This window comes from Ambystoma mexicanum, chromosome 1q (assembly GCF_040938575.1).
Source record: "Ambystoma mexicanum isolate Mex_15411 chromosome 1q, UKY_AmexF1_1, whole genome shotgun sequence".
Lineage (NCBI taxonomy): Eukaryota > Metazoa > Chordata > Amphibia > Caudata > Ambystomatidae > Ambystoma > Ambystoma mexicanum.
The window spans coordinates 219,674,861-219,746,949 of NC_090922.1; positions in this window are offsets into that span (position 1 = coordinate 219,674,861).

Below are 72,089 nucleotides of genomic sequence, written 5' to 3' on the forward strand. Positions count from 1 at the left end.
GAAACAGGGGACATGAGCAGGGGGGAAGGGAGAGACACGGGGCATGAGCGGGGGGTGGGGGAGAAGGGGAGAGGCACACGGGGCATGAGCAGGGGGTGGGGGGGAAGGGGAGAGAGACACGGGGCAAGAGCGGGGGGTGGGGGGAAGGAGAGAGACACATGGGGCATGAGCAGGGGTGGGGGGGAAGGGGAGAGACACGGGGCTTGAGCGGGGGTGGGGGAAAGGGAGAGACACGGGTCATTAGCGGGGGTGAGGGAGGGGAGAGACACACGGGGCGTGAGCAGGGGCGTGGGGGAAAGGAGCAGGGGGGTGGGGGGTAAGGGGAGAGAGACACGGGGCATGAGTGGGGGGTGGGGGAAGGGGAGAGAGACACGGGGCATGAGCGGGGGTGGGGGAACAGTAGGGAGACACGGGGTATGAGCGGGGGTGGGGGGAAGGGGTGAGACAAACGGGGCATGAGCGGGGGTGGGGGGAAGGGGAGAGACACATGGGGCATGAGCGGGGGGTGGGGGGGAACAGTAGGGAGACACGGGACATGAGCGGGGGTTGGGGGAAGGGGAGAGACACACGGGGCATGAGCGGGGGGTGGGGGGGAAGAAGGGGTGAGACACACGGGACATGAGCAGGGGGTGGGGGGGAAGGGGAGAGACACACAGGGCATGAGCGGGGGGTGGGGGGGAAGGGGAGAGAGACACGGGGCATGAGCAGGGGGTGGGGGAACAGTAGGGAGACACGGGGTATGAGCGGGGGTGGGGTTGAAGGGGAGAGAGACTCGGGGCATGAGCGGGGGTGGGGGGATGGGGAGAAAGACACAGGACATGAGCAGGGGGTGGGGGGAAGGGGAGAGAGACACAGGGCATGAGCGGGGGTTGGGGGAAGGGGAGAGACACGGGGCATGAGCGGGGGGTGGGGGGAGGGGAGAGACACACGGGGCATGAGCAGGGGGTGGGGGGAAGGGAGAGACACACGGGGCTTGAGCGGGGGGGAAGGGGAGAGAGACACGGGGCATGAGCTGGGGGTGGGGGGAAGGGGAGAGAGACACAGGGCATGAGCAGGGGGTGGGGTGGAAGGGGAGAGAGACACGGGGCATGAGCGAGGGGGTGAGGGGAACAGTAGGGAGACACGGGGCATGAGCGGGAGGTGGGGGAAAGGGGAGAGAGACACGGGCATGAGCGGGGGTGGGGGGGGAAGGGGAGAGACACACGGGGCATGAGCGGGGGTGGGGGGAAGGGGAGAGACACACGGGGCATGAGCGGGGTGGGGGGGAAGGGGAGAGACATGGGGCATGAGCGGGGTGTGATGAGCAAGTGGAGAGAGACACGGGGCATGAGCGGGGGGTGGGGGGAAGGGGAGAGAGACACGGGGCATGAGATGAGCGGGGGGTGGGGGGAACGGGAGAGAGACACGGGGCATGAGCGGGGGGTGGGGGCAAGGGGAGAGAGCCACGGGGCATGAGCAGGGGGTGGGGGGAAGGGGAGAGAGACACGGGGCATGAGCGGGGGGTGGGGGGAAGGGGAGAGACACACGGGGCATGAGCGGGGGGTGGGGGGGAAGTCAGACACACACGGGGCATGAACGGGGTGTGGGGGGAGGGGAGAGACACACGGGGCATGAGCTGGGGGTGGGGGGAGGCGAGAGACACACAGGGCATGAGCGGGGGTGGGGGGAGGGGAGAGACACACGGGGCATGAGCGGGGGGTGGGGTGAAGGGGAGAGACACGGGGAATGAGCGGGGGGTGGGGGGTAACACAAGGGAGACATGGGGCATGAGCGGGGTGTGGGGGGTAACAGGGGAGACAGGGCATGGGTGGGGGTAACACAAGGGTGACACGGGGCATGAGCGGGGGTTGAGGGTAACACAAGGGAGACACAGGGCATGAGCTGGGGGTGGGGGGTAACACAAGGGAGACATGGGGCATGAGCGAGGGTGGGGGTAACAGGGGAGACAGGTCATGAGCGGGGGGTGGGGGGAACAGGGGAGACATGGGGCATAAGCGGGGGTGGGGGGGAAGTGGAGAGAGACACGGGGCATGAGCGGGGGGTGGGGGGAACAGTAGGGAGACACGGGACATGAGCGGGGGGTGGGGGGAAGGGGAGAGACACACGGGCATGAGCGGGGGCTGGGGGAAGGGGAAGGGGAGAGACACAAGGGGCATGAGCTGGGGGTGGGGGGAAGGGGAGAGACACACGGGGCATTAGCGGGGGGTTGGAGGGAGGGGAGAGACACTCGGGGCATGAGCGGGGGGTGGGGGAAAGGAGGGAGACAAGGGGCATGAGCAGGGGGTGGGGGAAGGGGAGAGACACACAGGGCATGAGCGAGGGGGTGGGGGGGATAGGGAGAGACACAGGGCATGAGTGGGGGGTGGGGGGTACGGGAGAGACACACAGGGCATGAGCGGGGGTGGGGGGAAGGGGAGAGAGACACGGGGCATGAGCGGGGGGTGGGGGGAACAGTAGGGAGACACAGGGCATGAGCAGGTGGTGGGGGGGAAGGGGAGAGAGACACAGGGCATGAGCGGGGGCTGGTGGGGAATTGGAGAGAGACACGGGGCATGAGCGGGGGGTGGGGGGGAAGGGGATAGACACACGGGGCATGAGCGGGGGGTGGGGGAAGGGGAGAGACACATGGGGCATGATCGGGGGGTGGGGGGGAAGGGGAGAGACACGGGGCATGAGCGGGGGTGGGGAAAGGGGAGAGACACAGGGCATTAGTGGGGGTGGGGGATGGGAGAGACACACGGGGCATGAGCGGGGGCATGGGCAAAAGGAGGGAGACACACGGGGCATGAGCCGGGGGTTGGGGGAAGGGGAGAGACACACGGGGCATGAGCGGGGAGTGGGGGGTAAGGGGAGAGAGACACGGGGCATGAGCGGGGAGTGGGGGGGAAGGGGAGAGAGACACGGGGCATGAGCGGGGGGTGGGGGGAACAGTAGGGAGACATGGGGTATGAGCAGGGGTGGGGGGAAGGGGTGAGACACACGGGGCATGAGCGGGGGTGGGGGGGAGGGGAGAGACACATGGGGCATGAGCGGGGGGTAGGGGGAACAGTATGGAGACACAGGACATGAGCGGGGGGTTGGGGGAAAGGGAGAGACACACGGGGCATGAGCAGGGGGTGGGGGGAAGGGGTGAGACACACGGGACATGAGCGGGGGGCGGGGGGGAAGGGGAGAGACACACGGGGCATGAGCAGGGGGTGGGGGGAAGGGGAGAGAGACACGGGGCATGAGCAGGGGGTGGGGGAACAGTAGGGAGACACGGGGTATGAGCGGTGGGTGGGGGGAAGGAGAGAGACACACGGGGCTTGAGCGGGGGGTGGGGGAAAGGGGAGAGACACACGGGGCATGAGCGGGGGTGGGGGGAAAGGAGGGAGACACACGGGGTATGAGCGGGGGGTGGGGGGAAGGGGCGAGAGACACGGGGCATGAGCGGGGGGTGGGGGGAAGGGGAGAGACACACGGGGCATGAGCGGGGGAACGGGAAAGAGAAACGGAGCATGAGCAGGGGGTGAGAGGCACACACGGAGAATCAGCGAGGGGGGGTGCATGGGAGACACGGGCCATGAGCAGGGGTCAGGGGTACAAGAGAGAGACATGAGGGCCTGCGCCTCACCGCCTTTTTGTGGCCAATGCAGCCCACATCTACACTGTGCAGGCAGCAGATCCCGCTCCGATAAAAAAAGATGGCGGGCGTCTCTGAAAATAGAGGGTGAGGGTAACAGGGGAGACAGGTCATGAGCGGGGGTTGGGGTGAACAGGGGAGACATGGGGCATAAGCGGGGGTGGGGGGGAAGTGGAGAGAGACACGGGCATGAGCGGGGGGTGGGGGGAACAGTAGGGAGACACGGGACATGAGCGGGGGGTGGGGAGAAGGGGAGAGACACACGGGCATGAGCGGGGGGTGGGGGGAAGGGGAAGGGGAGAGACACAGGGCATGAGCTGGGAGTGGGGGGAAGGGGAGAGACACACGGGGCATTAGCGGGGGGTTGGGGGGAGGGGAGAGACACTCGGGGCATGAGCGGGGGGTGGGGGGAACGGAGGGAGACAAGGGGCATGAGCAGGGGGTGGGGGAAGGGAAGAGACACACAGGGCATGAGCGAGGGGGTGGGGGGGAAGGGAGAGACACGGGGCATGAGCGGGGAGTGGGGGGAATGGGAGAGACACACGGGGCATGAGCGGGGGGTGGAGGGGAAGGGGAGAGACACACGGGCATGAGTGGAAGGGGGTGGGGGGTAACACGAGGGAAACACGAGGCATGACCGGGGCTGGGGGAACACGAGGGAGACACGGGGCATGAGCGGGGGGTGGGGGCAACAGGAGACACGGGCATGAGCAGGGTGTGGGGGAACACGAGGGAGACACGGGGCATGAGCGGGGGTGGGGGGTAACATGAGAGAGACACGGGGCATGAGCAGGGGTGGTGGGTAACATGAGGGAGACACGGGGAATGAACGGGGTGGGGGGGTAACACGGGGCATGAGCGGGGGGGTGTGGGGAACATGAGGGAAACACGTGGCATGAGCAGGGGGGTGGGGGTACAGAAGGGAAACACAGTGCATGAGCGGGGGGGTTGGGGGTGGGGGTACAGGAGGGAGACATGGGACATGACCTTAGGGTGGGGGGGCAAAAGGAGACACAGGGCATGAGCGGGGGGTTAACACAAGGGAGACACGGGGGATGAGCTGGGGGTGGGGGGGTAACACAAGGGAGACACGGGGCATGAGCTGGGGGTGGGGGGTAACACAAGGGAGACACGGGCATGAGCTGGGGGGTAACACAAAGGAGACACAGGGAATGAGCTGGGGGTGGGGGGTAACACAAGGGAGACACGGGTCATGAGCATGGGGGTAACACAAGGGAGACACGGGGCATGAGCTGGGGGTGGGGGGTAACACAAGGGAGACACGGGCATGAGCTGGGGGGTAACACGAAAGAGACAAGGGGCATGAGCGGGGGGTGGGGGGAACAGGGCACATGGGGAATGAGCGGGGGTTGGGGGGAACAGTGCAGACACACGGGGCATGAGCGGGGGTTGGGGGGAAGAGGGGAGACACACGGGGCATGAGTGGGGGGTGGGAGGGAAGGGGAGAGAGACACGGGGCATGAGCAGGGGGGTGGGGGGAACAGTAGGGAGACACAGGGCATGAGCAGGGGGTGGGGGGAAGGGGAGAGACACACAGGGCATGAGCAGGGGGTGGAGGGGAAGGGGAGAGACACACGGGGCATGAAGGGGCGGTGGGAGAGACACACGGGGCATGAGCGGGGGAGTGGGGCAAAGGAGGGAGACACGGGGCATGAGCGGGGGGTGGGGGGAAGGGGAGAGAAACAGGGGGCATGAGCGGGGGGAAGGGAGAGACACGGGGCATGAGCGGGGGGTGGGGTGGAAGGGGAGAGACACACGGAGCATGAGCAGGGGGTGGGGGGAAGGGGAGAGAGACACGGGGCATGAGCGGGAGGTGGGGGGAAGGGGAGAGACACACGGGGCATGAGCAGGGGTGGGGGTACAGGAGGGAGACATGGGACATGACCTTAGGGTGGGGGGGCAACAGGAAACACAGGGCATGAGCGGGGGGTTAACACAAGGGAGACACAGGGCATGAGCTGGGGGTGGGGGGGTAACACAAGGGAGACACGGGTCATGAGCATGGGGGTAACACAAGGGAGACACGGGGCATGAGCTGGGGGTGGGGGGTAACACAAGGGAGACACGGGCATGAGCTGGGGGGTAACACAAAGGAGACACGGGGCATGAGCGGGGGTGGGGGGAACAGGGCACACGGGGAATGAGCGGGGGTTGGGGAAACAGCGGAGACACACGGGGCATGAGCGGGGGTTGGGGGGGAAGAGGGGAGACACACGGGGCATGAGTGGGGGGTGGGAGGGAACGGGAGAGAGACACAGGGCATGAGCACGGGGGTGGGGGGAACAGTAGGGAGACACAGGGCATGAGCAGGGGGTGGGGGGAAGGGGAGAGACACACAGGGCATGAGCAGGGGGTGGAGAGGAAGGGGAGAGACACACGGGGCATGAGCGGGCGGTGGGGGAAAGGGAGAGACACGGGGCATTAGCGGGGGTGAGGGAGGGGAGAGACACACGGGGCATGAGCAGGGGGGTGGGGGAACGGAGCAGGGGGGTGGGGGGTAAGGGGAGAGAGACACGGGGCATGAGTGGGGGGTGGGGGGGAAGGGGAGAGACACACGGGCATGAGTAGGGGTGGGGGAAGGGGAGAGACACGGGGCTTGAGCGGGGGTGGGGGAAAGGGAGAGACACGGGGCATTAGCGGGGGTGAGGGAGGGGAGAGACACACGGGGCATGAGCAGGGGGGTGGGGGAACGGAGCAGGGGTGAGGGGGGTAAGGGGAGAGAGACACGGGGCATGAGTGGGGGTGGGGGGGAAGGGGAGAGACACATGGGCATGAGCAGGGGTGGGGGAAGGGGAGAGAGACACGGGGCATGAGCGGGGGTGGGGGAACAGTAGGGAGACACTGGGTATGAGCGGGGGTGGGCGGTAGGGGTGAGACACACGGGGCATGAGCGGGGGTTTGGGGGGAAGGGGAGAGACACATGGGGCATGAGCGGGGGGTGGGGGGGAACAGTAGGGAGAGACGGGACATGAGCAGGGGTTGGGGAAAGGGGAGAGACGCACGGGGCATGAGCGGGGGGTGGGGGGTAAGGGGTGAGACACACGGGACATGAGCAGGGGGTGGGGGGAAGGGGAGAGACACACAGGGCATGAGCGGGGGGTGGGGGGGAAGGGGAGAGAGACACGGGGCATGAGCAGGGGGTGGGGGAACAGTAGGGAGACACGGGGTATGAGCGGGGGGTGGGGTGGTGGGGGGAAGGGGAGAGACACACTGGCATGAGCAGGGGGGTGGGGGTACAGAAGGGAAACACGGGGCATGAGCGGGGGGGTTGGGGGTGGGGGTACAGGAGGGAGACATGGGACATGACCTTAGGGTGGGGGGGCAACAGGAGACACAGGGCATGAGCGGGGGGTTAACACAAGGGAGACACAGGGCATGAGCTGGGGGTGGGGGGGGAAACACAAGGGAGACACGGGTCATGAGCATGGGGGTAACACAAGGGAGACACGGGGCATGAGCTGGGGGTGGGGGGTAACACAAGGGAGACACGGGCATGAGCTGGGGGGTAACACAAAGGAGACACGGGGCATGAGCTGGGGTGGGGGGAACAGGGCACACGGGGAATGAGCGGGGGTTGGGGGAAACAGCGGAGACACACGGGGCATGAGCGGGGGTTGGGGGGGAAGAGGGGAGACACACGGGGCATGAGTGGGGGGTGGGAGGGAAGGGGAGAGAGACACGGGGCATGAGCACGGGGGTTGGGGGAACAGTAGGGAGACACAGGGCATGAGCAGGGGGTGGGTGGAAGGGGAGGGACACACAGGGCATGAGCAGGGGGTGGAGAGGAAGGGGAGAGACACACGGGGCATGAGCGGGCGGGTGGGGGGAAGGGGAGAGACACACGGGGCATGAGCGGGAGATGGGGGAAGGGGAGAGACACACTGGGCATGAGCGGGGGAGTGGGGGAAAGGAGGGAGACACGGGGCATGAGCAGGGGGTGGGGGGAAGGGGAGAGAAACAGGGGGCATGAGCAGGGGGGGAAGGGAGAGACACGGGGCATGAGCGGGGTGTGGGGGGGAAGGGGAGAGGCACACGGGGCATGAGCAGGGGGTGGGGGGGAAGGGGAGAGAGACACGGGGCAAGAGCAGGGGGTGGGGGGAAGGAGAGAGACACATGGGGCATGAGCGGGGGTGGGGGGGAAGGGGAGAGACACGGGGCTTGAGCGGGGGTGGGGGAAAGGGAGAGACACGGGGCATTAGCGGGGGTGAGGGAGGGGAGAGACACACAGGGCGTGAGCAGGGGGGTGGGGGAAAGGAGCAGGGGGGTGGGGGGTAAGGGGAGAGAGACACGGGGCATGAGTGGGGGGGTGGGGGGGAAGGGGAGAGACACATGGGCATGAGCAGGGGTGGGGGGAAGGGGAGAGAGACACGGGGCATGAGCGGGGGTGGGGGGAACAGTAGGGAGACACGGGGTATGAGCGGGGGTGGGGGGAAGGGGTGAGACACACGGGGCATGAGCGGGGGTGGGGGGGAAGGGGAGAGACACATGGGGCATGAGCAGGGGGTGGGGGGGAACAGTAGGGAGACACGGGACATGAGCAGGGGTTGGGGGAAGGGGAGAGACACACGGGGCATGAGCGGGGGGTGGGGGGGAAGAAGGGGTGAGACACACGGGACATGAGCAGGGGGTGGGGGGGAAGGGGAGAGACACACAGGGCATGAGCGGGGTGTGGGGGGGAAGGGGAGAGAGACACGGGGCATGAGCAGGGGGTGGGGGAACAGTAGGGAGACACGGGGTATGAGCGGGGGTTGGGGGGGAAGGGGAGAGAGACTCGGGGCATGAGCGGGGGGTGGGGGGAAGGGGAGAGACACACGGGGCATGAGCGGGGGGTGGGGGGGAAGAAGGGGTGAGACACACGGGACATGAGCAGGGGGTGGGGGGGAAGGGGAGAGACACACAGGGCATGAGCTGGGTGTGGGGGGGAAGGGGAGAGAGACACGGGGCATGAGCAGGGGGTGGGGGAACAGTAGGGAGACACGGGGTATGAGCGGGGGTTGGGGGGGAAGGGGAGAGAGACTCGGGGCATGAGCGGGGGGTGGGGGGGAAGGGGAGAGAGACACAGGACATGAGCAGGGGGTGGGGGGGAAGGGGAGAGAGAAACAGGGCATGAGCGGGGGTTGGGGGAAGGGGAGAGACACGGGGCATGAGCGGGGGGTGGGGGGAGGGGAGAGACACAAGGGGCATGAGCAGGGGGTGGGGGAAGGGAGAGACACACAGGGCTTGAGCGGGGGGGAAGGGGAGAGAGACACGGGGCATGAGCTGGGGGTGGGGGGGAAGGGGAGAGAGACACAGGGCATGAGCAGGGGGTTGGGGGAAGGGGAGAGACACACGGGGCATGAGCGGGGGGTGGGGGGGAAGAAGGGGTGAGATACACGGGACATGAGCAGGGGGTGGGGGGGAAGGGGAGAGACACACAGGGCATGAGCGGGGGGTGAGGGGGAAGGGGAGAGAGACACGGGGCATGAGCAGGGGGTGGGGGAACAGTAGGGAGACACGGGGTGGGGGGGAAGGGGAGAGAGACTCTGGGCATGAGCGGGGGGTGGGGGGAAGGGGAGAGAGACACAGGACATGAGCAGGGGGTGGGGGGAAGGGGAGAGAGACACAGGGCATGAGCGGGGGGTGGGGTGGAAGGGGAGAGAGACACGGGACATGAGCGAGGGGGTGAGGGGAACAGTAGGGAGACACAGGACATGAGCAGGGGGTGGGGGGAAGGGGAGAGAGACACAGGGCATGAGCGGGAGTTGGGGGAAGGGGAGAGACACGGGGCATGAGCGGGGGGTGGGGGGAGGGGAGAGACACAAGGGGCATGAGCAGGGGGTGGGGGGAAGGGAGAGACACACGGGGCTTGAGTGGGGGGGAAGGGGAGAGAGACACGGGGCATGAGCTGGGGGTGGTGGGGAAGGGGAGAGAGACACAGGGCATGAGCGGGAGGTGGGGGGAAGGGGAGAGAGACACGGGCATGAGCGGGGGAGGGGGGAAGGGGAGAGACACACGGGGCATGAGCGGGGGTGGGGGGAAGGGGTGAGACACACGGGGCATTAGCGGAGGTGGGGGGGAAGGGGAGAGACACATGGGGCATGAGCAGGGGGTGGGGGGAACAGTAGGGAGACACGGGACATGAGCAGGGGTTGGGGGAAGGGGAGAGACACACGGGGCATGAGCGGGGGGTGGGGGGGAAGAAGGGGTGAGACACACGGGACATGAGAAGGGGGTGGGGGGAAGGGGAGAGACACACAGGGCATGAGCGGGGGGTGGGGGGGAAGGGGAGAGAGACACGGGGCATGAGCAGGGGGTGGGGGAACAGTAGGGAGACACGGGGTATGAGCGGGGGGTGGGGGGGAGGGGAGAGAGACTCGGGGCATGAGCGGGGGGTGGGGGGAAGGGGAGAGAGACACAGGACATGAGCAGGGGGTGGGGGGAAGGGGAGAGAGACACAGGGCATGAGCGGGGGTTGGGGGAAGGGGAGAGACACGGGGCATGAGCGGGGGGTGGGGGGAGGGGAGAGACACAAGGGGCATGAGCAGGGGGTGGGGGGAAGGGAGAGACACACGGGGCTTGAGCGGGGGGGAAGGGGAGAGAGACACGGGGCATGAGCTGGGGGTGGGGGGAAGGGGAGAGAGACACAGGGCATGAGCAGGGGGTTGGGGGAAGGGGAGAGACACACGGGGCATGAGCGGGGGGTGGGGGGGAAGAAGGGGTGAGATACACGGGACATGAGCAGGGGGTGGGGGGGAAGGGGAGAGACACACAGGGCATGAGCGGGGGGTGGGGGGGAAGGGGAGAGAGACACGGGGCATGAGCAGGGGGTGGGGGAACAGTAGGGAGACACGGGGTATGAGTGGGGGGTGGGGGGGAAGGGGAGAGAGACTCGGGGCATGAGCGGGGGGTGGGGGGAAGGGGAGAGAGACACAGGACATGAGCAGGGGGTGGGGGGAAGGGGAGAGAGACACAGGGTATGAGCGGGGGTTGGGGGAAGGGGAGAGACACGGGGCATGAGCGGGGGGTGGGGGGAGGGGAGAGACACAAGGGGCATGAGCAGGGGGTGGGGGGAAGGGAGAGACACACGGGGCTTGAGCGGGGGGAAGGGGAGAGAGACACGGGGCATGAGCTGGGGGTGGGGGGGAAGGGGAGAGAGACACAGGGCATGAGCGGGAGGTGGGGGGAAGGGGAGAGAGACACGGGCATGAGCGGGGGATGGGGGAAGGGGAGAGACACACGGGGCATGAGCGGGGTGGGGGGGAAGGGGAGAGACATGGGGCATGAGTGGGGGGTGATGAGCAAGGGGAGAGACATGGGGCATGAGCAGGGGGTTGGGGGAAGGGGAGAGACACACGGGGCATGAGCGGGGGGTGGGGGGGAAGAAGGGGTGAGATACACGGGACATGAGCAGGGGGTGGGGGGGAAGGGGAGAGACACACAGGGCATGAGCGGGGGGTGGGGGGGAAGGGGAGAGAGACACGGGGCATGAGCAGGGGGTGGGGGAACAGTAGGGAGACACGGGGTATGAGTGGGGGGTGGGGGGGAAGGGGAGAGAGACTCGGGGCATGAGCGGGGGGTGGGGGGAAGGGGAGAGAGACACAGGACATGAGCAGGGGGTGGGGGGAAGGGGAGAGAGACACAGGGTATGAGCAGGGGTTGGGGGAAGGGGAGAGACACGGGGCATGAGCGGGGGGTGGGGGGAGGGGAGAGACACAAGGGGCATGAGCAGGGGGTGGGGGGAAGGGAGAGACACACGGGGCTTGAGCGGGGGGAAGGGGAGAGAGACACGGGGCATGAGCTGGGGGTGGGGGGGAAGGGGAGAGAGACACAGGGCATGAGCGGGAGGTGGGGGGAAGGGGAGAGAGACACGGGCATGAGCGGGGGATGGGGGAAGGGGAGAGACACACGGGGCATGAGCGGGGTGGGAGGGAAGGGGAGAGACATGGGGCATGAGTGGGGGGTGATGAGCAAGGGGAGAGAGACATGGGGCATGAGTGGGGGGAAGGGGAGAGACACACAGGGCATGAGCGGGGGGTGGGGGAAAGGGGAGAGACACACGGGGCATGAGCGGGGGGTGGGGGGGAAGTGAGAGACACACGGGGCATGAACGGGGTGTGGGGGGGAAGTGAGAGACACACGGGGCATGAACGGGGTGTGGGGGGAGGGGAGAGACACACGGGGCATGAGCGGGGGGAGGTGAGAGACACACGGGGCATGAGCGGGGGTGGGGGGAGGGGAGAGACACACGGGGCATGAGCGGGGGGTGGGGGGAAGGGGAGAGACACGGGGAATGAGCGGGGGTGGGGGGTAACACAAGGGAGACACGGGGCATGAGCTGGGTGTGGGGGGTAACAGGGGAGACAGGGCATGGGTGGGGGTAACACAAGGGAGACACGGGGCATGAGCGGGGGTTGGGGGTAACACAAGGGAGACACAGGGCATGAGCTGGGGGTGGGGGGTAAAACAAGGGAGACATGGGGCATGAGCGAGGGTGGGGGTAACAGGGGAGACAGGTCATGAGCAGGGGGTGGGGGAACAGGGGAGACATGGGGCATAAGCGGGGGTGGGGGGGAAGTGGAGAGAGACACGGGGCATGAGCGGGGGGTGGGGGGAACAGTAGGGAGACACGGGACATGAACGGGGGGTGGGGGGAAGGGGAGAGACACACGGGCATGAGCGGGGGGTGGGGGGAAGGGGAAGGGGAGAGACACAGGACATGAGCTGGGGGTGGGGGGGAAGGGGAGAGACACACGGGGCATTAGCGGGGGGTTGGGGGAAGGGGAGAGACACTCGGGGCATGAGCGGGGGGTGGGGGGAAAGGAGGGAGACAAGGGGCATGAGCAGGGGGTGGGGGAAGGGGAGAGACACACAGGGCATGAGCGAGGGGGTGGGGGGGAAAGGGAGAGACATGGGGCATGGGCGGGGGGTGGGGAGAAGGGGAGAGACACACAGGGCATGAGCGGGGGTGGGGGGAAGGGGAGAGAGACACAGGGCATGAGCGGGGGTTGGGGGAAGGGGAGAGACACGGGGCATGAGCGGGGGGTGGGGGGAGGGGAGAGACACAAGGGGCATGAGCAGGGGGTGGGGGGAAGGGAGAGACACACGGGGCTTGAGCGGGGGGGAAGGGGAGAGAGACACGGGGCATGAGCTGGGGGTGGGGAGGAAGGGGAGAGAGACACAGGGCATGAGCAGGGGGTTGGGGGAAGGGGAGAGACACACGAGGCATGAGCAGGGGGTGGGGGGGAAGGGGAGAGACACACAGGGCATGAGCGGGGGGTGGAGGGGAAGGGGAGAGAGACACGGGGCATGAGCAGGGGGTGGGGGAACAGTAGGGAGACACGGGGTATGAGTGGGGGGTGGGGGGGAAGGGGAGAGAGACTCGGGGCATGAGCTGGGGGTGGGGGGAAGGGGAGAGAGACACAGGACATGAGCAGGGGGTGGGGGGGAAGGGGAGAGAGACACAGGGCATGAGCGGGGGTTGGGGGAAGGGGAGAGACACGGGGCATGAGCGGGGGGTGGGGGGAGGGGAGAGACACAAGGGGCATGAGCAGGGGGTGGGGAGAAGGGAGAGACACACGGGGCTTGAGCGGGGGGGAAGGGGAGAGAGACACGGGGCATGAGCTGGGGGTGGGGGGGAAGGGGAGAGAGACACAGGGCATGAGCAGGGGGTGGGGTGGAAGGGGAGAGAGACACGGGGCATGAGCGAGGGGGTGAGGGGAACAGTAGGGAGACACAGGACATGAGCAGGGGGTGGGGGGAAGGGGAGAGAGACACAGGGCATGAGCGGGGGTTGGGGGAAGGGGAGAGACACGGGGCATGAGCGGGGGGTGGGGGGAGGGGAGAGACACAAGGGGCATGAGCAGGGGGTGGGGGGAAGGGAGAGACACACGGGGCTTGAGCGGGGGGAAGGGGAGAGAGACACGGGGCATGAGCTGGGGGTGGGGGGGAAGGGGAGAGAGACACAGGGCATGAGCGGGAGGTGGGGGGAAGGGGAGAGAGACACGGGCATGAGCGGGGGATGGGGGAAGGGGAGAGACACACGGGGCATGAGCGGGGTGGGGGGGAAGGGGAGAGACATGGGGCATGAGCGGGGGGTGGGGGGGAAGGGGAGAGAGACACGGGGCATGAGCGGGGGGGTGGGGGCAAGGGGAGAGAGACACGGGGCATGAGCAGGGGGTGGGGGGAAGGGGAGAGAGACACGGGGCATGAGCGGGGGGTGGGGGGAAGGGGAGAGACACACGGGGCATGAGCGGGGGGTGGGGGGAAGTGACAGACACACGGGGCATGAACGGGGTGTGGGGGGAGGGGAGAGACACACGGGGCATGAGCGGGGGGTGGGGGGAGGTGAGAGACACACGGGGCATGAGCGGGGGTGGGGGGAGGGGAGAGACACACGGGGCATGAGCGGGGGGTGGGGGGAAGGGGAGAGACACGGGGAATAAGCGGGGGTGGGGGGTAACACAAGGGAGACACGGGGCATGAGCTGGGTGTGGGGGTAACAGGGGAGACAGGGCATGGGTGGGGGTAACACAAGGGAGACACGGGGCATGAGCGGGGGTTGGGGGTAACACAGGGCATGAGCTGGGGGTGGGGGGTAACACAAGGGAGACATGGGGCATGAGCGAGGGTGGGGGTAACAGGGGAGACAGGTCATGAGCAGGGGGTGGGGGAACAGGGGAGACATGGGGCATAAGCGGGGGTGGGGGGGAAGTGGAGAGAGACACGGGGCATGAGCGGGGGGTGGGGGGAACAGTAGGGAGACACGGGACATGAACGGGGGGTGGGGGGAAGGGGAGAGACACACGGGCATGAGCGGGGGGTGGGGGAAGGGGAAGGGGAGAGACACAGGACATGAGCTGGGGGTGGGGGGGAAGGGGAGAGACACACGGGGCATTAGCGGGGGGTTGGGGGGAGGGGAGAGACACTCGGGGCATGAGCGGGGGGTGGGGGGAAAGGAGGGAGACAAGGGGCATGAGCAGGGGGTGGGGGAAGGGGAGAGACACACAGGGCATGAGCGAGGGGGTGGGGGGGAAAGGGAGAGACACGGGGCATGGGCGGGGGGTGGGGAGAAGGGGAGAGACACACAGGGCATGAGCGGGGGTGGGGGGAAGGGGAGAGACACACGGGGCATGAGTGGGGGGTGGGGAGGAAGGGGAGAGAGACACGGGGCATGAGCGGCGGGTGGGAGGAACAGTAGGGAGACACGGGGCATGAGCAGGGGGTGGGGGGGAAGGGGAGAGAGACACGGGGCATGTGCGGGGGGTGGGGGGAAGGGGAGAGAGACACAGGGCATGCGCAGGGGGTGGGGGGAACAGTAGGGAGACACAGGGCATGAGCGGGGGGTGGGGGGAAGGGGAGAGACACACGGGGCATGAGCGGGGGCTGGGGGGGAATTGGAGAGAGACACGGGGCATGAGCGGGGCGTGGGGGGAAGGGGATAGACACACGGGGCATGAGCTGGGGGTGGGGGAAGGGGAGAGAAACATGGGGCATGATCGGGGGGTGGGGGGGAAGGGGAGAGACACGGGGCATGAGCGGGGGTGGGGAAAGGGGAGAGACACAGGGCATTAGCGGGGGTGGGGGAGGGGAGAGACACACGGGGCATGAGCGGGGGCGTTAGCGAAAGGAGGAAGACACACGGGGCATGAGCCGGGGGTTGGGGGAAGGGGAGAGACACACGGGGCATGAGCGGGGAGTGGGGGGTAAGGGGAGAGAGACACGGGGCATGAGCGGGGAGTGGGGAGGAAGGGGAGAGAGACACGGGGCATGAGCGGGGGGTGGGGGGAACAGTAGGGAGACATGGGGTATGAGCGGGGGTGGGGGGAAGGGGTGAGACACACGGGGCATGAGCGGGGGTGGGGGGGAGGGGAGAGACACATGGGGCATGAGCGGGGGTAGGGGGAACAGTATGGAGACACAGGACATGAGCGGGGGGTTGGGGGAAAATGAGAGACACACGGGGCATGAGCGGGGGGTGGGGGGAAGGGGTGAGACACACGGGACATGAGCGGGGGTGGGGGGGAAGGGGAGAGACACACGGGGCATGAGCAGGGGGTGGGGGGAAGGGGAGAGAGACACGGGGCATGAGCAGGGGATGGGGGAACAGTAGGGAGACACGGGGTATGAGCGGTGGGTGGGGGGAAGGAGAGAGACACACGGGGATTGAGCGGGGGGTGGGGGGAAGGGGAGAGACACACGGGGCATGAGTGGGGGTGGGGGGAAAGGAGGGAGACACACGGGGTATGAGCGGGGGGTGGGGGGAAGGGGCGAGAGACACGGGGCATGAGCGGGGGGTGAGAGGCACACACGGAGAATCAGCGAGGGGGGGACATGGGAGACACGGGCCATGAGCGGGGGTCAGGGGTACAAGAGAGAGACACGAGGGCCTGCGCCTCACCGCCTTTTTGTGGCCAATGCAGCCCACATCTACACTGTGCAGGCAGCAGATCCCGCTCCGATAAAAAAAGATGGCGGGCGTCTCTGAAAATAGAGGGTGGGGGTAACAGGGGAGACAGGTCATGAGCGGGGGGTGGGGGGAACAGGGGAGACATGGGGCATAAGCGGGGGTGGGGGGGAAGTGGAGAGAGACACGGGCATGAGCGGGGGGTGGGGGGAACAGTAGGGAGACACGGGACATGAGCGGGGGGTGGGGAGAAGGGGAGAGACACACGGGCATGAGCGGGGGGTGGGGGGAAGGGGAAGGGGAGAGACACAGGGCATGAGCTGGGGGTGGGGGGGAAGGGGAGAGACACACGGGGCATTAGCGGGGGGTTGGGGGGAAGGGGAGAGACACTCGGGGCATGAGCGGGGGGTGGGGGGAAAGGAGGGAGACAAGGGGCATGAGCAGGGGGTGGGGGAAGGGAAGAGACACACAGGGCATGAGCGGGGGTGGGGGGAAGGGGAGAGACACACGGGGCATGAGTGGGGGGTGGGGAGGAAGGGCAGAGAGACACGGGGCATGAGCGGGGGGTGGGGGGAACAGTAGGGAGACACGGGGCATGAGCAGGGGGTGGGGGGGAATGGGAGTGAGACACGAGGCATGTGCGGGGGGTGGGGGGAAGGGGAGAGAGGCACGGGGCATGCGCAGGGGGTGGGGGGAACAGTAGGGAGACACAGGGCTTGAGCGGGGGGTGGGGGGGAAGGGGAGAGACACACGGGGCATGAGCGGGGGCTGGGGGGGAATTGGAGAGAGACACAGGGCATGAGCGGGGGGTGGGGGGGAAGGGGATAGACACACGGGGCATGAGCGGGGGGTGGGGGAAGGGGAGAGACACATGGGGCATGAGCGGGGGTGGGGGGGAAGGGGAGAGACACGGGGCATGAGCGGGGGTGGGGGAAGGGGAGAGACACAGGGCATTAGCCGGGGTGCGGGAGGGGAGAGACACACGGGGCATGAGCAGGGGCGTGGGGGAAAGGAGGGAGACACACGGGGCATGAGCCGGGGGTTGGGGGAAGGGGAGAGACACACGGGGCATGAGCAGGGGGTGGGGGGTAAGGGGAGAGAGACACGGGGCATGAGCGGGGAGTGGGGGGGAAGGGGAGAGAGACACGGGGCATGAGCGGGGGGTGGGGGGAACAGTAGGGAGACATGGGGTATGAGCGGGGGTGGGGGGAAGGGGTGAGACACACGGGGCATGAGCGGGGGTGGGGGGGAGGGGAGAGACACATGGGGCATGAGCAGGGGGTAGGGGGAACAGTATGGAGACACAGGACATGAGCGGGGGGTTGGGGGAAAGGGAGAGACACACGGGGCATGAGCGGGGGGTGGGGGGAAGGGGTGAGACACACGGGACATGAGCAGGGGGTGAGGGGGAAGGGGAGAGACACACGGGGCATGAGCAGGGGGTGGGGGGAAGGGGAGAGAGACACGGGGCATGAGCAGGGGGTGGGGGAACAGTAGGGAGACACGGGGTATGAGCGGTGGGTGGGGGGAAGGAGAGAGACACACGGGGCTTGAGCGGGGGGTGGGGGGAAGGGGAGAGACACACGGGGCATGAGCGGGGGTGGGGGGAAAGGAGGGAGACACACGGGGTATGAGCGGGGGGTGGGGGGAAGGGGCGAGAGACACGGGGCATGAGCGGGGGGTGGGGGGAAGGGGAGAGCCACACGGGGCATGAGCGGGGGGAATGGGAAAGAGAAACGGAGCATGAGCAGGGGGTGAGAGGCACACACGGAGAATCAGCGAGGGGGGGACATGGGAGACACGGGCCATGAGCGGGGGTCAAGGGTACAAGAGAGAGACACGAGGGCCTGCGCCTCACTGCCTTTTTGTGGCCAATGCAGCCCACATCTACACTGTGCAGGCAGCAGATCCCGCTCCGATAAAAAAAGATGGCGGGCGTCTCTGAAAATAGACGCACTGCACGCTTCACGGCAGCCAATAGAAAAGCATGTCAGATGTCCGCGGACATCACGCAAGCTGCTTGCCCAATCACCGTCCTGTCTGCTGAGCGAACAGGGAAGTGTGTCCGTGAAGCGAACACAGATATCACTAATTTTTTCTGACCTACTTTTTGGTCATTTAAAAAAAAACTACTGGACAGATTTTCACCAAATTTGCAAAAGCACGCTTTCGGGACCAAGCCGCTGCTCCTGGTCCAAATTTGGTGAAAATCCTTCAGCGGTTTGGGCTGTAGGGGCGAGCAAAACATTTTTCCCATTCAGTCTATGGGGAAAAAAAAGTTTTGGGACCCCCCCTATAACTTTGCCCCCCCCTGGACGAATCCTCACCAAACTGCAAAAAAATTCAGAGTGGGCCATGTACTTTTTTTGCAAAGTTTGGTGAGGATTCGTCCAGGGGGAGCGAAGTTATAAGCTGCCCAAAAAGTGCTCTTCCTATGGAAACACTAACTTAACCATAACTACATGGCCATTACCGTGGCCATGTAATATATGTATATATATATATGTATATATATTACATGGACGCGGTAGCGTCCATGTAGTTATGGTTAAGTTGGTGTTTCCATAGGAAGAGCATTTTTTGGGTGGCTTATAACTTCGCTCCCTCTAGACGAATCCTCACCAAACATTGCAAAAGAAGTACATGGCCCATTCTGAATTTCTTTGCAAAGTTTGGTCCAGGGGGGGCAAAGTTATAGGGGGGGTCCCAAAACTTTTGTTTTTTCCCATAGACATAATGGGAAAAAACTTTGTGCACGCCTACAGCCCAAACCGCTGGACGGATTTCTACCAAATTTGCGGCAGGAGTCGTGGCTTGGTCCCGAAAGCGTGCTTTTGCAAATTTGGTGTAAATCCGTCCAGTAGTTTTTTTAAAAAATGACCAAAATGTAAGGCAAAAAAATTAGTGTTATCTCCGTTCGCTCCGCGGACGGACTTCCCGGTTCGCTCCGCGGACAGTGCCCTGATTGGCAGAGCGGCTTGTGCGATTTCCGACGTGTTCGCTGATTGGACGGCGTGGGGCGTGGAGCGCGTCAGATTTTTGGTGGCGCCCGACATCTTGCATTCGCGGACGACCGCGGACAGCGAGGTGAAACTTGGTTTAAAAATTGTATTTAGTAGAGTGTGTTGGTGTGTAAGAGTGTTTGGGGAGGGTGGGGGATTATGAGATAGGTGCAATGTTGTATTTTTTTATGTGCTAGACGCTTTTGTTGTGTTCGATTTGTCTGCGGACAACACGGCTGTTCTGAAATGTTCATAAATAAACAGAATGGATTCGGTGTCAAGTTGAAAGTGTTCTTAGAACACTCGTGGGGTCCTGGAATGTTCGCAGGGGGTGTCCTGAAGACGTTGTCTGCATTGTTCGTTGGCAAGCTGAAAGTGTTCTAAGAACACTCGGGGTTTCCTGAAATGTTCGTACATAAAGAAAATGGGGGGTGTCCTAAGGACGCTGTCCGTATCGTCCTCTGGCAAGTTGAATGTGTTATAGGAACTTCCTTGTGTCCGCGGACATTAAAATGGTTGCAATGCTTGAATCTATGGGTGTGATATGCTGCGGTGGTTGTGGCCAGGGTATAGAATGTTGGGTGCATGGCCATTTGGCCATGCACCCAACATTCTATACCCTGGCCACAACCACCGCAGCATATCACACTCATATGCCATGCACCCAAGAGTCTATGCCCTGGCCACAAGCACCGCAGCATATCACACTCATAGTGGCTTATAACTTTGGGTCAAAAAACAAATGTATAAGGAACAATGTTATAAGCCAGTATGGGTGTGATATGCTGCAATGGTTGTATTTATCATGTTATACTTACTATTCGGTTTAGTAACGGGAGTCCATGTTTTTCTTGTTCATTTCTGTGATAAAAGAAAATAGCATGTTAGTATTAGTATTTTATAAAGACTTATTACATTGTACAATCAACATTTTCTTCTTTTTTTTTACCCTCATATTTAGTAGATGACAAACCAGAGTACTGTGCAATTTGCTCAGTTTCTGTGTTTGTTGCTAAAATCATTGGGTCTGTGGGAGAAAAAAATCCATGGTGGATTTAAAAAAACCCTTTTTTTGTTATGCTACAGTTTATTTGTTTGTTTGTTTCAGTGTTTACTTGTTGTTTCTGGCTAATGCTTTATACATTGGATTGTTCTAGTTTTTGGGAGCAGTAAGATATTAGGTATTTGTTTGGATATTATAAAATTCTGGAGCAGTTAGATACCAGTAGGCGTATTCTAACTGTTTATTTTTTTATATAATTTATCTGTTTGGATATTTCTAAATTTTGGGACAGTTAGATATCAATTGGCGTATTCTAATTGTCTCTTTTTTTCTCTATTTGAGTGGTATTAATTTATCTGATTAGTTGTTGTAGCATCTTTGGGCAGTTAGATAGCTTTTGGAATATTGTGAAAGTTTATATTTTTTTACTACAAGTGTACTTAAGGTTTAAGTACAGTTTAGTTATCAAATTTTGGTTTTAAGAACATTAAATAAGTGTTTGTAAGATTTGCTGGTAATCTCTGCTTTAGAGTTATGGTACTATCATTACATTCAAACCATCCACATTTCTTTTTTATATATGCAGTTTAGTGCCCTGAATTGGTTGTGGCTCCTGCGTGGTAGATTATACCTATTGTTGTGAAGGTTTTCCTACCAAGTGATATTTGACCATGTGTGAATCCAGTCAGCTTGCAGTTGTTTTTGGTACCATCTGCATTGTAACGTAGAAGCATTAGTATTACGTATTTACTATGTGTTTGTATTACTAACGTGGAGCGATTATCTGAATTGCAGGTCGAACATAATCTACCATGATTTGCACTTTGTACAAGTTGCTGAAATGGAACGGATTCACAATTAGGTATTGATATATACACAAAGCATTCATTGGGGATTTGTTCTTGTGTCACATTGTTGCAGAGAGTGCATGTATGTTTCCACATGTATGATAGGTATGTTTTTGTTTTCCAGTACTAATAGTAAGTACATTAGACATTCTTGTCGATCTTCCTGTGAGTTTATAGTGAATTTCACCATTCCAGCACAGTAGTCCAATTGTTGTCTTATTCCATAAACACTATACGTGTTGTCAGGATTGTTTGCTGCATTTCTGTGAAGTACTAACATTTGTAAACACAATGGGTCTGTACTGTGTAAGTAAATGTTCTCAACAATTGGTGGTAATTGAAATAGAATATTCATTGCTACATTTGCATAGCAACTTACACCAACTATATTTGAGAGTTTAAATGGCCAGGTAGTTCTGTATCTGACTGCTTTTATTGGAGTTTGTCTTCCTTCTTTGAAGAAGTACCTGGTTTACTTTCCCTAATTGATTCTTTTTTGCTTGTGGCACTTGATGAAGTATTACTTTCTTTTACTCTCTTTGGAGGATTTGCAGTGACATCCTGTTGTTTTTCTGTTTGATTTATTTTTCTTTTATAATGTTTTACTTTTTGTGGAACAGAATATGTGTTTAGATGGGGAATGTATAGTGAACAAAGTCTATTGTATTCTAAAATGCAAGGAATATCAGCGTTTATTTTACTTGCATCAAAGTTGATTAGAAATAGACCGTCAAGTGTACGTAAGCGTGATAGTGCTACGTAGCTCATGCCTTCTTTAAAGACTGTGTTACCAATGTCTATCAATGCTTTGTCTAGGGTAAGACCTTGTGATTTATGAATGGTGACTGCGTATGCAAGAGTTAGAGAAAATTATTCTCTGCGTACATACATGTCTTTGAAGAGAAGGAATCAAGCTTTTGAGCGTCCTATTCTTTTTACTTCTGAAAGTTTGTCAAAGAGAATATTGACAAACTGAATTTTGTTGTCATGTGGGTATGTTTGAAAGCCAACAACTGTACCTAGTGCTCCATTAACTAGTCCTTGGTCCACGTCAAGGTTACGTTTCAGAATTACTCTGCAATTTAAGGATAATTTTAATATCTTGTCCAAGCCTGCTGTGTTTGAGATTGATTTTTCTAAACGATTTAGTCTTGTTGTGACTTGGTCACACATGGGTAGTGTCATTCCATGTACATCTAGTTTGTCTGTGGCACTAATTTCCATTATTGGTTGCATTTCTTTACTTAACATTATTTCATTGAATTTGAAACAGCTTGCAAGAGTTGGCATTAAGGCCATACAATTGACATTTGTGCGGGTTAATTGTTCCATAACATCTGTAGCACATGCCTTATCACCATAAAGTGCATGAATGTGCCGGGTTTTCAATATTGTTTCTGCTTCTTTAGAAAGTATACCAACTCTGATACTTTTTAAGATGTTGGCATAAGTGAGATCTGCAGATTGGCGCATGTTTTCTGTTAATTCTCTGTATTGGAAATGTTGCCAAAGGCTGACATTTCCAATGCTGCCAACAGTTTTACGACAGAGATTGTGTCCTAATGTTTTAAAAATAGGCTCACCTTTTACTGGTGTCAATTGAAGAAGATCTCCGAAAACAATAATGTGTTTTCCTGCAAAGAGCTCTTCATAGTTTGCTTTGAGTACTTCTTGTAATCTGAGGTGAATCAAAGCCAACATTAGGTTGGACACCATGCTCACTTCATCTATTAGTAGCATTTTAATTTGTTTCAATACTCTGCGTAGTTCCATTGCAGCTTCTGCAGAAAGTTCGTAATAATCTAATTTGTTTTGGTGTTCTACTGGCAGGAGTAGTAATCGGTGTAAAGAGACACCACCTATCTTGTAGGCAGCTAAACCTGTGGGGGCAGTGACAACAGCTGACAGTTTGTTGTTTGTCAATTGTTGAAGGAACTTACTGATGATTTTGATTAGGAATGTTTTGCCAGAACCAGCTTCACCACTGACATACAATAGTATAGGTTTGTAATTTTGACAGGTGCATTCTTTGTTTTCATGTTGTACACCATGTGCAATTTCTTTTGTTACTTCTTGACAAATGCTACGTTGCTCATTGTTTAGCTTTGATTGTAGTATAGTTAAGTCTTCTTTATCTTCATACTGACACATGGTGTTTTCTACTTCTATCATAGATAATTCTGCCTCATTTGTTATTAGAGGGTCTCCCAGTGGTTCTTGGCTTCCTGTGACAGAAGGTTGACTACTGTCAGGAGTGCCCTTATCTAGTTGGGCCTGGAGTTCTTCTTCGTGTTGCTGTTCATTGTGCAACATTGTTTTGTACTGTGCAAAGTTTACATCAGTTATACTGATTTCATTTGCTTTGAAAGCATCTTCATATGAGTCATAGTTATCTAGTATTTCTTGTTCTTATCTCCATGGTTTAAAGAGTTGTAGCAGGGACATGTAATATACTTCTTTATGTTGAGGAGTCTTTAATATTTGATATGATTAATTAAATTTGGTTTGGTGAGTTTTACTAAGCTGCCTTCACAGTTTGTCACTTTGTATTTACGGTTTTGTTCATCAGGTTTTATATTATTGTTGTATGTGTAGTTTTGAGTTATGTGGTATAGACACATGGTTTCCAAAGTGGTACTCCTGTTTGGGTAGTATGTGTCCAACATATTGTTTTTTAAAATGTCTTGGCTGTTGGGATCGTGTTTGGCTATTGTATCTATATCTTCGTATGATTTTAGAACTCTTTTTCTAGATTTAGCTGGACCAAGTCTTAGCCATACTATATTTTCAGATTTACCATACAATGCAGTACCAGTTAATCGATCAGCTGCTTCATAGGATCCACATTCTCTATGGGACAGCATTTTTATGCCCAGCTGTATAATTTCTGAGACACTGTTTTATCTGATGACAGGTCATTCCAGAGGTCTTAGAGCTCTGTCTTTTCTGATTTGGTTAAGTATGCTGTGACATATCGTGCAACTGCAGTAGAATTGACTGCAATGTACTGCACATCTATGTTTGCATTCCATAAGTGGGCAATGATTGCATTGTAATCATTGATATATTTTTCTTCTTCTTTTCTTTTGTATTTGTAACTGGTCTAGGGAAACAAAATCGGCATTTGGTGTAGTATTTCCCTTTGTTTTTGTATTTGCGATGACAGTATTTGCCACATTTGTGTCTTTGGAATTGTAAAATTTTTGCACGAAGATCACTATTTGTGGATTCTGATGGAATTTCACAGGTGACATATTTTTCAATAAACTGTAAAACAGTGGCATCACTGTCTTGACCAAATTTAGGAGCATCTTTAATCCATAAAAGCATGTGGACATGTGGTGCTCCTCTGGCTTGGTATTCTTTTCTCCAAAAGAAGTGTTGCACTTCTCCAAGGGGAGGAACAGTTTTATTACAAATAAAATGTAGCATAGCAATGAAGCGATGGTGAAAATATCTTGAAACATTAACAGGATCCTGAGAACAAAGTTCTCCAGGTGTTAGTATATCTATGTTTGTTTTGTTTTAGTTTGATATGCGTAGGAAAGCATGTAAATCTTCCCATGCATATTCTGCACAGCTTAATGTAACAAACCAAGTGGGTGGGCCAAGGTTTCTGATCATACAACGTACATCTCCATGACGTTGAAACCAGTACTCTTTAGTACCACGCATATTTGCTAATAGATTTGTAAGATTTGCTTGTAAAACCTCATCTTTTTGTTGAACTTTTTGTAATAATTGTGTAGCTGTCATATTTTGAAAGTGTGATCCTGATTTTAATATGTGTGCAACTCCGTAACATAAAGTTGCTAGTTCACTTTCAAAGAGTAGGTGGAATATGTATTCCACATTTTGTCCAAATCTGGGATCTTCAGAATACATTCATAATGAGCAATATTCTGATGCTGATATTTGAATAGGTCTATCATCGTATCTTCCTCCTTTGCCAGTAGGAAGGAGTAGAGGAAACACACGTGCTTCTATACTTTTTTCCCATATGCTGATTGGTGATCCTTTTGTTTGACGCATTTGGTACGTTTCCAGTGCATCTTCTATGGTGTCATTAGAGTGCAATGGATGAATTGTATAACGGTCTAAAGTGTTTGATATTGTAGCAGGATCTAGGAGCTCAAAATGACCAGCTTCTTGTGTCTCTTGAATTATTTCAGTTGTATCTTTCAAGTTTTCTTCAATATTAATTTCTTTGTAATATGCATTATTCTCTTTAAGATATTGCAGGGCTTCTCTAACTTTATGTAAATCTACCAATTGTTGCCAAATTGTTTGTCTTTTGTAGGTGCTCCATTTACCAAGATAATTAAAGATTGTTGCATTGGACGTTGCACTCCTAGAGTGTGCACATTTTCTTTTAGATCTAATGGTAAATACAGTACTTTTACACGAATACCTTTCACTAATTCAGAGGGAGGTAATTTTGCAGTTTTTGGTTGAAGGCGTATTATTGCTTGAAATGGGTGCACTGTTTGAATTATGATGCTCTCATATAAATTAAGTTGTTGAAGGGGTTTTGGTAGTGGATATAATTCCAAGTTATTTGTGATAGCACGTGAAGGAGTTTGGTTGTTGTTAAGTTTTGTAGTGCAGTAACTGCAAAGTATTATGGGGTCAGTTATTTCGTATTTGTTTTCTGCTATAAGGTAGAGAGCTAATTCAAACCATTTAGAATCTTCATTGTCTTCTATTTTGTATGATAGGTCTACAGTTTTTGTGTTACTTTTATAAAAAAGTTCTTTCAAATTTTAGTATTTCTTGTTTGTATGTGTGTAGTGAAAGGTTGCCATGAGCAGAATTGTTACGAAGTTGGTTTACAGCTAATTCATCTTGTAAGTGGGTTTCACTTCCAAAATATTTTGTCTGGATATAGTCGATTTCTTCTAATAGGTCTTTTGCTGTACCATGTAGAAGAATGTTATTTAAATTGGCTGGTGCTAAAGCAGGACTTTTAGCATAGTACAGTTTATAAACTAGATTTTTTATACTTGCATGATGTGTTGATATCCTTTTGATATCATGGAAGGTTGTTTTGCAAGTAGGTCCTGTAATGCAGGCCAATGAATGTCCTTGTAGTCCTGTGTACTTGCGTACTGAACAAGCATCCATATTTTGCAGTAGTTTAATTTTGATTTTGTCTTTGCTTTTCACATATTGATTGAGGAATTGGTGTAAAGACTTGAACATTTTTTTGGGAATGTTACACATTGACGTGCTTGGCCATTTGTACACTAGATGTTCTGATTCAGTTGAATGGAGGGGTAAATCTACGTTTTCAGGGCATATTTTTGTAAGGAGTACTTCTTGTTCCATTATGGTTTTATTAACTTTTTCATAACCTCGACCACTGCTATGTATGGCAATTGTATTTGTTTGCTTTTGTTTGCACGCTTCTTCATTAAAGTATGGTTCTGTGCTTGTAGTGTGACTCCATTCACCTCCACAGATATTTAAGAAGTTATTTCTGTTGACATTTCGTTTATTGAGAAGTCTTTTTGTAATTTAGTTATTAGTTTTGTTAGTGGTTTCATTCTGTTTAACACTAAAATAAATAACTTTCTTTTGAGAAGAATTGCACTGTCTATCAACGCTTCTAAGATTACGTTCCTACAATAGGTTTGAAATGTTGAACCTGGTTTCTCTCCTGTTTTTATAAGATTTTGCAGGACTTTGTGACGGAACATTTTGGCTAAAATACTTTTCTTGATATGCTTACTTTTTACTATATCAAGATTTATAGAAGAAGTTTTATTTGTAGTGATAGTTGATTTTCTGTTAATTGTTTTTTGGGTTGTTTTACTTTTTGATAGAGGAGGCAAAGTGTTTGTACTAGAAACTTCTTCTGTTTCACTACATGACTGTCTTAGCTGTTGTGTTTCAACTTTTTTTTTACAAATTCTGCTATAGATGGATGTTTATGTTGGAGACTTTTCTTTTAATTTGTTCTGCTTCTGCGTTCCTTTCTACTAAGTTGCTTTTTGGTAGGCATTCTTTAGGGTCTGTTGAAAAAAATACAGAAGGTATGGGTTGGGGTGTTCTGCAATGCATGTGTGTTGTGTGCATGAGTGTTTGAGTAAGATGATAAAGATGTATGTAATGGTGTTTGATTGTGCATTGGGAAGTACAACTACTAGGGATGGGTATTCTTGAATTAATTTGTTACTAAACTGGGGTTCAGATGACAGAAAAAAGTAAGCCAGTGGTGTGAAGAAGTATAAATAGTATATCCAAAGCTATACAATTAAAACAGTTGCTTGTTCTACAACATCTAAATTCTAGCGGCTGCGTTGGGTAATTTGTGTGTCGAAAAATAGGAATTTGTGGACCATTCTGCCAGTAAATCACTGTTTAAGACGGGGGGATTTTTGGTCAGCATGGTGCAGAATCTCTATTTTTAGGCCAGAAATAGCATGAATGAACCTTACAGTGTGTCTGAGTAATAATTCAAATATTATGGTAACATTCTACTTATTTTTTTTCTAAAATGAGCAGTTTGCTTCTTAGTTGTTCTTCGTACTTCAAATTTGGCTGCTTCTTTTCAGGAGAATGGTCTTCACTGCAATTGTAAAAGAAAGAAATCAGTAATTTGGTTTGTATATAGCACTGTTTTTAATGTAGACATAGATTTTTTAAATTGAACTGCTCAGCGCCTTCCTCAAAACCATTAAAACTTTCTTATGACTAACTCTAGGAAAGAAAATATCTTTACTATTGCTTGTGAAATTCATAATGTACCACTGTATACCACTATTCCTGAAACTAAGCTTTTCCACGTAATAGTGAGTCAATGGCATAGCCTGCTTTTCCACGTAATAGTGAGTCAATGTCATAGCCTGCTTGTCTTATATAAATGTAAGTAATTATATAAATTTAAAAAATTAAAACCAATTATGTGTTTGTACAAATATTATTGTTTGAGATTTGAACATAGAGTGTGCATGTAATTTTGTTTGATTATATGTAGTCTATATATTTTATTTCAAAAATGTTAGTTTAACATTATTTGCGTTTGTGTGTGTGTGTATGAAGAAATTAAACGGTATAAAGGTTTGTAACTCACAGTTCATTTTAGGACAATGAAAAAATTATCGTAGATTCATTTTACAGGTTATACAAGGTAAAAGTCGGTTAGAAAATGTGTTCATGTACTGTATAGAAAATATGCATACCTGTAGTTTGTATTCATGCATATGGATATGGACGAAGCTGCAAGTAGAAATCTTGGAGACTTGTATAGTATTTCTCGTAGATCGTGCTTGCCAATGGTATGAGACTTGTACTCCGAGAGATTCACCGTACATTTGCAGTGCTCATCTATGATGATGTAGTTACATGTAGAGGTCTTGGATTTGATTGGTGGATGGTCATGTGATTTCTTAGCTACATCCAATGAGGGAATGGCACAGAGATTGAAGTGGAAATGGTAGAAGGGCTGTCCATGTTACGATATGTTCGCAGGACACCGCGTATTACATCCGGGGAATTTGGGGTGGGGAGGCATGCAAATGAGATTGAATGTAGCAAGGGATCGGTCAGTAAAGTTTAGTGAGTGTGTTGTGCTAGGAGAGGTTTTCTCAGATATTCTTTTTGCTGAGAGAAGAACAGATAGCTATGGCTGAGTGTTTCAAAAACAGATTGTGTGGGTTTTGGGAGACTCGTGGATACATTGGTTGAAGGTGCATGCAGAAGGCTGTGGAGTATCTATAGATCTTGGATTCGCACATGTGGAAGTGCACTGGCATGGAGTGCGTGAAATGAAGTGGTTGGACTTGCTTCCTCTCTGTGCAACTTTGAAGATAGAGGAACATCCAGACATAATTGTAATTCACTGTGGAGGGAACAGTTTAGGACATGTGTCTGGAATTTCTTTGCAATTTGCAATGAAAGAAGGACTTCAGAAGATCATGGACATGTTTCCAAACTCCAAAGTAATTTTTTCACGGATTGGGCAGAGACAAATGTGGCTTCGTTCTTTCTCATGTGGTCCACAAATGGAGAAAGCAAGGCGTAATGTTAATAAGGCTGTTTGTGCCTTCCTAAGAGATTTTGGCATGTCCTCTTTTCACAATGAAAATATTATGTTTCCTAGTACATACATTTTTTGCAGAGATGGAGTCCATCTTACTTATGCTGGCAATCAGATTTTTCTGAGAAATGTACAAAATGCATTGCGACCTTTTTTAGAAATACAGCATCCATTTTGAAGTAGGTGTTAAGAATTTATAATTTTTGACATACAAACACCTCCCAAAGGCTCTTTTCAGAGCCACCACTTCCACCCAAAGACAAATGCAATGGTTACAATAGGGTAGTACCCCAAAAATGTTTATGTTCGCGAACTGTCCGCGGACTTTCAAGAAATACAAAGAGCCCTGCTTTATTTATCTTCACTTCTATTTTTTAACTGTGAAAGGCGGTTCTGAAAAGGGCCATATTTTTTTTGATTTTTGTTATTTTGTATTTTTTTTGGTTTTTTATACACGACACACTAGGAGAGGAGGGGAAAGGAGGGTAAAGGGGGGGACACCAACCACAGGGATAAGAAAGGGCGAGCTGAGAGAGGAAGATGTAGAGTGGGTTTTATTTGGGTAGTGAGCAGGTCTTCTTGTGCTGTGAGACGATAGTCTCAAAAGCACTCCAAAGTCGCTCCCCCCTGCAGAGTACTGTGTCACAGTACATACATATAATTGTGACCCTCGAAAGGTAAGGGTCATCAGAATTCTGTATGGCCTGTGAGGCAGCTTGAGGAAGACGCTGTCCCACAGAGGTGTTCCTTGTGGTGACAGGATCAGAAACGGAGGATGAAGTAGAGGCAATCAACCTACTACGCTCTTCGCAAGGTACAACCTGGCGAATGGCCCCAGTGCGGAATGAGTTGAGGTGTCGCTTCATAGTAGTGGTCCCAAAGCTGTACGAACCATGCCTCCCACGACTGAGTACCATTTTGCACTCATTGCAGGTAACACGGTTCGCACGAGCCTTAGGACCATTCCCATGAACGATAAACAACCGCCACACCCAAAAATCACGCCGAGGGCGGGTAGTAGGGATTTCCTCTACCTCATTCTCGTCATCCTCTTCTTCCTCCTCTGTATCCTCATTCCTGTTCTCCTCTTCAGGCTCATGGGGAGATGGTGGTGGTGGAGGGGGTGGGGGTGGTGCTGAGGCAGATGTAGCACCAGATGGCAATAGTGGAGCTATGGATGTCATCAGCTTGGAGATGGAAATCTCAAAATCTGCGAAGTATGCAGCAAAATGCAGTGTGCTCTGTGGAATAGCCAGAAACAAAATGAGAATGAGCTCTAGGGTGTGGTCTTTTATAGGGGTGCTTGTACGCGGTTCGCGGACATGCGCGCTGTCCGCAAGACAGATTGAACACCAAAAAAGGTTAAAAAAGTCACAAAAACTATGTGGAAATTTAGGATTAGTATGTGGGATTTGTGGCATGGTGAGTTTTTAATGAGAAATATTGTGGATTACTTGGAAATGTACTTTTAAACTGTTCGGGGACACGAACAGTGTCCGCATTCAGAACACGCGATCAGCGTGGGCGCGGTCACATGATTGCTTCGTGAGCATGTTCGCTAAGGAAGCGGCCGTCCGCAGGACACCCAATGTACGGACATTGCTTTTGCGCATGCGCGTTGATGTTCTACGGACAGTGTTCGGGTCCTGAACTAATTAAAAGTGCGTCACACGTAAAACAAACAGTTACGGACAGCCGTTTGTTCTTAGCACAGTTTAACTTACTTGCGAACAATACGGACAGACATAGCGTCCCCAGCACACCTCCATTTTCGTTTATTTACGAATAATTCAGGACACCACGAGTGTTCTTAGAACAGTTTCAACTTGCTAGCGAACACTACGAACAGGCATAGTGTTCTTAAGGACACCTCCATTTTCGTTTATTTACGAACATTTCAGGACACTACGAGTGTTCTTAGAACAGTTTCAACTTGCATGAGAACATTACGGACAGATATAGTGTCCTCAGGACACTTACATTTTCGTTTATTTACGAACATTTCCGAACAACCGCGCTGTCCGTGGACACCTAAATTGGTTTTAACAAAAAGAACTAAAACTAATTACAACACATTATAAAAAAGTAACTTTATTTGACATATATTAACAATTTATGACTGAGAAGGTGGGGCAGAAACGGAAACAAAAACAGGAGAATTAGGGATTTCAACATAATTGGGATCAGGTGAAGAAGGGATGGAAATGTCATCAAAACGTTTTGGTCCATGGAGAGGGGTTAGGGTTAAATGAGTGGGATATGGTGAGAGGGGACACGTACAGGTGGGACAATGGTATCTTGTTGTTAGTTTTAAGTGATCTTCCACAAAGTTTTTTAAATTCGTAAAATTTGCCATAAATTAGTCCATTTTTTCGTTTATGTGTTCCAGAGTGTTATCCACCACTTCTTTTTCTGTAGTAGTTTCAATTTTTGTATGGTCTGTACAAAAAAAAAAGTATATGTTAAATGTATACAAAATAATATTTATTAATTGGTTTATATAGTAAAGTGTGTACCATTAGGTGCACTATCTTCTGACATTTCCTCTCGTGGGAAATGCTCCTCTAGCCACTCCAGAGTACTACACATTTCTGTGAGAAAACAAAAAAGTAATATATTTTTTTATCTAATACAGAAAGTTTATAAATATATGAGTAAAATGAAGTGCACTTACTATTTCAGGTAAGATAAGTGATGAGTAGTCTGTAGTCTGGTCTTGCTCTTAGTTGTGGAGTGTCTGTGAGGTAATTATGTTGGAAGCCACTTTATCTTCTTTTGGTATATTCCATTTTAGAACATATTGTATTTAAATGAATGGTTAGTGTGTTACATATATGGATTACATTTCTTAAGTATTACTACATATACTTTGTATGTGTGCTGCTTTGTGAATTTGTTAAATGTTCCTATGTTATGATATAACAATTACACATACCCCCCCAGAGTTTTTAGGTGGTGGTACTGTTGTCCGAACATGTCCGCGGACAGTCAAATTCAGTAGAAAGGGTTCAGTATGTTACATATTACATGTACATAAAGTCAAAGTTATTATTGTTAAGTTGTGCTACTAAAAAACTATGAAATTCAGTAAAAAAACTTTGTTAAAGGGACGTTATGGTTCAGTTGCGCTACGAAAAACCTATGAAATTCAGTAAAAAAACTTTGTTAAACAAGATGTAGATGTTTCTAAGACTAGGACCCCGGTCGGTACCTTAGAGGTGAAGATAAAGACTCCAAGGAGGGAGCAAGAACCCTCCATCACCCATCCCAGAGGACCATTTGGGGTGAGCTGCTGCTGCAACAAGGCCTCCCAAATGCCTGAACACTGGTGTTCAGGACCCTCTCTGCTGGAAGGGGTAGCAATGCAAGCACTGTCTGGCAACCTTCCTGGCTGGGAAGGGCAGAGTACTCACATTATCGTTTGAGACATTGGACTGTGTCTCGCAGTAACCCAGGGAGAAAGGGACAGTTCTGAGAGCTGGTTTTTGCCTCAAAATGCTTGCGATCTACGTCATCCGACATTTCTCGTTTGTCCCAAGCTTCATCGTGTCTTTGCCTTTGTCACTTGTTGGAAAGCACAGCCTCTTGGACCCAGTCAACCCACTCATCATCCAGTGCTGAATCGCAGCCTGGAAAAACGCACATACTCCCAGAATTAACACTGTCAAGCCCCAAGAACAAAACTGAAATGTTTCTGCAGTGGTTGTTTTAATTTGGCTTTAGTAAAAAAAATGTTGTTGTAAAACTTTCTTTATTGATTTTCATGTTACAACTAACAACCAACAGGTCTTTCCCGTTTCCAGCTTGACCCATCCGACCCCCACTACCTCCCTTCCCTTTCGCAACTCATTAAAAATCAAGTTCAGGGACCATATTCATTCAGCAATTATTGGTTGCATCATGACCAGTCTCCTCCGGTCTCCACTTGACCGGTCAATCTAGAACCTCGTACGTTTACTTACGGTGATTGTGCTGGCTGGGCAACGTCTGCTTGATATTGACAGAAAGGGGGCCAGTAGTCGAATGGGTGACCGGTGGGTGGTAATGTTGCAGTGTATCTAGTTTCCCTGAGTTCACATATTGTTATACTTTCCAGTCAGGATGCAAACGTAGGAGGTCTGCTCTTGCCCCACGATCTGGCCGCAAGATATCTGGCGACTCCTGAGGCCATTCTCAGCAGTCTCATTTCGCCATGTGATCCGCCCACTGTCAGGGCAACGAGCCACAATGCAGGTAAGTGAGCTTGTGTCAAGGGGAGCATTGTTGCGATTGCGTCTTCAATATTTCCCCAGTAGGGTCTGAAACAAGGGCAATCCCATGCCACATGATAGAAATCAGCTAGATTTTTGCCACACCTCTTGCAACTCGTGGAGCTCTCTGGGTAAAATCTGCTTAGTCTTAATGGGGCATAGTAAATTTGGTGGAGGAATTTATAATGAATCAATCTGTATCTGGGATTCAATGAGATGTGACGGGTTTGCCTACATATGTACTTCCACTGTTCCTCGCTTAGTACAAGGCCTAGTGAAGCCTCCCACATGGTTTTGTGTGTTTGTCGTTTCTTGCCTTTCCCGCTTCTAATCATCTTATATATGCTGGAGACGAGTTTACTAGGGTTCAGGGGTTTAATTATGTATTGTTGGGCTAGGTGGGAGGGTGGGGTGCTTGGGATCTCGGGCCATTTAGTTTTTATCATTCGTCTAAGTCTATAATATTGCAGTTGGGTTACCGCATTGTGTCCCCCCCCCTGTGTTGTAGCTCATCCCAGTGAACAAACTGTCCATCCTGTACCAGGTCTCCCAGCCTCTGTACTCCCAGTTTTTGAAAGTGTACCTTGAATGACTTTTCGTGGCTAAGCGGTATACCGATAACATCATATATCGGTAGGTCAGGGTGATAATGAGTGGAGTCTTCCAATAGTTGGCCTACACGTTCCCATGCTCTGGGTTGGACCTCTCCTCTCAGGCTTACACCTCTGTTTCCCCATAGCTTTCTCATTAGGTTGTCTGGGACTGTCACTGCTCTCGCTATTGCGGTGTTTGGGGAGTTAGGATTGGGGGGGTTCCATCCCGCAATGTATTGTAGCTGAGCTGCAAGATAGTACAAATGCATGTCAGGGTATTCTAAACTGCCTTGTTCGAATGTTGCTGAAAGGGTCTTGTACGATATCCGGGGTTGCTTACTAGCCCATACCAAGCTTATCATCATTTTCCTTGTGCAAGTCCAATATTGCACAGGGGGTCTTATCGGTACATTATTGAAGATGTATAGCATTTGGGCACTGTGACCATCTTGGCGAGGGCTATACGGGTGGCCTGTGAGATTGGAAGCAGAATCCAGGACTCCACTCTTTGTTCCAGGATTTCTAAGACTTTTATGTAGTTATCCTTGTACAGGGTCTCGACCTTCGAGGTCACTGTAACGCCTAAGTAACGCAGCCCTTGGGCACCACCAGAAGTCCCCGCCTATGTCAGTTTGATGCACACCTTGGGTTAGGGGAGGACTTCGGATTTAGTCCAGTTGCTTTTAAGACCCAACAGTTCACCAAATCTTACCATTTCTCGTATTAGGGGTATCCGGCCTAGGATCTTAAATATAGAGTAGGATGTCATCTGCATATAAGGACATTATAGTGCGGTTTGCATTCACACTGATCCCTCTGTGCATATGTTGTTCCCAGGTGTGACATGCTAGGGGTTCCATAGCTAGGGCGAATAGGATTGGTGAGAAGGGACAGCCTTGGTGGGTGCCTCGTGAAGGGAAGATGTATTCCGACATTAACCCTTTTGTGTATATTGCAGCTCTAGGGGCCATATAGAGTAGCCTGACCCAGCAGATATACGTGAGTTTGAACCTTTACCGGTGCAGCACTTTGGAAAGGAAGGGCCACTTGACAGAGTCAAAGACCTTCTCAGCGACTAGGGCTGCTATCGCTAATGGGGTCTCAGGGTTTACGTTATGCATTAGGGTGAATAGGCATCGTAAGTTGTTTTGGGTAGACCAACCCGGGATGAAACCCGCTTGGTCTGGGAGGACTAGGGCCAGCATATGCGGTAGTAGTCGATCAGTTAATATCTTAGCCAATATTTTATTGTCAGTATTTATCAAAGATAACGCCCTATTTGATGCCATGTATCGGGGATCTTTACCCGGTTGCGGTAGCACTGTTACTATTGCTGATCTGGTTGATTCCGGGAGGGTGCCCTTTGCAGTCGCACCCTCAAACATATTTAGGAGTTGGGGAATTAACAAATCAGCATACGCTTTATAGAACTCGGCTGTTATACCATCTAGCTCAGAGGCTTTACCACTGAGGAGTGATTTTATGGCATTGCGGATCTCCTCTTCTGAAATAGGGGCATTTAACTCATTACCCTGTTCCTGATCAAGCCACCCCAGTACTATCTCATATAGGTAGCGTGTCAGTACGTCATGCTCAGTAGTGTGGCGTGATACGTATAGCTGGATGTAGTACTCGCAGAATTCTTTATTGATCCCCTGTAGGTCCCGGACAGTGTACTCCACCGGCCAATGACTTCCGCTATAGGTACAGAGCCGTGTTCCCGACAGATGGCCCAGGCCGGGGTTCTACTTGGTCGGTCCCCCTCTCTGTATCTCATCGCTAATATTGGGTCTAATAGGAATCTTTCCTCACTCGACGCAAGTTGTCAGTGTTCCTCCCTGCGTTCCCTGAGCTCTCGTCGGATCTCCGGAGAGTCTGAGTCACCCAGCTTGTTCTCTAGGTTTCTGATAGTATCTTCTAGTCTTCCCAAGGAGCCGCAAATAGCTTTTAAGACCGCTCCCTCCTTTGAAATGCAGCATCCCCCGATGTTGAGCTTGAAGGTCTCCCATATCGTGCCCTGATCAGGGAGCAAGCCCTCATTGATTTGGATGAAGGTCCTTATGTCTTGTTCTATCTCGGCTCGGAACGCACATCCTCCAGGGCAGTGGCTCTGAAGCACCATTGGAGTTGACTGGCGAGGCCTATGAGGTCTGAGATGAGGGCTGTTGCAGGTGAATGGTCGGAGAGAGTACGGGGGAGTATACTGGTTTCTGTGACTTTCCTAACAATGGATGTTGTCATCATGATATAGTCAATTCTAGATGAAGTATAATGTACCCCAGAGAAAAAGGTGCATTCTCTGGTGTTGGGGTGTTCGCTCCGCCATATATCATGGAGATCATGATACGTAGCAATGGAGGCCCATGCTTTCGCAGCCCGTGGAGGTATTGTTGTGTCGTGGTAGATCTGTCCAATTCTAGTGTAAGTGCCACATTGAAATCTCTTACCCAGATAATCTCGTATGTTTGGAATCTGTGGATATGCCTGGTGCACTGGTGGAAGAATTCCGGAGTGTCTATGTTGGGAGCGTATATATTTATTATTGAGAGTTTCGTGCGAGCTAGTTCCCCTGCTAGAATTATGTATCGACCCTCCCCGTCTTTGATTTGTTCGTGGAGCCTAAATTGTAGAGATCCGTGGATGTATGTAGCAACCCCTATAGAGTGTGAGGAGTAGGACGATCAATACCTGTGTATGCCCCAGCCCGCTAGTTTAGGGATGGCATGTCTTGAGTCAGATGTGTCTCCTGCAAGCACAGCACATTGACCTTGTGGTTTCTGCTAAAGTTTGCAATGAGTCAGGCATTTTTCTGGTTTGTGAATCCCCTTATATTCCAAGTCATTATGGTGAGGGGCTCATCTTGTTTCCCTCTCGTTGCGGACGTGGTCATGTTATGTGTATCAATCTATTAGCTAAGATCGTGGTGTGTGGGACAAACTCTAGTTTCATGATGTTGTTCTTGCCGTGATCTGTGTTCCTATTATGGTTCAAACGAGTCATTGAGTTGCTATTTGTAATGGAGATAACTATAACAGTTAAGCTAACCGATTTGTGCCCTATCCTTACCCCTCCCAGTGCCCTCCCATTCCAGAAACTACAACTCACCGGCTCCCTTCCCCTCCTCCCCAACAATTCCCTTTTCTTGAACATAACAAAGAAACTAAGCCGCAGTGCCTGCAGTAATTGGGGCATCGTGGGCAGCCAATAGGCTCCATGTTGCAACGGCCAGTAGTCAGCGTACTATTCCCATCACCCTGCCCTCTGGGGCCCATTAGTCATCTGACCCTTCCCTCATGCTCTCGTCACACATTTGGTAAAGGATATCACAGTGAGATCAGGACGGGTGTCTCGGCGAACAGATTCTTGGTAGATTCTTGGCGAATCGTTCCGCCACTTCTGCTGTGGTGAAGAACATAGTCAATCCATTGTATTGCACGCGTAGTTTGGCTGGGAACATCATCAAATAACTTATGTCCTTGCCTCGTAGGATGTTTTTGGCAGTCTGAAAGATTTTTCGCTGTTCCTGTACTGTAGGGCGCACATCCGGGAAGAGCCATATAGTGGAGTTGCCACATCTCAGCTCTTTCTTTTTTTGAACTGCTCTAAGAATGGCATCTCTATCGTGGTAGCAGAAGATTCTCATGATTGTGGGGCATTCTGGTGCACTAGGGCGTGGTCTCGCTGCTAGGGAGCAGTGCACCCCCTCTACCATATACATATTTGACAGAACAGGGATATCGAGTATGTCCACTAGGAGTTGTTCCACACATTTTTCCATGTTGGCTATGTGTGTAGATTCCGGGACTCCCATAATACGGATGTTATTCCTTTTTGAGTGCCCTTCCAAGTCCTTATTTTTAGCTGTCACTTTCTTCACCAATTGTAGGAGGACGGCCACCTTGTGCTGCAGCGTGGCTACTTTATCTTCGATGTCTCCAATCCTCTTCTCCGCCTCCGCCATGCGCCCGCATAGTTTCTCAGTTTGTACTGCAGAAACGTCCACCTTGCATGTAAGAGCATCTATCTTGGCTCCTAGGCTGTCGGTGCTACCCTTCAGTGCCAACAGGGTCTGATTCAAGACAGTCACGTCTACTTGTTCTGTTGGTTGAGTTTGCTGGAGGGGAGTTGGGACATGGGCTTGTTCCGCTCGCGTAAACTGATCCATCTTTGCTTGCTTCTTTTTGGGCTTGACCATGCTAGTGTAGGGGGATATAGCCTGGGCGGTCTGGTATCTTGCCCCGCCGGGGTCTCGAGTCTGGGACTGTCTTTGCCAGCTGCGTGTTACAGTCACTGTGCCCTCGCCGAGGATGTTGGTCGTCCCCGTTCAGCGCTGGTTAGTAGGGTGTTGTTGCCCGCTTGGCTTGGGGGCATTGTGTGGGCGCATGGGATTCTTGCTCCAGTCTGGGTAATTCAGCTCTCCTCGAAGCTCTCCGAAGCACTGTGGCACACTGGTAGCGGCTATGCACTGGTAACAATGTCAGGGAGGCAAGGGAGGATTTTCTACCAGTTCCTCGAGAGGGGTGTAGGGCCGGGCAGAGCTGCAGCACCTGGGAGTCCGGGTTGTCCTACTGTGCTCTTGGCATCACAAAGCGGGTGCTGTGTGCAGGGTCTTACATAGGTTATGGTGCAGTGCAGAGTCTCACCCTGACTGGGCTGCTTAATGTATCTTGGGCTATGGCCCTCTTGAGTGTTCCCCTGTGGTGTCAGTTATCGTCTGCAGCCAAGCTTCGTACATTGGGGCGAGAGGTTAATGTCCCAGTGAGTGGATCTGGTTCAGTGGGTACGCAGCACTTTTCCAGTCGCCACTGCTGTGTGAGCTTGCGAATTTCGAGGTTCCAGACCAATGCGGGTCTCTGATGGAGGGGGGCAAGCGGTTCTGCACCTCTGCTGTGGTGTCAAGGTGGCCTGCCCGCTTCACTGAGTGTTAGCAGGATCTTTATTAGGAGGTGGAGGCAGTCTTATATCCGTTTATGATTGAGGACCAGGTGAATTAGAGCCTCAACGTGCCAGTGGTCCGTGAGGATGGTCACCCCTTGATTGCGCGCTTCTGTGTTGGGGCCATTGATGGTCTACGCCCCTCCACCCACTCGTGCATCGTCTCGGGCGGCTGCAGGATTCCTAATTTTGTTTATGTAGGTCACTAACGCCCTCCGACCAGGGAATGTGGGCGAGGCCTCCGGACAATGCGGGCACCCTCCACGGTCCCCACACATCTGGCAGGGCCGCAGAGGGTCCAGGCAGGTGAAAGCAGAGAATATGTCAGGCTCCTGCAGTGCCCAGACCCCCCCCCCCCCCCCCCCCCGGCGTGGGGACGGTCGGGAGGATACCTCCACCTGCGCCCCCAAATTGTGTCGTGCTCACCTCTTTGTCGGGCGATGCCGTGTGGCGTTGGACCCAGTACGTCTCTGATGGCGCCGCCTCGCTCCTTAGGCACGATTCTGCATAGCCTGCTACTCCTTCCAGATGGTCCTGGGCCCGCAGAAAATGGGCTGCCGCACACCACGATGGGTCGTGATGACGGCGCCACCGACTCTCTCCGGTAGCACCACTGTCTTCCGCACTCTGCCGCAACCCAGAGCCAAAAGGGCATGAACTCCTTTCATTGGGTCCTTAGCGAATGTGCTTGGTTGTCCCCCTTTGCTGGGTTGTGCCTTCAGCTCATTTGTGGGTTTACTCGCCCTTCGGCCGCAGGGCTTCCGCGTTTTGCGATGTGTGCATTCAGTGAGCGGGACTGCTGCGCTTCTACTATACAGACGCGGTCCGGTGTGGCTCATTCTGCCTCTCGTTGGTGCCCTTTGAAAATGGGCAACCGCACAAGGTTAGCCCCGCACCAAATTGGCAGCTGCCTACCCATGCTCACTTCTGAGGGCTCCTGGTGTGCCTCCGTCAGCTTTTTAGCTAACCAATGACCACAGGTTGATTCTCAAATCTCTGTGAGCACCTGCGAACAGGTGAGGAACCAACCTCAACACAAGCCATGGTGCAGCCTGGGGTCAGAGTAGATATCACGATATGTTCACAGGGTCCCTGGGTAGCCTGCCCTCTGTCCATGATCGCATAGGAGGCAAAGGAGCTGTACCATTCATGCTGTACCTGTTTTACCTTTATGATTGTGATCACGGCTGGTCTGGTAGTTGCGTGGGGCAGAGTACGTTTTTAGAAATCAATACTCGCACTCAATTCATTGCATCCTGGCGAGGGACTGTCAGCACTGAGCTAGGCTGAATAAAGCTTCCCCACAGCTTTGCTTCTTTACCATGGTCATTGTCTGTGGTTAGCCAATGTAGTGCTTGTGAGTGATTGTAAGGTCACTTTCATCAACGCAGCACATATATTTGCTCTAAGAGTTGCCTTAAGGGTTTTCCTGTGTTCCTTCCCACCACAACAGCTTCTGAACACTGCGGGCTCTTGTGGGTTATATGGTGATCACTGCATTGACTCAGCAACTCAGCTCAGCTTTTTACTCTTCTGACCCTACATTACCACCTTCCTCTTGCCTCTCGCTGGTGCCATTTGAAAATGGGCAACCGCACAAGGTTAGGTTAGCCCCCCAGCCAAATTGGCAGCTGCTTGTCCATGCTCACTTCTGAGGGCTCCTGGTGTGCGCCCTCCAGATTGTTTGCTACCCAATGGCCAAAGGTTGATTCTCGAATGTCCCTAAGAATCTGTGTCCAGCTGAGGAACCACCCTCAACACAAGCCATGGTGCAGCCTGGGGTCAGAGTAAATATCACGGTATGCTCACAGGTCCCTGGCTAGGCCACTTCCATGGTAGCGTGGCTCCCATAGCAGCTGAGAGTAACACCAGATTGCCAGCTCTTTACCTGCAGAGATCATTATTTAGTGGCAGGCAAACAGCACTGGCTGCAGAGCTCCTCTGCCATCTCCATAACACCCCGTTGTTGGAGCATGTACATTTCAGCAGCTAAAGGCAAATTTGCCCAGTTGGCGGACAATGTTTCTCAGGTGATGGGCAATTTTGTGCCAACATTTGCACCAAATGGCCAGTGCAAAAATAACACGTGAAAGTTGTTGTTAGGGCAAAGCAGTAGTTTGTGCAGTGCTGTGTTGTGGCCCTATGGTCACCTGCAGCTGATGGATCTCAGCTGCAGGGGAGACCCCAAGCATAACACTGCGCGTCTATGTTCATTCATTCAAGGTTTTCTTTTCACTGCTTTTTTTGCTACAAATGTTTTCCAGAAAAAATGAATCGCATTTTTTGGGGGGGGGTTCCCTTCTATGAGGGGGCCCCAAACCCTTCCTCCCCTATTATTTATTCTGTATACCCCACCCCACCCTACCTCGTATATGCCCTTACCCTCCCTCCATATTGTTCGATGATTTTTTTCAGCAAAACATGTTCAACAAAAAGTTCTGCAAAAAAAAAAAAACAGGCGATGGATGAACATTGTACCAACACTGCACCCGCATCCACACAAACACATACATGCAGGCAGTGCTTTAAGTGGGCTGGCCCTCGGCGGCACTCAGCACCCACACCTCTTTCTTTGCCCTCATTGAGGACCGTGACGTCTCCATCTTGGAAGGGAGTACCAGTGATCATTGTTGCCAGACGTCCCATATGCCCTGGTCCCAGGCATAGCTGTCCAAAGCCTCCTCAGCTCGGTGTTTACTCACAGCACTGCTGCCCTCCCATCCAGCCCCCCGACCCCCCGCCCCCCGCTGAGGTTTCCCTCTAAAGTAGGCGAGATTGGAGGTCGATTGCTCAGACACAGGGCAGTGCCTGGGAAAGACTACTGTGCAGTAAGAGCTGTGAATAGGTTGTGCTAGTAAATGGGAGGGAAGCATATGGCTGAAAAAAACACTCTAGCTCCTCGAAGCTAGGCCCACGCTCAATAAATACCATAATAACGATAGCAATAATAGCAGAGGACAAGACATATCACGCTAATTCATGGAATTTTTGCGCCGAAAAACGGGGATTTGTGCGCCATTCTGCCCGCAAATCCCCATTTGTTAAACAGGGATTTGCGGGCAGAATGGCGCACAAATCCCCTTTTTTCGGCGCACAAATTCCATGAATCAAGTGTCTCATTTTATCTTTCTCTGTGAATACAATTTGTTTAAAAACTCACTTTCTTTCACCATGAAAACAGTGTTAAAAACTCCATCGCTTTTGTGATCTAGTCAAAATGGATACAATTGATCGATACCCCTTTTTTTACTTGACATGTTTCTAAAACGATTTATATAATGTCAGGTTAGTGTTTCATGCATCTTGTGTATGGTTACATGCATTGCTCTAAAACTATTATTTAACCTTTTTAAACCCACACTGTAACACATACTTAAAGTAACTAAAGGCGGGAAGATGGTGACCAAGTGCTTGAGTCTTTGTTTCACATTTAAGCGAAGTGTGTGATCCTGTGCAAGTCCTTTAATCTCATCACTGTTCCTTATCTGTAAAAAAGTGGGAGTCCTGCGAAGAAATACTGCATAACAATGGGGAAGATTTGTGGGATCCTTTTAGAATCTCCTAGAGCCGTAAATGAAGTGTAAAAACACAAGTGTCAAAGATCCCAGAATGAAACCTATGTGCGCAGCACTCCATCCGCGGTGCCCGCCATGCTACCGTGTCTGGTGAAAGCTGGCGGATTCCCTAGCAATTCATGTAAACACCTCATGCGGTGTCCGGTTAAAGTTTCGACTACAAAAGGATCGAATGCAATAGGGTCGACGCAATAGGACCGAAAACAAAAGGGTAGAATTTTTTTTAAAAATTATATATATTTTTTTCGGTTTCCGTATAGGTAAAAAAAAGTGGTTTTTACCACAAAAATGGGGGTTGGGTGGGGGATAAAAAAAAAAAAAAAGTAGTAAAAAAAATAATATATTTTTCGACCAATTTTGTTTTTGTTCCTTTTCATTCGACCCTTTTGTCATTCGATCCTTTTGAGTCGATCCTTTCACCTATAACCCCTCATGCCATGCACATACATAGCAGGAGGCGTTTATCACTGTACCACGTTGTCCAAAGAATACACTAGACTCAGGGGTGTCTGCATTTCCATGCATTTGCGCTTTCTGGTGCAAGCAATCAAAATTGCATGTGAGGACTACTAACACGCCACTGCAATTGGGAGCGGTCCTCGTTCCGCAGCTAGGAGAGGAAAGAAAATCACCCCCTTCCAACCAAAGAGCAGGCAAGAAATATTGCCCTCCATAAAACCCGGAGAGCAACTCCTTAGGATTCTCAGGCTTGAAGCTAAGTTATACACCCATCTGCTCATTGTTTCATGTATGCAACCCTCCACATCAGGTTTTAATGGCGATTGTGAGAGTTTATCGTGGACTTTTGTTTTAAAGGAACTTAGTTTACCATAGATAATAGTTATTTGTATGCTATTCATTGTTTTTCTGATGCTCCTTTCCATCAAAGCCTGACTACATTTTTAAACCACAATATTCGTGCCAAAACAGGGTAAAATCTGTGTGTGATTCATGGACATCTTTGAGAGACGATTGCATTAGGTTGCCAGAATCACGTTTTAAGCAAGTGACTAAAAGGTATACTATCATACTGAGCTTTGGGTTGGAATCACTGATTGTAATGTTTCAGTGTGCCAGGGTCCCAAGGCCAAACCTCCGAGAAAAGGGACATACAGAGAATGAAAGGGGTTTAAAATATTATGGTAGCCGGGGTGAATGGGGAGAGAGGCAAATAGAAAGTATTACAAATAGACAGTGAATCACAAAAAGCAACACACACATAGAAAGTGAAATAGAGACCTATGTCAATGGATGGGGAGGCACCGTAAATGTAATAAAAATTGGACAGAGAGACCTGGCAGGACCCCGGCATGAGGTTGACTTTTGGACGTTTCCGGGTCAGAGCCCCAGCCCACTTAAAACCTAGTTTGTGGTGACTACCTGCACTTATTTTTTTCCATTTAACGCACTGCCTACACCCCAGCAGTAATGTGCTCGCATCATGTCACTGCCCATTGTGCATGTGTTATTGGAGTGTGTGCTTTACTGCCAAATAGTATTAATCAAATGATATTTCAGTAAATAGAGGATGAATTGCGATGTTAATCATCCAGTTTGCTTCAAGGAAATCCTCCTGCTATTTACATGGCATTGACACGTTTCCTCGCGTGACAGGGCGTGCTAATGAGCAGGTGTCCGGAAATAGATATCTGTTATTTGTACAGGGGCTGCTAAGGAGCTCCGTAACGATGGACACCTGGCTACTAGTTGCATGGTTACGGCTGGCGCAATTCTCAGGAGTGGAGAGCGATGTAAACAAAAACACCACGATTTGCATGCCACACCTGCCCACTACAATATGACCGCTCTTCGTTAAGAGTCTGCCCTGTAGGGCATGCCATGGGGGGACATTACTAAGACAAACAGGGCACCAGGCAGCCTTGCAGCCTAATTCTTCACTGACGCTTCTCGCAGGCGATATATCCGAGGTACTTCGCTATTTCCTTTCTTTTTCACAACTTTATCCTGCATCTATTGACAGTACATTGAAGATTACATGAGTCGAGTACAGTGTGCAACATGAACGCATGTTCCAAAAAACTATACTGTTCCATCCAGGATTAATTGTATAACCATCATTTTTCAGACATCATTATTTTTGCCGCAATAGAACTGCTGACAGAGAAGAAAAAATGTAATTATAGAATTTCTGCCGTTCACCAACAAGAGGTTTTTCAAGAATCCAATCCTCGCCTTTCACACGTCCCTCACTTCCGATAAGCCAGTGGTCTTCAAACTTTTTATGCCAAGGCGCCCCTGAGCAAATAGAATTGTTCGGGAACCCCCTGCCCCGCCTCTCTGCGTTGGTGTTATTTGCTTTTTATAGAGATGGCTGCAGAAAGCGTGGGGCCATAATTTTGAAGGGATATGCTGTTGGGGAGACATTCCAAGATAGTAGGACAATCACTTCCAATCGAAACATAGAAACCGTGCAAGTAAACACAAAACTCTCCAGTAGGGCTTTTATTTTCTCAAAATACATTCCTATTAATATATACAGCGGAAGGCAATTTGATTACAGAGCAAGTACTAATGGGAAGGGTGGGCCTGTCTCTCTGCTGAAAGTGAGTCAACGTGTGGCTTTATTTTTGAGACCACCACTCCGAGGTCGTCCTCCACATCCAGCCTTCTGCAATATTTTGTTTTCAGTACAGCCAATGCTGAAAAGCCTATTTCGCACAAGTAGGAAGACCCAAAGGGTAAAAGACTATTTAGCAGACCATACCAATGTAGGATACTCCACGATTACCTTCAGCCAAAAGTCACCCAGTGCAATGTTCCTAAATTCAGATTGCAGAGTAGTATCCGTCTGAACCTCAATCAGCTCCTCCTGGGCATCAAATGGAAGATGCACCACCTCCTCTGCCAGAAAAGGCTGCATTTCCCAGTCATTAATGCCAGCAGTTTCTTCAGGGAAGTATTTATCAAAGCTGGACATTAATGTTGTTAGGTGACTTGTGATTGGTTCTAGGACATGCAGCAAGTTGTACTCTGTTTCCTCAATTGCTTCTGCAAGCAATGGGAACGGAACTGCTACCCCAGGTCCAATTGTTCTTTTCCAGAGATATAGCTTCCTTTTGAAGGCAAATATTGTTTTATTCATTGTAAATGAATTGGTATTGGCTTCTTGCAAAGACATATTGATTGTATTTAGCCTGTCGAAAATATCAGCAAGGTATACCAAGAGCACATGCCAGCGGGGATCAGATAGATGGTTTGCTTTGCCAGGGTACATATCCAAAAGGAATTGCCAAGACAAATAGCACCAATGAGGATTCCTGTATACTTTGCATTAAATCACAGAGCATTTCAGCACTATAACAGTGATCAGAGATCTCTACATTTGATAAACAAGTCTGTGATAAAAGGATTGTATGTGTGAATCTCTAAATGCATAACTGATGCATCGGTTGGTGCTCACATCACGGTTCACAATACTCACCCTAATATTAAAATGTTTGTAACCATGAACCATACACGCACATTTGGACAGCTTACGTTTTTGGATGCAAGTATAAAATGGCTGCAACATCAGCCACTCAAATGGAGTACAAGGGCTCTTTTCTTTTGCTTCTTGTTTCTGAAGAATCTTAGAGGAGGAAATGCTGGTTCTCAGTGTGGGCATGCCCAACCCCAATACAGAAACATCTTTAGGGAATTATATCTACAGACAAGGCAGGATACCACACAAGACAGACCCAATAAACAATGCACAGAAAGGCTACACAGAAAGGATTGTACCTCTTTTAAGCTTTAGCCTGACCAGTAATAAGCTGATGAGGCGTTTTTAAAAAAAAACGGCTTCTGATGCATGGTATAGGGCCCACAGTTCCTCAGCCACTACCTGCTCACCATTGCACAGGCCTCAGGGGTTATTTCGGCAAAAAAGAGCAGGCCCATGCTTTATCTAACAGAGCTGGCATTAGCATCTCTTATTAGTGCTGGCCTGAAGCTAGTGAGAATCATGGTGTGGCAGTGTAGAAAGGGCGTTTGGCCTCGTGGATGTACAATTTGAGGCAACTTCTTTGATTGCTTTATGTGTTTAAGTGTGGGCACAGTATGGCATGCTCGTCAGAGTCACATACATAAAACAGTCCAGTGTGCTCTTGCATGGACATTAGGCACAACAGACAAAAACAGGTATATGTGCTGTTACACAAGGGAGCACCACATAGACACCATTAACCAACAGGATGGCGACTTGTGCAGCGCACAAATCATTGCTGCACACACCATTGCATTGATTTGCCACGGACTACTGTCTGCGTGATGACACACAATGAACTCCGCTTTCCTCATAAAGGTGCCAAGTGACATTGAGTTGCCATCTGGTATGCTCGGTAGGCAGTGGCTGGCTTGATTAGACAATTAAGACCTTTGATGCTGAGCGGATGCATTTAGTCCATGTCCCAAAGCAGCCACTAGAATACGTAAGCAAGAAAACTAGAGTTAACCTTTCCAGGGATACTCCATATGTAACTAAAAAGTAATATTTTAAAAAAAAGTTTTGGCATGTCAAATAAAGAGACACGAAAATAAAGAAAATAGTTTTCAACTTTTCTGTGTGGCACGTTAAATCTCTTTTGCATAGGTCTGATCAGGTAACTGATACTAGTGCTGGCCTGGTGAATAAAAATGACCCATGTTCAGTTCTTAAAACTGTAATATTAAGCATATACTATGAAAAACAATGGCTTGTCAAATGAGCCATCACGTATAAATTGCCCCACTTGAAAGGCTGTCAACAATAAAGAATGAGGGCGTAGGTTGTCTGACTCCAGAGCATCTCACACGCTGCATTTGGAATATGCATTCCTTTGTTTGCATATTCCGAACTCATCCCAGTCATCTACAAGTCAACAGAGATAAGCCAGGTGCACATCGCAGAGCAGCGCTCACCGGCACAGCAGGCTGCTTAATCTGTTGTGCGGCAGTTTTCTGTGTGGGCCCCTTACTGCGCCCACCTCCAGAGCTATTTAGCAGAGCTTTTCAGGCTGTGAATGCACGCCCCCCCCTCGGCATGAGGCTGCGGCCCACCAGAGGGGAGCGCCCCACAGTTTGAATACCGCTGCCCTAAGCACATCTTGCTGTTTTTTCTCTCTTGCCCATCACTTTGGCCACCCACCAAGATCATGGCAACTGCACCTCAGTGTGCCCCATCCAGGAAAGCGAATGATGTACCACTGATCTACCAGACAGCCAGGAGCCACAGACGAGTTTGAGACGTTTTGTGAGTGGTTCGACGGGGGACAGTAGTACCACGTGGCATGAAAAGAAATCTGTGAATGCAAACAGTTAGTTGTCATCTTATCAAAGGATCCTAGATACATCCATACAAATGACCCCAATATCTTTTTACTGAGAAATTCAATCATCTTGCACCAAAAGCACTGACACACGGATAGATTAAATGCGATACATTGTATTCTGTAACAAAAACATATGAATACATCCATGTGTACCACTGTATGTATAAGGAACATCTGATAGAACTCTTAATAAGAACCCATCGGATAACCCTCAACCAGTAACCAGACATGTCTCCAGAAGACACACAAGATCCCAATTGGGTGATCTGAGGTAATCCATTACTGCAGGCCCGCATTTAGACCATTATCACTACCTATGCATGTCTCATTTGATCAGCTTTATATCAGAGAATTAAGGAGTGTCTTGACTACATATGACTTCAGCATGCTAACACCTATGACCAGCCGTGTGTCTGCCGCCTCACCACATTCATCTCCCTTCTGCTTCCTCTCACTGCACCCCTCTCTTCCACCTCACTATTCCCTGGAAGTCTCTGACACCACTCGATGGGACGCAGCCTCAAGGCAGAGCACAATAGAAGCTGCACTAAGATCCCCTTCTTATAAACAAGTTCTATGTACGTCACCAATCAGCGAGGAATCGAGGGATTGATCTGCGCCCAAAGTCTAGTTTAATAAACAGGCACTATATACTCCTCCAAAGGGCCTTACACTGTACTTAAAGTCCTATTTATAACAATCAGCCCATTTGCCTCGCTATCAATTCATTCAGTGACTTAATTCATTTGATCTCATACAGAATGTGTTTTATTACCATATTTTTTCAAACAGTGTTAATTTAGTTGGTCTTCACATATCTATAACATTACTCCCTCAGTGTTTTTGTATGAACAATTAACTTATTTCCTTGGCGGTTTAAAATTCAAGCGGATTGTTGCTCAATTTTACTTTAAGGCAGGGTACAGAATTCCGATCCTCCAGTGTCACGACCACACCAGGTTTTCAGGATAGCCACTGACCGTGTCAAAAAAGTCTGTTTCAATTCACTCCGTTCAAATGTATGGACGGATTTGACTTTTGAAGGCATGACTTGGTGATTTCTGCTATAAGGCAAATTGATATTTGGTTTATAATCTCTGCCCCATGAATTGAAGCTCAGGTTTGGCCAAACTGAGTTGCTTTCTGTAAGCCTCTTAGGATATCACAAGGACGCAAGTAATAAGATCATTCGTCTCTGGTTTCAAGCCTCTTTTGTTTGCGCCTGCCAGTGCAATACTTATCATACGTGATTTATCAAAAGGATGATTAAAACTTTGCAAGGCTTTTTGTTTTTTATTTGTACCTAGAACTTGTCTGTGGATCTGAAGGTCCTCTTCAAATGAATTCTCCAGGCTTGGATCCACCGGACACGTGGTGTCTCATTATATGTAATGCAGCAACAATATACCAGCTGACATTTTGGAATACTGCCTGTTTTACCACTCTGCATCATGAAAAGGGGCGGCAAAGGATTAGGCTCCCAGTAATTCAGCCTACTTAGTGGGGGCTACCCAAAAATCCTAAATGAGGCAATACATGACTGTTACCACTTGCAGTAACTGTAAATCAGTCTGGCTGAATTAGTCCAGCTAATAAAGCCACATTTCTAATGAAAACACATTTTCATGAAGAATGTCAGTATGTTTCATGGCAGGGTATTGGCAGTCGAGGCCACTTCCTTTTAGTCCCCCTGGGGGTGGTGCTCAGCGGGGGGATCTCATGGGGAGGGAAAACCTCCATGGGACCAGTGATGACTATCCTGGGACAGCGCAGTTTATGAATCCCCATTTCTGTCCCCTCTTTACACTAAGCCCTCTCAGGCTACCCACACATCTATGTACCTCTGTGGTGTGGAGAACTCAGTCCACATAAACCATACTGGGATGAGGACGAATGAGGCCTAACAAGATGGAGTTGACAAAAACAATGAGCCGAAAAAGCCCACTACGGAACCAACATTTGCGGTACAGTCATCCAGACCCTAAGCGAAAAACAAAAAGGGAAGAAGGACTATTCTTTCTGACAGATCCTCCCTGGAGGAACCAGGAGCAGGCTGGAGGTTTGCTGTGGAGAACAGAAAGGGCTGTCGGAGTCTCGCCGAACACACGCTATGTTACCTAATGCCCAGGCTGGAGAATCAGAGGCCCAGGAGTGAATGGTGATTGGACCATGCAGTCAGACCTGGAGCTTGAATCCGAGAGGGACCAGATCTGGAAACGTTGCAAGGAGACGCAGAGACCACTGACAGGGGTGCAGGAGCCATCACCGGGAATAAACAGTAGCACGAAGATGCCGGAGCAAGACTGTAACGCCACGTAGGGTACCTGGATTACCATACGGGTGGTGGAGGAGAAAGAGAGCCAAAGAGGTGGTTGGGGAAGGGTAAGGACCTCTATTCCCCTTGTGGCAATACCTGTAGAAATGTAAGAGGACTATTTATGAAAACCAGTGTCTGGCAGGTTAGTGGACCCGGCCTGGGAGTGAAACACAAGAAACCAGAGATAAGGGTCTGGGACCCATACGAAATTGGGGAAGCCCTGCAAAAGCAAGACATTGGGGCCTGGGACCCTCACAAAGTTGTCGACCCACAAAAATGAGAGCGAAAGTGCACAGTGAGTCACGGAGACCGCAAGACAAGCTAGAGGGGTCTGACACCCACATGAGAGAGAGACACACACACAAGAAGATAAGGGGTTGGGAACTGACTGCCAGAAGAAAGAATATTTTCTGGAATCATAAGATATGCAGTCAAGTCTGGCAGGCTAGTGAACCAAACATGACAATACCTGTGTGTACTGGAGGAAAAGGAACGGAAGAAGAGACTCCTCCTGACATTTGAGAACTGTGTTTATGAAAGAAGAACCTCTAAAGTCAGGACTAGCAGGAGAGTATACCAGACTTGAGGTTATAGTTGTGAATTGGAGAAAGAGGAGGGGAAGAGAGCCCCTTTTTGATACTTGGAAATTGTTTTGTAAAATACAAAAAAGAAGAGGTGGGATGACGATTCCCCAGAAATCCTGTTGTGTTTTATTTACTTTTGGAAGATCATCCAACATTAAGAACTTTTAAGTCAAAGGAATACTCATTGTGCCTTTTCACCAAGAATTGAACATTTTACCTAATATCCAGATCAGAAGGTGCCTCCTTCTGGAAATACAAGACACCCATGTTTCCTTAGTCAATATATAGTGTAAGGGATGGCAATAGGTTTTGACACAGGTTGGTGGACTTATTATTTGACTAGGCATCCTCACAGAATCCTTAGCTTTTCTGTTGACGTAGAGCAACCCCTCATAGAAAATAGGTCCAGGTAGGTTTTTGCTTTCTTTTACCTCTTTGAATAAAGGTCTTTGGCAACAAATATACCACCACTGTGCCAGACTCATGCTTCTGCAACCTTACTGATGTCATAGATTGCAGCAGTGGTGATTCTCTCCTATCCAGGCTGCACCATGCTTTACCTGTCCATGCCCCTATACCAGAATCTTACAAAGCCTGGAAGATAGAGCAGAGGGTGTGGCAAGCCAGAAACTTTTAAAATGGAATAAATGTGCTTCTTCCAAAAAAAGTTTGATTGATGGTGAAATCCTATTGATGTAGCATGTGCAGCCAAGATGGAGCCGTTTGGAGAACTTCAATGTCATTGACTCATGCCACCACCAGAGGAGGACTGAACATTTTTGTCCTAAGGGGGGGAGGGTACAATTTTCTTGCCCATAGTGCAGTGGCCCAAGCCCACAATAAAGCAGACCAAATTTCCAAAACAACTAAATTCAGTACCAATATCTCCACCACACGCACATCTCAAGTATATATATATAGTAGACTTTATTGATATTACTTCTCTTTTATGCGACATATCTTTCAGTTATGTTTGTGGTTTCTTAGGGACATGGGCCCCAGAGTATCTCTCCAACATACCAAATGTAGTAAAATGATTCCACCAGGGTGATATGATCTGGCGAAATGGGAAATGTGTGGAGCCAGTGCCACAATCAGCTGTAGTGGCATGCAGGGTAGACACACAGCTCAGCAGTAGTCATTCAATCTGCTGACCTTTATTTCCTGATGTGTACCTCTTTCCCATTTACAGTTTACCTTACCCATTATCCCTAGTACTACATCCTCATTACCCCATTAACCACCCTTTCTTATAATTAATGTTCAGAACTCTGTTCCCTTTTTGCTTCATCCTCTATGTTGTGACGTGCTTGTAAGTGTATGCATAAGTCTGTGATGTCATGTGGAATGTTATGGTGTGGATGAAAGAATGTTTGTGGTGAGGGTTCCTAACCCAGGCAGTTAGAGAGCCCCAGCCCGGGTGATGGGTGCCAGTGTCTTGTTCTATGTAACTTACCTGTGTAACTGTAACCTAAGAAGATCTAATGAACATGAAGCAACCTACAAGAAGTTTAAGGAGGTCACTCTGTTACATTAGTGATGAGCTGGTCAGGAAAAGAACCTAGGCGTGAGAAAAGAAGTAGAAGCTGATGAATCTGCTGCGCGGGGTGCAGAGAAAGAAGAAGGAAGAGAAGACACTGCCCCCACACAAGTAAAACCCAGCACCCAGGGCGATAAGTGGACAAAGGCCTGGTCCTGCAAAGCTGGGAGTGTGCCCCTGGGCAAGGAAAGAAAGTCCAGAAGGCCCATAAAGTAAAGAAGGCCCGGAGCTGTTGAGAAGAAGGGGTCATGCCAGGCAAAGAGCAAAGTATGGAGCTGGAAGCATACAGGCTGGCGTGGACACAGTGTAAGTCCCTGAGCAAGGAAAGGGACAGTGCATTAATGCGTCAAAATGGACGCTTACCCGATGAATGGTGTGTGGTGCTGCGCCTGTTCGGGAGGCCCTAGAGAGGACTGAAGATGGCCTTTGCCAGCCATGAGGGGCCATGTGAGGAGAGTCTCTGCCCTCGGTGGCCTGCCCAGCATGCTTCAAGCAAGGAGAAAGGTACCAAGGCTGAGATGACGGTTAGAGCTGCAGAGCTCCATGCGGTGCCGTGTCCTGTGTGGAGTGGTGAAATCACAGGGAGGGGACTGGGGAGTCAGCGATCAGATGGAATACTGATCCGGTTATTACTCACCCCAAGAGTTCCTTCCCCGTCCAGCATTGACATGCCGAAGATACGTGGTGCAACAGAGCGCAATGAAAAGTCACAGAGACTTTTGAGTAAGGCACTCAACGACGTGTGCCAACGTGAATAAGAATTGGCCTATCTTCAAGTTTATTAGGGACAGCATGGTTTCCTGGGAGTTAACGAAGGGCTACATAATATCGGAAGTGTTTTGGGTGCCAAGGAGAGCATATATTACAACGCGCTAAAAATGATTGCCACTGGGGAAGGATAACCAGAGAGAAGCTGGTGGTTCGTGTGTATGGTCAAACTTATTGAAGGTACTGATCGCGTTTTTGTCTGATGCGGTTTTGCCTGATAATTAAGTGGCTGTGCATGAAGGAGGCACAGTTGGATTCATCGGAATATGGCAGCTATGATCACAGTAGAATGCTGTCTATGTTGTGTTCTGAGCCGGTAATGCTTGGCAAGCCCAGCAATGGAAAGATTACTGTGAGATTTTTATGGTTTGGCTGCAATAAGTATTGCAACTCCGTTATTTTGCTCTTATATCACATGGTAAATGCATTTGGGTTAGTTGTGTGGATGTGAGAGTCGAAGTGAGGTAGAGAAGACAGAGGTTTTTTTAACTGTTTAAAAGTCGCTAAACTTTTGAGGAATTGCGGCTTAGAGCCTTTTAGGCTGTGGACTTTAGGGAGTTAATATCACAGGATGTGGAGTTATATAGACTGTTGGGTGTGCCTCATGTCATGTGTGGTGTTAGACAGAACTAAACTTTGAGGGTTTGCAGCATCAGGTTGCGACAATTCAACAAAGACTTTTAGGGTTTTGAATCTGAGAAATGCCTTCAACGTTTTTTATCTACTGTACTGCCTGGCAAATCTTATTGATGGTAGTGAAAGCGGTGTGAGTGTGTTATGCCAGGTCAGTCAGAGTGGTGTGAATGAGTCACTCCAGGTTAGTCAGAGTGGTTTGAGTGTGCCATGCCAGGTCAGTCAGGTGGGAATGGGTAGATTCCCACCGAGGTAGGCAGGAAGGTCATGCCAGGTTAGACAGAGTGCTGTGAGTGAGTCACTCCAGGTTAGTCAGAGTGGTGTGAGTGTGTCATGCCAGGTCAGCCAGAGTGGTGTGAGTGTGTCATGCCAGGTCATCCAGAGTAGTGTGAGTGAGTCATGCCAGGTCGGTCAGAGTGGTGTGAGTGTGTCATGCCAGGTCATCCAGAGTAGTGTGAGTGAGTCATGCCAGGTCGGTCAGAGTGGTGTGAGTGTGCCATGCCAGGTTAGTCAGAGTGGCGTGACAGTGTCACACCAGGGTAGTCAGGTGGGAATGGGTAGCTTTCCACAGAGGTAAGCAGGAAGGTCATGCCTTCTGCCATTGTTAATAAGCTGGTGAGTGTGAGTTATCCGCAGAGATAAATGGTGTGGGTCAAGCCTTTCCCCAGTGCAAGTGGAATTATAATGTTGTGTAATGCCAGTGTCCCTTGCCAGTGTCCATGTAGCGTGCCACCGATCTGTGGTCATGGGGGTGTGATGGCGCTGAGACATGGCGTGAGTGTTGCTGTTTGGAGCTACAGTTTGGGTACAGAGGGAGGGACACCTTCTGGGTTGTGGAAACTGAGTTAAAGGGGAGGAGGGACACCTCTCTCTGTTTTCAGAGTTGCCTACTCTTTAAATAAGGCGCTCCGTATGTTAGGTGAATGTTGTAATTCCGGATGGATGGGAGATGTCTTGTGATGTGTCTATGTGCGTGTATGTGGTGTCTCCGTAAGAAAGGGAGATGTCTTGTGATGTGCCTCTGTGTGTGTGTAGTGTCTCTGTAAGGAAGGGATTTGTGGAGTGATGTAAATGTGCTTGTAAGTGTATGCAGAAGTCTCTGATGTTATGGTGTGGATGAGAGAATGTTTGTGGTGAGGGTTCCTAGCCCAAGCAGTTAGAGAGCCCCTGTCCGGGTGATGGGTGCCAGTGTCGTGTTCTATGTAACTTATCTATGTAACTGTAACCTAAGAAGAAGATCTGAATAACATAAAGCAACCTACAAGAAGTCTAAGGAGGTCACTCTGTTACACTCTAACTCACAAGGGCCCCTTCCCTTGGCCACAATGCATAGTCACCTATTCTTTGTCACCCTCCCCCTTCCATAGACCTGGAAGCTGTGATCAGGGTCTTGCTGGTAATTGTAGTTATGGGGTCTGCACTTGTTGAATGCAACGCGAAAGACACAGCGAGGACTTGGCTTTTTTTGTGCTCCCAAATTTCACTTTATTGGAAAGTCTGCTTCATATTTCAATTCATGGAAGCAGAGGGCGTTGCACGGGGAGGTCACCAGGGATCTGATGATGGAGAGTGAAGTAAGGGCGACCTATTATATTTGTTTCTGTTTTTAAGGAAGGTAAAGTGTGTGTGTATGTGTGTGTCAGTGCCTGTGTTTTTGTCTTTATTTTTAAGTTTTCATGACTGTGGTGATGTGTTTGAGTGTATTTTTGACTGTGTGAATTATATGTGGAAGGATGCATCTGTGTTCTGTGATTATGCATATATATATATATATATATATATATATATATATATATATATATATATATATATATATATATATATGTGAATATGTTGTTGATTTGTATGTGTGCCTTTTGTTGGTTGCATAAGAGTATTCTGGACAATACAACAGAAAGTGAGTGCAGACATCGGGAGGGAGGTCATTCAAAATCAGGTGGTAATGATCAAATCTGTAGTATTTGGTAAATACTGCCAACTTTACCGTCTGCCGAATTCAGGGGTTCCACCAATACAACCAGAGTTACTCCATAGGAATACCACCAGCAATATTTTAAGTGGGCTTTCTGCCAAAGTCAGTCTAGGTGAAGGTAAAAAATCCAAATATGCTCCATATTCTAAACTTTTTTTTAACTGAACCTTTTTTACCATAGGACGTTGGTAAGGGGGTGAAATGGTTGGCATCTCTAATGCCTCTCCCTCACCTTCCTACCCATGTAATGTATGAAATTGTCAAAATTGGCTCGTTTGTGCAAAGAAAGATTCAGTAATGGTATGAGCTACTACTGTAAATAATCAATTTCCACCTTCACATTGGTGCTGGAATTGGCTGAAAAATGTTTACATGTTTAAAAACCATCTTTGTATGTTCCCACCAATGGAGGTGGTATTTCTAAAATACCTTGAGAGGTATTCCAGAAATATGACCTACGCCGGTGGTAAACTCTGAATTTAAAGATTTTCAGAGATACCACCACCAGAGGTGGTAACTTTCAGAGGCAGTATTTCATTAAAGAAATCCACCCACCTCTGGTTGTAGCCTACTAATAATGAATACAGGAGTGTTCATTTTTCTGTGCTCGTTTTTCAGTTGTGCCCCAATGCGAGTGCCGCACCAGCCATTTCTCTCACCACCGAATAGTAATAGCCAGGGGTGCTGTTAAACTCTTTTTGTAAGGAACTCACCAGTGATCAAGAAATGTACCAGAACATAGGGGAAGCATTCTTGCCAAAGGAAACCGAGGACAAACCCATATACATGGAGCCTCTTTTCATTGGCAAGTAGGAGTTGTGATAAGCTGCGGAGAATAGCAACAGGCCAAGGGTGTATGGGCCATAGTGGTGCCAACATTACCATCCAGTGTCAAAGATCTGTCATCAAAATGCGCATGTTGCTGCTGGGTGGTTTGAGCATGTGTCTAAGGCCTGGGCTCTTCTCCGTTCCTCTTACTCGCTCACTCACCCTGGATGCCCAAATATGGGGGCCATACAAGTACATCTGCAACACTTAAGATTCAAACTGAATCAGATCCCAACATATTGAATTAAGTACTTGTGCCCTCATATTAGAAAGGACGCTAATGAGAATTGTAGATTTTGTAATATGCTATCTCAAAAAGAAGCAATCAAACATCTGGTTATTTCTGTCACTATTTTGAAGAGAAACAAACTCATTTATTTGGAACCTTGAAAATTGGTAGTACCAAATCATCTAGGGAATGGCTTTGGACTACATGTATGTGGGGGACTAGTATTAGCCTGATTCTCTCAGTAACAAGATTGCTCTCGAATATCAATGAAGAACTCGTGAGTAAGCTACAGTCTTTGCTTGTTCAACAGCTGTCCGGAAGCCTTGTTTCAAAATGATTATGTAGTGCAATCTTCTGGTATTCATGTGAAGTTGTTTCATTTATGTAAGGTATGACTATAACTGGGTGTCAAGTTATCAAAATAGTGAAGGACAGATTTCCAAATGTGGAACCTAATAAATACAATACTGTTATAGTAACACTCCTCAGACTGATGCACAAAGGAAGGCTGTCCAGTCATTTGGTCGAAAGACATTTGGTCGAAAGCCAAATGGTCGACGGAATTTGGTCGAAAGCCAAATGGTCGAATTTTTTTTTATTTATATATATATTTTTTAGGTTTTCGTTTAGGGAAAAAAAGGGTTTTTTTTTAGAAAAAAAGGGGGTTGGGGGGACCCCCCACCCAAAAAATAAAAAAAAAGTGAAAATACAAAAAATAAAAAATTCGACCATTTGGCTTTCGACCAAATGGTGTCGACCATTTGTCCTGTCAACCTTTTTTTTCCGACCAAATGTCTGGTAACCCAAAGGAAGCATTAAGTTTTGGTTTACATTCTATGTGATTTTGTTAATTTGTTACATTGCATTCTGCTAAGGGTTTGATGCTATGCCCTTGACATTTTATGTTATGGTTGGGGCTGCTTGGTCTAAAGTGATACTCATGTGTAAGACTAATTTGGCCTTTAACCTTCAGTGATTTATATGCAGGCATTTTAGGATTTTAATGGAAACGAGATATGTTATTATGTCTTTTTATTAACAATGTATCATTTTGCATTCATATATAAGTATGAAAAAATTGGATACATGTATGTTGTAAAAGTTTGTTGACAAACTAAAAACAACAAAAATAAAAAAAAGAAGCCCTGGATTTTTAGATTTGTATTAACTACTAAAATGTTGCAGGTAAATCCATCTCTGAAAGGGTGACCTGCTCACCTGGCCCCCCATTTCCAAAGCTCCATGCCACAAGCATAGTGTACAACTGTGCCCCGCTTCATCAATAGCCTGATCGGCAGCGCCTGCTTTCCAGTGGCACAGAGCAGGTTCAGGGTCACAGATGCCCTCTTGACCATTGCAGCGACAACCAAAGTCACAAATGCGCAGGGGCTGCATTTAAGATATGCACCACTTTTTATTTTGATTTTGTTGTTTAAGGCACAGACCTAGCTCGAGAGCAGCTGAGAGCTGTACAGAGTGTGGGTAGCCAGCATTTGGGCTGGCATCTTTTAACCGCAGTGCCATACTCTGGTGTCTGTGCATTGGTATGTGCGTCCATTGGAATGAGTACTTGGTCAGGTGTTGTTGAAAGAGCCATGTTTTGAGAGATTTGTGAAATTGGAGAATTGTGGGGGCATTCCGAGCCGACACCAGGATCGAGTTCCAGAGAGTGGGAGCATGACAAGAGAGGGATTGTTTGTGGGTCCTCTCTTTGTGGAAGAGTTATGATTCAAGTCGGTTGGTTGATTTGCTGCGCAAGGAGAGTGTGCCACTACATATGTGGAGTTTAGCCACCAGGTATGGTGGTATGCTACTTGTGACTGCTTTGTAGATGACACATGCAGTCTTCAAGAGTATCCTGACTTGCATTGGAAGCCAATGTAGTTCACGTAGAATGGAGGTAATTCAGACAGAGTCCCACTCTCCTGTACTAAGACATGCTGCAGTGTCGTGGACTGCTTTGAGGGGAGCCAAGTGAGCAGCTGGGAGCCATGTCAGGAGAGCATTGCCCCCATCGGTGTGCAAGACTACAAGGGCCTGCACTATGGTCCAGAAGTCCTGCGGTGGAATGAAGGGTTTGGTTTTTTGAAGGGTAGAGATTCTGAACCAGGCTATGTTGGCCTTCTTGGCTATGTGTTTCTTGGAGGACAGATTGCTGTCAATGGTGACGACTAAGGAGTTTGTTGACTCTGAGAGTTGTGGATCAAATCCTTCTAGGTGCATATCATTGAGCCATTGTTGGACAAGTTGTTTTTTAGCGAGCTGATGAATGAAGAGGAATTCCATCCTGGATGATATTAGTTTGAGGTAGGCAGTCGACATCCAGGACTGGATGATGGCTAGGTGATCACGTAGACGATTGATGTCCTGAGCCCTATTTACTCTCATGTACAACTAAGTATCATCTGCATGTTGGTGGATGGTTATATTGGGATCTGGGAGGAGAGTGCCCAGAATCTCCATGTAAAGGTTAAAATGGACTGGTGAGGGGATGGAGCCGTGGGCACTCCACAGGAGACCTGGTGTTGGTTAGAATGCAATGAGATTACCTGCACAGCCTGGTGTCTGCCTGAGGGGTAGGGGATAATCCGATTCTGGACAGTGTCAGAGAATCCCACCCTCTCAGCAAGGAGGGAGAGAAGGATGAAGTGGTCGAGGAAGCAGGAGTCGCCCTTATCCATAATTTGAAAAACAACATCCACCACCTGGATGGTGGATGCCTTGATGCTACACTTTGGGCGGAACCCTGACTGATAGTAATTTAGGAGGTGGAGTTGTTTGATTCTGGCAAGTTGTTGTGTAGCAACTACTTTTTCCAAGATTTTGCCAATAAACAGGAGGTTCATAAGGGACCTGTAGTTGGCCAGGTCATCTGGATCTAAGATTATTTTTTTCAATAGCTGTCCTATGAGACCAGTCTTGAGGGTTTCCGGGAAGGATCCTTCTCTGAGGGAGGCAGCGATGATGCAGAGTAGTGCATTGAGTGCCGGGCCCGTCAATTGTTTAATGATGGAGGCCGGAATGATATCATCAGAGTAAGAAGTAGTATTGAGGGAGGCCATAATTTGTAAGAGATTCAGGGGAAAGAGAGAAGATAATTTGATCCATAGGGGCATTGTTGACCCTGTTCCAAACTTTAACTACATAAATATAAGCATGCTGTGCTGTTGACCCATTAAAGTGTACATATAAGCTATATCTGAGTTTAGGGAATGATAGCCAGCATCTCATATTTATCCAAGCCACATCAAATTGATATAACATGTGTCAGCCCTGCGAGGCCAGTTCAGCTGTGGTAGGGTTATGTGTACACCCCCCAGCCAAGCTGTCTTTGCTGCTGCCGGCAAGACTGAACCCCTAGGGGATGCCTATAGTTGTTCCTTTGTGAGGGCCGGTTACTCTCTCCCTACAGTGACAACCACTCCACATGAAGCTCTCCTGGGAACAGGAATCAAGGGGCACTCCGATTCACAAAAGCAGTCGCCCCTCGCCAGGGTCCTACATACCAAACAGGCCTTTGATTGTATTGAGAAGGAAGAGGGTTAAGTTAGAGTAGACAGAGGGAGTGCCTTACAGCTATAGGAATGTTCCTCCATCTTGATTCTCTCTTCTTCTATATTTCCTTTATGTCCCCTCCACTTCCTATAGCACAAAGCGTGTTGGATGTGATGTCTGAAGGCAAAGTCTACTTGTTACAATGACAGGGATTGGACTCTCAAAGCAGGTTTGCTTTTTTCCACTCACCTGTAGACTTTTGCCTTTAAAAGAAGGAGTCTCCCACCACTTCTTTGAATCCCCTGTGGACTTTAAACCTTCAAAAGATTTCGTTTGACCCTGTTGGAAGAGCAGCCCTTTCCAAAATCCTCCAGTTGTGAGGTCAAGTCAGGTGCTCCAAGGCAGAGGCAAGCTCTGTTCCCTAGCAATCCCCAGGGACCATTCGGAGTGAACTTCTGATGGAGCAAGACCTGCATCTCTGCTAGCCACACTGCTGCCCAGGACCTCACCATGCTGAATGACCCCTGAAGGTGTGTGCCTGTTTCCTGCCATTTTGCTGTCAAACCACTGCGAGTTATGAATCGAGCAAATTCAACCCAGTTCAAACCAACATGACTAACCAGAGCTGCTTTTGGCACTTTATGACATTCAAACTGCAGTTCCACCTGTTTAAACTTGAGTGGAATTGCTAGCACCAGCTGAATTGCGTTATTGCCTCTTCTCGAAGAAAGAAGCAAACCTGCACTTGCATCGCTCAAACCGCTGTTGGAACCACCCTTCTCTTCATCGCCGCTCCACTCAATAATTGTATCGATCATGGTTTTTTCTCTGACTCGCATCTTTCAAGCGCTTTCATTATAATGACTTGGGGCGCATCCCATCACCAGTTCGCCAGCCGTTGAAACTTGACCGGGAAACTAAACTTTACGACTTCCACAATGCAGCTCACTTGAGAAAAGCTCAAACTGTAGCCTTGTCCTATTTGACCCCACCTCAACATCTGCTTGCCTCAAAATCGGACCACCGGACCAACAGCACTGAGAAGCCTGGCTCACCGTTGTTGAACCACTAAGAGACTGCAAAGGTATTATGGCCTGAAAACTGCCCCCTTGATCCATTTTGCATCCTAGAGACTGGCTAAGTGACATTAATCCTTTTTTGCAACTCAAGAACATATCTTTTATGAATATTTTGTTTTTTATTGTCTTTTCTCCCTGTCTCATTACCCAGAGTGCTGCATTTTGCTATTTTGCAAATTTTGTGTTCCTTCTACAGGGGTGAGGTTTTGTGGGGTTTTCTATTTACTTATTATTGCATATAGTGTGTTTAATTACCTTAAGAACATTGATTGGACATTCCTTTATTTTGGATTATTATAAAGGACTCCTACTGTTTCACATTCACACCCTTCTTGAGAGTATCGCCTTCCCTCGAACCACTAAAGACGAAGAGGTATATATCTTAACTGTCCCTGTTTTACCTTTATATTTGGGTTGCCTCTTGGTTTGTAGAAGTGTGAGGGCTGAGTAGGCACTTTAGCCTCTGCTCAATCTTGTACTCTTGCAGGGTAGAAGTCAGTTCACCACAATGGCACTGAAACAAAGGCCACTCTGGAGGTGCAAGACCTGTGCCCGGAACGAAAAAAATGAACAATGTGTGATAACAATGTGTGACTACATCGTAATTATGCATTTGTAGTAAAGAGGAATTTAGCAAGTGCAAACAGCACACTCCCTCCCTTTCTATCTTTTGTTCTAGTGTGCAGGTGACACTCCAGAAGCCAGGTACCTGGGGTGCAGGTAGGAAGCGTAACAATGACTCACAGGGTCGGCAAGGGGTTGCATTCCATTATTGTCCATATTGCACTTTATGTCAGCGATTCAGAAGGGTCCCTTTTACCATTTGTGCTGCAGAGCAAGATGGCCTCCAAGCTGAGGCTTTAGATGATATCCTCGTAGGGACTGGTTGGACTTGTGGTACTGTGGCTCCTTCCGGGCAGGTGTGGTGCATCTGCGGTTGACGTTCCTTCTGAAGAGGATGGCTGGGGCTCTGTTGCTGCCCTGTGCTTGACTGGCAGCTCGGTGCAGTTTGTCACAGCCTGCACTGGGGAAGAGGAGCAGCTATCACAGCGGCTGTGCTCTTCCAGAGTTCCCTCTGACTATCCCAACCAAAGTAAACAATGGGTCGCAGGAAAGAATGCCACATGCTTCAGACTAGTGCTCACAGTTAAGAGCGGGGCTGACATCGCCCAATTGTTTGATGGCAGTAGAAATCTGTAAGAGGCTATCCAGTGGTCAGCAGAGCAAGCTCCTCTCCTAACTCTAACACCTGACTGGCCCACATCTAATATAAGAACCCCTCATTGGTTAATATGGTGGAAAACATGGAAAAAACAAGGTGTACTGTGGTAGGTGCAAGCCATAAGTGTTGCTACTTGCCATGTCAGGCCAACATTTTGATTTCCAACACCTCTGTATTCCCTCACTTCTCTGTAGAGAGCTCCTTTTTTGGAGCATGTGGTGGCAGTGCACAGAGGTGCGGGCCAGGTATCCCATTAACTCCTCACACTCCCCACTTCTGAATCAGGCCGGGTTGGAATGAGCATTTTGACTCCAGCTTGACAAAGGCAAGTAAGGAGAAGAAAGATTGAAGCTCTTCATTGAGATTTATGGGGCTGCGATCTTTGGTTCCCATCACATGGCAGTGGCGTCTGTGTCACTATCGCTCAGGTTTACTCGACACCTAACACAGTGTTGCAAATGTGTCCAAGTCTCTTTTGCAGTGATCCCAGCACTGCCTATGCAGTGCACTGTGCAAAGTAAAGTGACAAGACAACGGGTCCTTGCATTTGAAATACTCCAAATATTTTTAGATGGTTTGCAAAATCATACCCTACACTCAAAACTCCCTTTGCATTATGGAGCAATCGAAGGAGTTGGCTGTTTTGTTGGAGTTGGTTGGCTCTGAAAAGAGTCAGAGTGGTGTCCAGCAGTCCATCAGAGACTAGCCACAGAATTATTAATTTGTAAAAAATAAACGAGTCAGGGCGCAAAATATTTTCTAGGACGCCTGTGGGACATTACGGCCGGCAACTTCCTGCCCACTGTTGCCACCACCCAGGGCTCCTTCCTACAGTGTCAATACGTTTAGGATCAAAGCCGCAACTCCCACCTGCTCATTGAGGCTGATGTATGCACTGACCACAGCAGATATGCAATTTACAGATACCAATGAAAATACATAAACTAGCATAACATAATAGGTTTGCTTATTTAAACACATCATCATTGTTAACGTTTTGATCTGTTTCTATAGGTGACAAGTGGAATATGGTAATCATCTATCCACAGAAAAAAGAGCAAACAAGGTTTCCTCCTATGGTAAATTGATGGACAAACGCAGGCAAAATCGTCACAGAGCAGATGAAATTGGCTGTCAGTCACTGCAACAAGATCTTCTTGTATATGGTTGCACTTGTGGCAAGCAGTTGTCTGCGGCATGTAGCAGAGGCTTTTCCCCTGGCCTTGCCCCTGTGTTGGTGTTGTTGGCTGGTGACTGTCCTGTAGTTCTCAAACCACCCTGCTGTGACTGGTTATTACAGGAGTGGAGCTGCACCAATGCCATGAAGACTGACTGGGGCAATGTGTGGGTGTGTCCCACACGAGGATCCAGCATTTACACCTTTCAACTCCTTGTTATTCATGAAAAGGGATGATGAACACTGCTCTGCCCGCCTGTGTCAACAAGTTCATGAATAACAATGATCCCGCACAGGATGCAGAGTATCCTGGTCACACTGTTGGTGATAGCTGTGTGATTTTGGCTGATTGATAGTCAAAATAATAAAGTTGCTGAAACACCACCTTATAATTAAACTGTGTCTGAGTAAATAAGTGCTGAGAGTCAGAAATAAGTGCCAGGGCTGAGCACTGGCAAACACCCCTACAAATTAAGCACTGTAGCCGTCACTTAAACACCTTTCCTGTTGGTTTGCCACATGCATGCTGAAAGCTTTTCTGCGAAGAGCATGCTGAAGAGTGTGGAGCCACACATTGTGCCTCATTACAAGTTTGGAGGTAGCCATGCCTGTAATATAGGCAGGCTACCTCCAAACTTATGAAAAAATACGGCACCCGCGAATGGGCAATTACCGGGTCATGCCGAGTTTGCTGGACCCGGGAATTGCCCATTCGCAGGTGCCGGTAATAAGGGACTCCCCATCTCCATTCAGCCCTGTAGGGCTGAATGGGAATGGGGAGGGTAGTAGCACCGGTACTTTTAATAACGGTACCGGGGCTACCATCATGTTCTGCTTGTGGGTGCCGGTACGGCCACCAGGTCAGACCTGGTGGCTGCAAGGACACCTGTGAGCAGAAATCGTAGTATGGCGGTACGGTAGCAACGGTGCCCGTAGCAATACCAGCGCCGTTATTGCCTTACCGCCATACTTGTAATGAGGCCCATTGCGTTTAGTTTTGTCGGCGCCATGTGTCATAAAATTGCATCTGAAGAAGGGGTCATGAATTAAATTTGATTGACACATTCGAGGACAAAGACAATGACAGAATTGATAAAAGACATTGGGCCTCATTACAAGTTTGGCGGTAGCCTTCCTGGTAAAACCAGCAGGCTGCTGCCAAACTTGCAAATTTTTCCGTCGCCCAGAAATGGACAATTACCGGGTCATTACGGAAAATATTCTTCCCCATTCCCATTGAGCCCTGTAGCCGGATGCACAGGCACCATTCATGAATGCCGGTGCATCCGACATATTGTGCTTGCACAAACTCGTAGTTTGCCGGTCTGGTAGTAACGGCGCTGGTAATTTACCGGCGCCGGTATTACCAGACCGGCAAACTTGTAATGAGGCCCATTGTATAAATTAAAGAATCTTACATGATTTGTATGCATCAACCGTATCCACTACAACATGAAACAAGAGTCATCTTTTCCATGTGAGCAACACTCGATGGATTGAAGAATCACAGCCATTGGCTGAATGTGTTTCAGCAGTTCAACTAAGGTGCACATATATGTAAACAGAAAATGATGTTTGTTTGTTCTCTACTAAATAACAAAAGTACAGGGAAACAGAGTGGCAGCACAGAGAGGTAAGGGGCCAGGTCTCCGATTTAACCCCTCACCCTTCCCACTTATGAATCAGGCCGGATACTATGTTTGGGGTTCTGGAGAATCTAAAAAATGTGAGTATATGACACGGTTTATTTTCTGTATGGGAATGGATAGAATCATAGCTAATAATGCAACGGTCCAGTAACTTTCTGAGCTGAGGCAATGGAATGCCCTTGATCATTACTTGGGTTAAGCAATAAAACAAAATTCATGCTCATATATTACACAAGGAAGGGCAATATTTATATTCAGTAAAAAAGACTTTGTTAAAGGGACGTTATGGTTAAGTTGCACTACTAAAAACCTATGAAATTCAGTAAAAAAACTTTGTTAAAGGGACGTTATGGTTCCAAGTAAAACCGAAAAAACCCTGAAATTCGCCAGTTATGGTAAGTTAAACAACCATAACTCGCGCCACCACTGTGCACTGCTTAGACTAACACCCAGGACATCAGAGATGACATCACAAATGTTATGGAACAATTAGCCCACAAAAATGTCAATTGTATGGCCTTAATGCCAACTCTTGCAAGCTGTTTCAAATTCAATGAAACAATGTTAAAAAAAGAAATGCATTCAAGGATTCCAAGATGGCCGCCGGGGTGAGGAGTCGCAGCTAATCTGCGCTCCGCCCGGGCCGCCAAAAAACAGCACGACCGAAGCCGTGACAGACCGTCACTCACTCCCCCCGACTGCTAGAGGCCCCCCCCCGCATCCCCACCCCCGGCAAGGAATCGGCGCCGCGGCTGATCGCGGACGAAATCCGGGGAGAAAGCAGACCGGCCCCTCCCCCATCGGAGCTGAAGGAGACGCTCCAGCGCCATAGAGGACCCCGCAACTCAGCACGGGGAGACCGGGAGAAGACGGCTGGCGTGGGGGCCGGATCGAGGGTAAGGCGGAACCCCGAGGGAAGGAACCGTCAAACGAAGAACGCCGAGGAGGAGGGAGGCACAGCGATAGCTGCGGCGCCGGAGAAGAGCTGCAACGCAGGGAGAAAGCAGCGCGATCAGGGCGGACCGCTGGTGTGGAGTAGCGGGAGCCGCCCTCAAGCATAGCGCGGACGAAGAAAGGTGAGCCAGCAAGGGGGGGTGAAAGAAAACCACCCGCCCGCATATCTACACCCCGGAGGGGGGGGACCCAGGAAAAAAAAAGAAAACGCGGGAAGAAGGCTGGGGAGATTAATATAACAAGACAGTTATATTACGAATAATCCCCGCGACGCGAGAGGGCTCCTGCATCAATTGGATCCAGGCCTGAAGGAATCCACTGCGCAGGACCCCCCCCCCACGCGGGCCGGAGAATCCTCTTCCCCCACTAACCAGGGGGCGAGGAGCGGGGGGGCACCAAGTAAGGGGAAACAGTCCCTGCCACAAACAGATAGACATCGAGATCCGACGGGGGAAGGAGAGGAAACGCAGACCACATGTCTGCTTAAATCGAGAACCCCCCCGCCCACTGAGACATTTTAGAGGACAGGATCGGGAGAAGGGCCATCCAGAGGGCTTCAAGAAGGCACAGCAGCCCCATAGACATCCTAACGGATCACGCCATCATGTCGAGAGCAAAAGGAAAGGGGAACCCCATCCAACAGACATCCCAATCTGCGAAGCAAGGCGCAGATATTCTGCAAATGTGGTCAACGGAGGGATCATCACAACCGAGGGGGAGAACCCAGGGAGAATCCATGGGGGAGCCAGAGTCACCATCCCAACAGCTACAACCACTGACCAGGGAAGATATGCAAACCTGGTTCATGGACCTGCAAGAAAAATTCATGTCCACAGTTCAAGAACAATTCACAACTATGAAAAACGAAATGAAACAAGTGGTACAAGACATTAGGGACTAGAAGAAGACACGAGACAAGCAAGCGAAACGCAAGAACACTTGGTGTCACTTACGCACAACCTAGAACTTCAATGTGAGGACTTGGAGAACCGCTCTAGACGCTCCAACATCCGCATCAAGAACATGGCGGAAACAGTGCTAGACAAAGATCTGAAAGAGGCGGTAAAGGAGGTGTTTAGAGACATTTTGGGGACCCGAGACACTGATGAAATCTGAATCGATAGAATCCACAGAGTAGGACCAAAAAGATTTTGGGCCCCAGGGGAAAGACCACGCGATGTCCTAGCGGCTCTCTCCTCCTACCCACAGAAAGAACAGATCCTCAGGAGAGCCAGAGAACTGGAACACATTAAAATGAACGGTCAAAACATCCAATTGTACCAAGACCTCGCTCTGATAACTCTCCAAAAAAGGAGAGCAATGGCCCCACTGGTGAAAGTTCTGATAGAAAAGCAAATCCGCTATAAATGGACCTTTCCTTTTGGGCTGCTATTTACGTGGGAAGGGAAACAGAGAAGAGTAACCACGGTGGAGGAAGGTATGATCACATTGGGTCTACAGGAAGATGAGGGGGAACGGGGGGAGTCCTCGAACAGGAGGGATCGAATGAGAAGACCAATGGGCTGGGAAACAATCACGCAAAAGAAGACTAATACAGGGAGGGAGTCCAGGAGAAAAGTCACATGAAGAACCCAGGAACATGCAATCAAGGGGAACGGACAAGGAACAGCAATCATGGAATCACTGTCGGGGTGAGGGAGGAGAACGAAACGGAACGGACAACACACAGATGGCGGTCGGGGGAAGAACCGACGGCTTGGAACTCGGCGAAGACCAATGGTTCATTGGGGTTTAGGACTCCCCATAACATACCCCCCGAGGGTAAGGAGGGCAGGGAGCGATGGGCGCAATGCTCAAGCGTCAATAGGAACCCTCGCCCAACTCGGGGACAGTTTGGTTGGTTTAAAGTTCAATGTTGGGGGGGCGGGGAAGTTCAAGGGCGGGGAAGGGATCGGAGGAATCAAAGAAATGAAACAAGAATAGAAGGGGACCCGAGGCGACGACAAACAAATATAACACAATGGGGATGTTACGCATTGTGACATACAATATAAGGGGCATGAATCACCCAACAAAAAGGGCTAAACTGGAAAAGCAGTTTAAAAGGGAGAAGGCGGACATACTACTTCTCCAGGAAACCCATATCAGAACGAGGGATAAGCAGAATATGCAGATAAAAGGCTACAAAATATGGGCTCAGGCAACAACAACGGAGAAAAAAGCTGGGGTACTGATTGCAGTAAAAGAAGGAATGGACACGAAACTACTAGATACAAGCATAGATAAAGAAGGGAGGTTTGCCTTCGTCAATGTGGTAATTGAAGGACTTCACATTACACTCGCCTCAATATATGCACCCAATCAAGGACAGGACGGCTTTCTTAGGGATGTTCTATCGAAACTGGAAAACTATGCTAAAGGGGAAGTGATCATGGGGGGAGATTTCAATATGGCATGGAATCCACATATAGATAGGAATACGGGGAACGCACATGGCCTTGGGGCACATTCTGAGGCAGCAAATGGATCAAATGGCCCTGAATGATGTTTGGAGGGAACTGAAGGGTGAACAGAGGGGGTACACCTACTTCTCACATGTCCACAACACCATGTCAAGAATTGACTATTTCTGGGTCTCAGTGGGACTACTGGGAAAAATCCATGGGCTGGATAAGGGCACAATAGCCCTCTCGGACCATGCCCCGCTATGGCTAGATGTGACTCTCCCAGGGAGGAAGAATGGGCAATGGAGGTGAAAACTACCGCAGGAGCTGATCCAGGACCCAATTACAGGGGAGTCCATAAGGGAAATGATAGAGGAATACTTTATACAAAATGACACGGGGGAGGTAGCGCTGCAAGCAGTCTGGGATGCGTTTAAACAGTGTTGAGGGGGAAAATAATTGCGTTGAAAATCACAAGAGATAAACAAAGGTTTAGGTGGGAAAAAGAGCTGGAAAAAACAATCGAAGATATCCAAGAGAAACTTCTGACACACCCCACAAAGTCTTTAAAAAAATCACTGAAACATACACAGGGCCAACTAGAGATGCTCCGCACGAAGGGCGCAGAGAAGAACCTACTCAATCTGAAGCAAAGATATTATATTAGAGCAAACAAAGCAGACCGACTCCTGGCGAGACAACTGAGGGAAAAACAGAAGGAAACAACGATTAAAGCCATATATGACACCAACGGAGACCCCCAAACATGCACACAAGACATGGGGGAAACATTGAGGCATTACTACCAAACTCTGTACTCCACTGAATCCCCTGACACAAACGCCCAAGATTCATACATAGAAGCCATAAACTTCCCGAAAATATCAGAAGAGGACAAGCAGTCACTAGAGACACCTATCAGTGAGGAGGAAGTCAGTAAATCCATAAAAGGACTCCCAAGTAACAAAGCCCCAGGCCCAGATGGGTTTACGGCCTCATTCTATAAAAAATATGCAGACATATTGACCCCGATCCTAACGAGGCTCCTAAACTCCTTTAAGGACAGCAGTAATCTGACCCCCACTATGAATGAAGCGAAGGTTCTGCTATTTCACAAACAAGGTAAAGATCCTAGAAACCCAGCATCATATAGCCCAATCTCCCTAATTAATCTAGATGCAAAAATCTATACGAAGATCCTAGCAACGAGGCTATCCCCGCTTCTCCCTAAACTGATAAGTGAAGATCAATCAGGCTTTATCCCCGGCAGACAAACTCATGACAACACAAGGAGGCTAGCCCATTTAGTGGAAAAAATAGGTATAAATCACACCCCAGCGATATTGCTGTCGGTAGACGCCGAAAAGGCTTTTGATAGGGTGGAGTGGTCAATACTGTTCAAAATACTGGAGCGCATGGGGTTTGGGGAACAGTATATTGCGAGCATTAGAGCGAACTACAATTCCCCATCCAGTAGAATAGTCATTAATGGCGAGGTTACGAACACGGTGAGGATATCGAGAGGAACGAAACAGGGATGCCCCCTTTCACCTCTGCTATACGCTCTGTTTTTAGAACCCCTCCTAATTAAAATACGGGAATCAGTACACATAAAAGGGATAGAAATGGCAGGTCAACAACACAAAGTGATTGCATACGCGGATGACATGCTAATAACCCTAGAGGACTCTGAATCCACGTTATCAGCTGCAGTGAGAGAACTAGAAAATTATGGGGCCATTTCTGGCCTAAAAATAAATAGGAAAAAATCAGAGATACTAATCCTGGCAGGGGACAGAGCAAATATAGAAAGGGAAGCAAAACTACTGGACCTTAAGATTGTACTGAAAGGTATAAAATATCTGGGGATAATTGTACCTAAAAAAATAGAGCAATTCTATGGGGAAAACTACCCACCGCTTCTCATAAACATCCGAAAGGAGCTAGGCAGATGGAACCCACTACAGATTTCCTGGTGGGGTAGAATACAAGCCGTCAAGATGACCGTCCTCCCAAGGGTACTGTATTATTTTCAGGCTCTTCCGGTGGGTGTCCCAGACTCGTTCTTTAAATCATTAACAAAACTGGTATTGTCCTTTGTATGGAAGGGGAAAACGCCTAGAACAGCCAGGATGGTCCTTACAGCCCTAACCAGAGAAGGAGGGTTGGCGCTCCCCTATTTTAAAAAATTCTATCAGGCAGCACAGCTGAAAGTCCTGAGGGAGTGGGTGGGGGAGAATCCACAGCAGATATGGGTCAAACAAGACAGAGCAGTCGCGAGGACCCCACTGGTAGAACTCCTCTGGAAACAGAGGCAGCACAGACATGTGAATTTAGGAATAAGTGAAATTATGAAAACCACGCTGGAAGCATGGGATTCCCAAACAAGAAAAGGTATAATGTCCACAGCGATAGGACCCTTTACACCCATATGCAGAAATCCACTATTTCCACCAGGGATGGAACAGGGGGCATATGATAGCTGGGAGAAGGTGGGTATCACTAAAATTGGGGAGATGTTCGCAGATAAAGAAATCATATCCCTTGAATCCTGCTTTGCAGGCAAGAATATACCCAGAAGGGATCGATATAGATACGAGCAGCTAAAACATTGGCTGAACTCCCCGATGATCACAGAGGCAGCAACCAGGGATCTTAGAGGGTTCGAGACACATATCATTTCCAACACAGGGGAAAAAAAGTGGGTATCAACTCTGTACAAATACATACACTCACAGGGGGAAAACATTAAATGGGCATACAGAATAAAATGGGACAGAACACTGGGGAATGAACCATCGGACAGTCAATGGGCAGACCTATGGAAACAGATCCCCAGAATGACCAGATCGGCACAAACCAGGGAGATGTGGGTCAAGATCATGACACAGTGGCATTATCCCCCAGAGAAGCTTCACACGATGTACCCAAACACACCTAACCTATGCTGGAGAGGATGCGATGAAGTGGGAACGTGGAGACACATATGGTGGGACTGTAGGGGTACACAACCATTCTGGGAAGAAGTGAAAAATGAAATGGGCAAAATTTTCCCAGATGTGGGGTTGATGGGGGAGGAGGTGTGGCTCTGCGGAATCAGAGATGACACAGCAAGACAATATTGTACATCACAATGGAGAAGCTTTACGGGACTACTTATAGCAGCATGGACCACCATAGCACAAAATTGGAAAAATAAGAATACCCCAATGACATTTACTTGGCTACAGAAAGTATGGTCCCATATAACAATGGAGAAAATCACCCACAAAATCCAAGGAACTGGAGACAAGTTTGTAAAAGAGTGGGAAGGGACCCTACAATATCTCCAGTCAGACTTTATGGAACAGTGGTGCCCCTACAACATTAAAGTTTCAGATATTTTCAACGCATAATGGGAACCCGGGACAATATGACTTCATCCGATCCAAGGGGAGGGAAGGGGGAGGGGGAAGGGATGTTATAAATTGCAATGTTTATCTCTTTTGTGTTATTTATGTAAAATCAATAAACATAAGTTTAAAAAAAAAAAAGAAATGCAACCAATAATTGAAATTAGCGCCACAGACAAACTAGACATACATGGTATGATACTACCCATGTGTGAACAAGCCACAACGAGACTAAATAGTTTAGAAAATTCAATCTCCAACACA